General features: G+C 39.1%; 1 protein-coding gene across 1 annotated transcript; it reads left to right on the top strand.

The window, feature by feature from the left end:
• The first annotated feature begins 37,770 nt into the window (after positions 1–37,770).
• Positions 37,771–68,242, top strand: LOC134577761 (hepcidin-like). Its single transcript, XM_063436635.1, has 3 exons — positions 37,771–37,854; positions 39,609–39,668; positions 68,125–68,242. The coding sequence occupies exons 1-3, from the start codon at positions 37,786–37,788 to the stop codon at positions 68,218–68,220; spliced, it is 225 nt and encodes a 74-aa protein (XP_063292705.1). The 5' UTR covers positions 37,771–37,785; the 3' UTR covers positions 68,221–68,242.
• The last annotated feature ends 3,847 nt before the right edge of the window (positions 68,243–72,089 follow it).

Below are 72,089 nucleotides of genomic sequence, written 5' to 3'. Positions count from 1 at the left end.
ATACACCAGAGCCCTCTCTACTTTACGTCCGCCTCTGTGTTGGGGTGGGGGGCTTGATTGCATGCCAGTGAGTGGGGGGAGGTTGCGGGGGGACGACGTGGTTCAGGGGGCCCAAGCAAATGTTTGCCCAGGGTCCAATCAATATTAAAGACTGCCCTGGTCTCACTTAATGTAAAACAGGCATGTCGTATGTTTCCAATAAATTCTTGTACAGCAAAAGTCTATAATTCTCCCATAGAAACAAGGATTGGCTGAGACATCACAGCCAATCCTGGTTGAAGAGGAAGTCTTTGGACAAAATTAGAAACAGGTGGTTAGATAGAAAATGCGATCTGTGTCCCTTCAGGCCTCCAAATATTCAAAACGAGTCATAAAAAATATAGTATGAAGGCTACATTTATTAATGTTGACATTATATTAATTCCCTTGGACATACCTGTGATTTGCAAAATGCTGAGGTTTCCGACCAGGAAGGGTTACTTAGACCCATTTCATACATTGATACCGCAAAATAATTTTCACTCTATATGCATCAAAAAACCTCATGCAATATGTAATGCACTTGTTCATATATGTTATTTCACTAGATCAAACATGTGTATGGTTCAATAAATCATGGTATAAAAAAATTACAAAAAGGCTTGATCGATGTTTCAAAAGAAGCGCATATTGAAGTCATACTTGCGTCATGATTGCTATTACTATATGGCCATTGTCTCCTGCTACTAGGGCTTTTGATTCGGGTTACTACATTCATCTGAATTAGTACAAACAGAATCAGTGAAATAGTTTGTGAGAGCAGAGATAATATCATTTGTATTTTTTATAGACTGTGCATGTAGTTGGCACTCTTAAATTTTTTATGCCAATGCTTTTGAGAATTTGACAAGAAACATTCTCCAGGATTTTTTTTATTATTGCATTTGCAACCATACATTATAGCCTCCAGTAAAATTATACTGTGACCGGTTGTAATATAAAATAAACCTATAGAGCATGGCCACATCAAGTGTCAGTAAGGCTATTGTATGCTATTATATAATTTTATAGGAAAGAGATTATTCTCAATTGGAGATCTTCCACTAAACAGGGAGTTAACTGAAAAAATAGTTTGTGTAGCGTATTGTTTATTTAGCAGATAAGTGAAGGTTACAATAGAAAGTGAACTACATATATTTAAAAAAATAAGAAAATGCTAATGACAGCTGGCTAAAACGGAACATAGTCGTATAGATGTAAACAAGAATGTAGACTTTCAAATCAGACAGATAAAGCTACAGGGGGAAGATGGGCAGTGGGGAATACTAATTAAATAGGGCCCCGGAAATGCCTGGTCTCCTGGGCTCTATAAGAAAAATATGCTAGTGCCAAAAGGACCCAGAAAATGCATAATTATAAAAATGACTTCAATAAGTGTGCAGGAGATGCTCGGTATCTGAGTTCCGGGAGTAAAAACAGACATGGCTCCTAATAGCTCTAGAGATAGCCTGGACCTGAATGGGTTAGACTGGTGATGGATTAAACGTTAGAAAATTGAAAGTCGTTCTTAAAAAAAAAAAAAAAAAACGCATGCTAAGCGTTCAATTTGGAAAAGCATTTATGAGGGTTATGCAAGTGTAGAGCACTGGTTGGTTCAGTTGGAAGTCATATATTTATGCGTCACTTAGTAAATAGATCACATATTTTTATATCCATATGTATATACATAAATTCTGTACAATTAGACAGTGTTTAAAATTTGATTTTCTTTGAAAATATGAAATTATTAACGCTAACATAAGTTTGTTGGTAAATAAATAAGCATCTCATGAATTGAGAGAGGAAAGGAAACAGAAATATAGCAGTTTTTTCCCAAACCGATCATTCTTCTAGAGCGCGGGTCTGAAACATAACTTATAAGATGATATGAACCCAGACATTTGCTTTATTCAAATGTCTCCCGTAAGGCTTCCATAACTTGCATGGGACATTTTTCATCGTAAATAACCCATATTCTGCATTATTAAATATATATCTAGAACTCTGGGTATATATATATATATATATATATATATATATATATATATGTAGAGTTTTATTCTGTGTAGTTATTATTAATGTTATCACCTATTTATGATACACTATCCACTAACACAGAACACAGGACTACAATGCTGTCACAATGGTATATATACCCCAATTATTACATATATTATATATTTATATACATGCCATGTTTGGTAGATCCTATTCTAACAATCTTATGCCTGATCTTATGAGATGAATCCCTTACTAGGGAAGTCCTTACTCCTGGGGCACTCTGCAGTGCAATGTGAAATAGGGCCCTTGAATTAGGTACTTGTGGCATGGAGGGGTATAAAGCTATGTGAGTTGGCCTGGACTCACAAATATATTTATATATGAAGCCAAGAGGGCTGTACTCATCTGAACATGTATACAGTATAAGGGTGATGCAGGGGCCAATTCATACAACATACAAGATCCAGCATACTCACTCACTCAATAAACACCAGCTTCAATGCTCAAAAAATGTAATAGATTTTTAAAGGGAAACTTAAGTGCTTGGAAAACAAAGTTGTTTTTCTAGCACTATAGTGACCTATAGCACTAGCACCCCTCTCCCCCTCCAACCTAATGCTTGCTCTTATGGGATGAACCTACTTACTTGGGAAATCCTTGGACTCTCTCCGCAATGCGATTTCTATTAATTTCATAATTTATTGTTGACACACTACCCACTAACACAGAACACAGGACTATTGTCACATTATATAAATAAAAAGCTGTTTTAGCTATTTTATTATATTTCTGGAGATCATTTGGTTTTTCTCACCTTACCCATGGAAGATAGTTTGGCCAGAGCAAAGGGACCGAAGCACCTTAGTAACTTGCCCCTTTGTGTTACCAAAGTTAGTGGTCAAAGGTGCTCTGGCAGGCCTCGTTGTCTCTCCTAGTCCCCTAGAGTTCTTCCTTAGTAACTCGTTCTGCTTTTTCCTTTTCTGGACTGCCTGATTGCCAGTAATTTGTTTATGAACCCAGTGAGTTCCTCCCTCAATATCTACGCGCTATATGGGATACGGTTGTATTTAGTTTATTTTTGATGTTGTGGGTATAGATTACACTAAACACTTCTAACTTCACATTTAGTTGTCTACATGTTGGACTTCCATAGCAACGTGTCCTCATATTGTTGGCAATGATGGGTAACTCCTACATATCCTTAATAAGGAACCTAATTAACAGAAATGTGTAAGTACCTCCCATAGCCCCTCCACTCAGTCTTTCAGTTCCTATCCTATCGTTGATAGAGCAGAATTTTTCAGTCTTTTAAAATGTTTATATTTTTGGCTTATTTGGGGGTTGATATCCACTGGCCCAAGGAGTTCCGCCTCTCTTCCTTGGGAAGCTTCAGGATAAAGCCCTGTGCTAAGAGAAGGTCCAGTGAACCTTTAGTGTCAAAGGGATGCCTTGCTCTGACCCTAGCACTTTCTTATATCCCCTCTGTTATACCTGCTTTTGATATCAGATGCACTGGATAATGTTCCTTTGGTTTACCTGGTTGATCCTGCCCCTTTAATTTTGCATTAGTTGCTTTCTACATAGTTGATCCTAGTTGGATTTCATGGCCATTTTAAATGTGGTGGTCCAGCATCTCTTCAGGTTTTTATGCATGTTTTGAAGATGCATTTTTTTGTTTCACTGCTTCCTCCCTGCTTATTTAGGGTTCCCTTATTCACCGTCCATGAGTATTGCACATGTGGAGCTTAACTGTACCGTCATGCCATGATCGTCCATGTGCGTAATGGCCATATTGTGGAAGGGCAATGCGTCTACCCTGGAATAGTGATGACATCACCAGTGACATTGTGGCATCTGTTTAAAGCACCAAATTCATAGTTTCCCATGCAGATATGGGTTTTAAGCTCAGTGTCACTTCTTGGCGAATGTTTTGCAGTATTTTTTTAATAGTAAATAAGGTAAACACAACTAGACTTTTTATGTCTTTGTTTATTTGTTTAATGGTTGTTTATTAGTTTGGTGTCAGTTTAACAAGGTGGGTGGCCCATATTAAACAACAAAAATATTTACAAATAACCTGCACGTGAAAAAAATAAACCCTTCAAAATAACAATTGATCCATCTAGCCATTTAAAATATCTTATTTGCACTTGAACCACCAAAATATCAATATCATAAAATTTATTGTGTTGCTATGAAAAATAGCGTAGAAAAAAATGTGCACAGTAAAATCTCCCTAGCTCAAAACCATGTGTCAAAAGAATATATTACTGTGCAATTTTAATGTGATATCAGCTGCATGAGATCTGTTTCATGAATATATTTGTGCAACAAGCGTGTGCCTACCTACGAGACCTTGCTACAAATTGTCGTGCTTCGCATGCGCTCTCCCACTCCCACCATCAGCATTCCTTCAGGCGCGTCCACTTAGACCCATTCAATGGGCTGGGAACCAATGCCATTTTCATGTTGTGAAATATCACAGGAGCTGTGTGTTGGCATGTAATTTATTTTAAATTTTATGCTAGCAGTAAAAAAACAAAACAGTAACTTTCGCTAAAATGTGTTTATTGTACACATATGAGAGAGAGAAAAAAAAGGTTACTATTTTAAAGGTTTGCTGTAATTAAGGTGAGATTTTTTGGTTGCTTGATCGTTCCCTCTGTGACTATTTTGTATGCATCAAGTCAGGAGAAAGAAGGCTTGAGAGCTGCTGAAACTGTTGCATTGTTTACTTTGTACCATGAGCCTTGCCCACTATAATTAGCTTAGCACCTGACCACTACCCAGTGGTTGTTTAAATCATTGTTTTGTAGCAATTAGACAGAAAGAACAATCTATTCTCAATTATCACATCACATTGGCAAAGTGTGGTGTCAGGTGCTGTGTTAGAGTGCATGCGTGTGTGCGTCTGTATGACGGTTGTACCAAATTATAGGGGTGTTTATTCATTAAAAGGGACACTGCAAGTAACTGCACAACTTGAATGTATAGTGAAGTTCTAGAAAACAGCTTACCCTGATTGCAATCAGGTATTTCTTTAAAAAGACAAAAAGAAAAGCTAATAAAATTTCAAAATGTATTCCACCCCTCGGGTGCTGTTTCCAACATGGAATGGAATGGCCTGCTGAAGGCAATTGGAATTATCGGGTAATTTGTGCATAAAATCCACATCCGAGGCTTCAACATACTCTACAACATGGCATGCAATTGTGACATCAAAGATGTCTCAGATTTGAATGGAAATGCACTGATTGGCTGACTTGCCTTGTCACTTCTTTATTTCTACCAAAGAGATACGAGGAAATTAAGGGTTGTTTGGTAAGATAGAGATATTTAGCTAGATAGATGGGCAGACAGACAGGCAGATACATTTGAAAAGATAACTATAGATGGAGATAGATAAATAGATAGATAGATAGATAGATAGATAGATAGATGATAGATGGATAGATAGATAGATAGATAGATGGATGATAGATGGATAGATGGATAGATGGATAGATTGATAGATGGATAGAAAGATAGATAGATAGACAGATACATTTAAAAAGATAACTATAGATGGATAAATGGAAGTAGAAAGAAAGACAGACAGAGAGAGATAGACAGACAGACCGACAGACAGATGGATGGATGGACGGACAGATAGGCAGATACATTTAAAAAGATAACTATAGATGGATAGATGGAGATAGATAAACAGATAGATAGACAGACAGACATGCTGACTGACTGAATACCGACAGGCAGATAGATAAAGGACCAGTCAATAGGTGTACAGACAGACAAGTTTTCTTGTGTATTTTAATGCATTTTCTACTTCTATGCTGGAGTGAAATAGTGAAATGCGGGTAACCACAAACTGAATTTGTAACATTCGGAAATATTTAGACAAGACTGGAATAGACCCAATTTAGGGAATTTGCTTACATCGACCTTTTATGTTGAACTTCAGAAAATGTGGTTTTCAAGTCACTAGGCATAAATGAAAAGCCGCTGAAGTGATATCTTCTTTTACGTGACTTCTTGTGGATACCAGGAAGAAAGCTTTTGTTTCGGATTTGCTTCCTAATTACTTGAAATCCTGAAAACAAGTGACACATTAGAAAAGTAAGAGGTTAACAAGACAGTATTTGGCATGTGAGACATTGCTCTCCAATAACCAGTTCATTAAAGGTTACAGTCATGAAACACTTTGACACATTTTATATAATTGGACTCCAGGCTTCATCATTTAACATTTTGTCCCAGAGTACACTCCCAATACAACTGGCATTTCGCGCAACCCGAAGACACAAGAGAAAATTGCCCTTTCTTTGTCTAATGTCAGAAGGTTCCCCCAACAATCTCAAATCATCCCTTTTGACCATCCTGATGTGAAGTTGAACAAATGAGCAGGGCACGACTGTCAAATACCCCTACATGCACAGCAATCAGGGCTTGGCTGACAAGGCATAAGCATTAATTGGCATCATTTTTATGTTATCATTACGGGGGCATTTGCAGACTATGTGCCAGTAGCTGTGTTATAAAATCTCTAGAAACTTTATTGTCTTTGCTCAGTATTCTACTGATGCTGGAGAGTTCTATCAACCTCCGACTAAGCATGTCTGTTTAACAGTCTATAGACTGCTCTGTTCTTTTAGACAAAATTTGACTGATCCCGAGAGAATCGGTGCTTGCAGAGGTGTCACTGCCATTGTGTTTTTTTTATGGAGGAAGGATATTTGATATTCTGAAGGCACTTATGTCGTGATTCCCAAAAAGTAGACCTAGCTCATCCATTTTACCAATATTTGTCAGTGAGTCCTAGAGAAACCCATTTGGAAAGTTTAAAAATATATATAATTTACTATAAAAATATTGGCATGGAAATGGGCACATTAAAAATTTACAATTTGATCATAGCACTCTTTAGAAAAGCGTATTTTCAGATCAAAATGTCTCACATAGATTCATTTACCTAAATGCATTTCTATCGATTCTCAACTCATTGCGAGATTGTAGTAGATCTAGTGTTCCAGGAGTGAATATCGATTTTGTTGCTCTCTGATACCCAGATCTTGACTAGTTTATTGGATTTGGCTGCGACTGTTTGCAGATTCCTTTTTTTTATTCACCTCCATTCCATAGTTGTCAACTCTCCTGATTTTGCCGGTCTATGTTTTGGGGTCCTGACCCAGCAAAAATGAGTCCTTTGACCTCGTCCACATTCCAGTGGTGGAACTGCCAGTGGAACCACCCAAGGACCCACAAGAAAATGGACAGAAATATGTGTTTCTTTTATTTCTGTGTGTGTCACTGTCACTATATTTATCTATGTGTGTGTATCGCACTGTAGTACGTGTGTCTGTGAGACATTGTGTGTTGATCCCATGGAGTGTATCTGTGTGTGTACATTGGTGTAACTACTCACCACAAAGTGTCCCTGACATTTTTTCAAATAATGGTAGCTATGCCGTTCTGGGTTTACCATACTCACAATGCTTCCCGGTGGCATATCACGTGTACATATTGATGGCTGGGCAGCTCATGAAAGTGTTGCCATGTGGTATGTAGCATTCAGTAGCTGCTGTATGGAATTATATATATATATATATATATAGTCAATAAGGAATTCTGCTGCGTATCTATTTTACATGACTCAGAGAAGCACATGATGCCATTAATATAAAGAAATTATATATTTGTCTCAAAAAACTTAGTGGATAAGGCAACCCTTGTCTATTCTAAGTAACGATAAAATATGTTCCGAGCCCTGTCTTCATTTCCTGTTAGAATCTGGTGTATGCTCGGCATGATGTGTCAGCCTGTCGATCACATTAGATGCGCATTTTGATCTGTTTGTATTTTTATCTAATGTACATAAAGAGAAGACATGCGAGCGTTTGAAAGCTCTATTCTCAAACAGAGGAAACCCCTGTGAGGCTTTCAAAGCTTGCTATATACTGAAATAAGGGCTTTGAGGCTCTCAATGTGTTTTACATTATAATTTCATCAATGTAGAACCCCCTTGGAGGTTTATTAAAAGACATAACCATAATAAATAGAAATGGGTAGCTTTCCTTCAACATTCATCTGCATTCAAACCGGGGAAGTGTCCGCTAAAAACCTCTGTCTACATCAAAGAAAGAAAGAAAACGATATATATATTGAAGCGTCTCTAATTATTACATACAAATTTACAGGAGGCAAAAAGAGATGAATGTATCAAAAAAATACTCCTAAAATGCACTCGTTTTTTAACTGAAATCTTGATTTTAGGTATTTTTAGGATTTTAAGTAGCGAGCTGTAATGCTTTGGGTCTGATTTGCAGAATTTTAACCCACTGGGGATTATTTGCTAAAAATTGGGGTTTATTGTCTAAACAGTGAACTGGAGTCTGAGTAACAAAACGTAGCGTAAAGTAGTTGTTTTGCAAAAAATTTTAAAACTCAATAAAGTCGGTTTGGTTTATTTAAGCCTGCGTCTTGCAATTACATTTTTATGTTCACCAGAATTCACGGTTTAGTGAATAAACCCTCTACTGTATATTGACGAAATCGCTCAGTCTACCCATCAGATAATTCTTTTTTAACTTGGAAGTAATGCGTAGCTTAGTTGTCTGCCTACATAACGTGTAATGATCTAAAAACCTGTAGTGATTATGCGCTAAAGTGTTTATTTTTTGGGGAATTTAAAGAGAACCAAAGTGAATCTCAAATATTACTCCAGAACAGCAGAAGTGAAAATATATCTGTCTTAGTGATTTGTTTCCAGCTTGGTTTTTCTGGACCAAAATATAAAAATTCACTTCAAATTCACTTTGTTTTCATGGCAAATTTGAGCGTTTAGCAGTTTTAGAGTTCTTTGTGGCAAAAACTTTGGGTGAAGTGTGATGTATAATTCAATTACCATAACATAATCTGCAGTGAGTATTTTACTTTCAATTACACCACATAAGAGGCCGTTTTTGTTACAAACTTCCTGCCACCAATTTTGCTTTTCTGCATTTGATGAAAACAAATTACTTAGTGACGTCAGTGCCAACCGGCTGTAGAAAACCCCTGGAATATTTTAACCCTGTTGTTTGAGATTGTTTTGCCACATTCAGGCATTTTTACCCAAATATTCTGCGTGTTTTACTGCCGAGATCCCTACCGCAGCAGTGATCGTTTTTCAATAAACATGAGACACATTTAAACCCCTTGATCTTTCTACTTAAAGGGAGACTGTCCTTTTCCATGATATTTAATACTTAGTTTACTTTTGTCTTTATTTAACAAACTTGCATTTATGAAAAATAATATTAAATGTAGAAATTCGCCCCTCTTTATTCTGCAACCGGATCCCTCCATCTTAGCTCCATGTCAATCATTGTTACAAGGTCCGTCCTTTGCCCCTAGCAGTCAGCATAGAGAAAACATACCGAGAAGACGAGAATGAAACAACCTTTCTATTTCCCGTGTTCATTTGCAATATTTCTATGGTTTTGTCTTGTCTGAACAGAATTGTGGTGTCATTTACTAATTCTTTAAATAGTTACCCCAACCAAAAACCAGTGATCCACCATTCCTCAACACCAAAAAATAAATAAAAATCTTATATTTACCTCTTTTGCAATGTTGATGCCATACATGATGTGGAGAGATGTCAGGGAGGACAAACCCAGGAGTGGACATAGTTGGCCCAGAGTGGGGGTCTGTTTAGCGTTTAGCTGTTAGTGCCAGCATGTCGTGTCTCTTGTCACAAGACTCCAATTTTGCACAGAATTGACATTAGCCAACCTGGAACCTCTTCCTGCTTTTTCTCAGCATGACGAAGACCTTGCGAAAGGTCAAAATGTTGCTCTGTCACTATTACTCTTCAATAAAGCTGCTTGCTGTTTGCACACTGTGAGTGCCTGAAGATTATTCTTTATACTGTGATTCCTCTGAGGATTTGCTGGTTGTCCTTCAGTTAATTACCCAGTGTTCATTTCGAAATTAAGTGTGGTTCATGTGGTTACTTGTGGTTAATCTCTGTATTTGCAGCATTTCAAAGCAAAAACCTGCACATACAGACTCCAGGAACCATGACCAATTCAAATCACAGAAGTGGTCATGTTGCCTGGACTAACCTTTTAATATACAATATAAAAAAAAAAAAGCATCTTATAAAAAAAAGGTTAACGCGGGTTAAATGTATTGTTTTATTGAGTGATGTCAATCCTATAGACGTGACATTTCCCCTTTAATTTCTGCCCATCTGGACAAGAGCCCCGCACTTTTCTTTTTCCTCTTCATCCTTTGGAAGAGTGGGTCTGGAAATCTCAAGAATTGATCTGAGAGATTTGTATACAATGCAAATTTCAAAAAAAAAAAAAAATATTGAATTACCTTTTTTTCCCAAAACAGTCATTTGACTGTCTGTAGACAGATTCAATTCAAAGAGATAAAGTAAATTTGAGATAGCGGAAAAAGTGCTGACACTATCAATAAACTAAAAACAGAGAATACTGAAAAAACAGACATAAATGCAATAAATAAGATCCCACACAAGGCTGAGATCCCACAGGGCTTTGGTTTACAGATGGAAAAGCTTGCAAACACCCTTTCTGCTGAAAGAACTGAAGAGATCGATCCCAAGGGAAGAGAAAGTCTCCCAGTGGCACAATCTCATAACATTCTATAATCTTTATCATGACCAAGAAAAAAAAATACTTGGTCGTATCGCACTTTCTATTCTATTCTTTCTAACATTACAGGGAATGAGACGGCTCCACGTAATGGGTCACTGTAACAGAATGATGTAATTTTTTTTTTTTTTAAAGGGGCTCTAATCTATCATGAAAACATAATTCAAACAATTTAAAATAAAGGAACTGAACATGGTTATCTGCGATATCATTTAGTAATATCCTTTATAGATGAAGCACAAAGAAAGTAAATATCACTGGACACATTGCGTAAATCACGTGAGGAAACAAAATGTGATGTACAGAGACAAACTGAGTATCTCAGACTTTGAGTACAGTGTCTGACGAATGCCCCAAAACTGCTAGAATATACAAAAAGAAAATATAACACCGTGATCTGACTAAATCCTCTTTAACGTCTTTAACTTCCACCAAATATAAGCCTGAAGAGCCCCCGTAGAGTGAAGTCAGAGCCCAGCTTGTCCCACTGAATGGGCAGGCCCAGATATAATTGGACCAAGAATCTGGCCATTTACAAACCACTGTGTAGAAGGTTTTCAAGATCCTCCAATATCTTTAAATCGACACTCGAGATCCCTATAGCATTTCAACTTGTTGAAGAGCTTACATTGAGTGTGCCCTCTTTTTTTCATTTTACAAAAAGTGCAGATTTAAAAAAAAATATTGGCAATTTTATTAATTAGCCTTGTTACACCCCGCTGGCTGTCAATAAGACAACTGACCCTGTTACTTCCTGGTTTGGTTAGCTCAGTGGAGCTAAACTCAAGAGGCAGGTAATTGCTCCGAGCACCTGCCTTGAAAAGACTTCTCATTGAGCTGCATTGGGAAGTCTGTGATTGGACAGTAACAGAAAGTCTGGGTGGGATTTTGGAATGGAAGTGCTTGCAAAGTCTGCAGTTAGGAAATCTACAGCTTTTACAATATGTTTTTAGATATCCACCCAATGAAAAAAAATCATACTTAATCCCATGCATCTATTAATCGGGGGTATATCTTCTGAACAATGATTTTATTTATTTATTATATTTGGGCAGTGGAGTGTCTCTTTAATGGTGAAGATTTTTGAATTGTGGAACTGATGAATCATTCTCGTGGGGGTTGTATCTGAAAGTTCTTCTCTGGAATATAAGGAAGGGAGATTATGACTGCTGCCCAGGGAAAGGAGTTTGGCCTTAGAGGGCTACCAGGTTGCAATATGGGGACTGGATAAAAAGTGGTAAGGAAGGAGGGGACTTACCAGACAGCTAAGACAAGTTGAGGGATCCTGACTCTCCCGCCCTCCCTCCCGTAGGTAAATAGATGTGGCATTTTTCTGGTGGTGGTGTGTCTCCTGTGTTCTTGTGTTGTCACAGCTTGTGGTTCTTCCTGGCCAGCGCAGATACAAGCGGCTTGGGGAGTCGCAGTCTGCCAGGAGTTGATGGCGGTAGGCAGGCTTCCTGTGGACTCTTGAATACCAGATTAGAGCTGTCTGTTGGAGAAACACCCCAACAGCCGACAAAGGAATTTTGCTGGCATGGTTATGTTATTAATAAATAAAGCTGTGGGCATTGCCCTTACCCAACTTAATTCATGTCTCGTGTGTTTATTGGGCAACGGGTGATGGAGGTTATGGTGGATCAGCATGCACCTGAAGGGCCAACTTTGAGAACCCATCTATGTATGTAATTTACTTGCCCCTACATGTGATTGCTTGGTTCTGCTCACAATTAAGTGTCCAGACTGCCTTAAAAACAATATAGAGGAAAATGTAAATAAAAAAAACAGAACTTACATTTTAAATGGTATAAATTATGTAATTGGTAATATTTGTACATTTATCCAGAATAATGCGTAATCTGCTGGTGATGGGAGTTTAGGTTGCCCACACAGTAGTTGACGTTCCACTTTAAAAGAAAGAAACAAGTTACATAAATGAAAAATAAGGCACCTGGGAGAGTTTTTATGCAAGCGAATGTTCTCTTGTCCGTAAAAGAACATTAACACTGATTTTTTCAACCCAGTACAAGCAGTCACTGATTAGACTCTCTGATACAATGTACCTGAAGGGTATAATTTCTCTTACAATCTTTGGCAAGGTTGTGATTCTTTTGTTGATTGCGAAATGCCAAAAGTGGCCAGGAAAGTAATGTCCCAAGGCTACTCGGAGAAAAAGCTGGAACAAAACTCACAGACTGTGAAAAATCTTGAAGATAGACTCATCCTTCAAACGATAGGGAGGAGCAAGACCATTTTATTTTTAAGCACAGTTAAACTTTTTGTTGCTGTTGCTTTTTTCTTTTTTAGATGTCCTAAGCATCATAAAATTTTCCTGTGCCTGAGGGGTTAACCCGATGAATAATGTATGGGAGCATTAGGACAATCTGAGCACTTTTATCCCTCAAGTGATGAAGGCGTTTAATAATTAACGGGCTGATGCTCCACTCAGACACCCCCTCCCATCTCTACTATACGCAACCCTTATTGTTTAAAACGTATCAACATATTGTGTTGTAGCCCTATTAGATTACACGGTACGCTCTACAATTAACATAGATGAAGGGAAAGCAGTCTACCAAGATTGAACTATAATTTATATCTTTCTTTGCTGTGGATGATGGGAAGGTAGTTGTGAGCGTCAGGAGAGGTATAGGTTATTCACCCTATCAAGTATAATATTGAAATTGTTATTATTACCTTTAAACCACAAAGCACGTATTGTTAAGGCTTCTTTATGAGCGAAACGCCTTGAAACAGAAGCCTTCTTAAACCTCCTTAAGGCTTTTAACCCAATTCCCTTTTATTACCAATGAATAACTAATCTGTATGTAAATTAGAGCCAATGTGTGTGCAAATGTATTTGTTAATTTCTAAACATAATGTTTCTAGTGGTCTTAAAGATTAGTGTATGTGTTATGTACCAGGCCATAAAAAGACTGGGAATAGTGCGTTATTTGAATGTAAACGAACCAGTGCTGGGTCTTTTATTATAATTTCTCTGTATTTGTAATGTGTCTTGTAACCAACACAGCCCTGATTACAATTAGCTCCATGCCAGCTCATTCCATACCCCTCGAGGGGGGAAGTACTCAGAACATCCAATCCCCCAATTTGTCCTGTTATTATTCAAATAAATACATTTAAAAAAAAAACAACAACACATGATGGGGGATGGGGAGATAAAAAAAAAAACCAGCAAATAATATTGTGATTTAAGATTTTTGTACCCAGTGCGATAATGCCAACGTTGAACATTGTGGCAGGAGTCTCAGATCTATTTATTACGTAGAAGATTAAGCTCTCAGAATGCCAGGAGTCCTTGTAACCTTGTTAAAATTCCCTTTTCTTGTGTTCTTGTGTTGTATGTGCCAGTGATATAGACTACCTTTATAAAAGCAATATGGTTAACCGAATTGTGAAGCTATATATGAATTTAATTTTGTTCACCTGATTATTTGTGAACTATATTAAGTTAACCCTTTCCGAAGATATACCACTGTTATTGTGGCAAATACAGTATTCCTACTTTATTAAAAGGCATTTGGAGGCTCATAAAGACAGTCATTCATGCACATTCACAGTGGTGGTAGGGGCTAAATTATGAAATATGACCGGGGACAGAGTAAATTTGTCTGGGTGAAATATTAAGTGAAGAAAGGAATAATTGAGCAAAGATATTTAACAAGTAAATGTTGCTGGGTGGGAAATTGCTGGAATAAATTGTGGTGGGTCAGGAGAAATTAAGAGGTGAATATGGTTGGGTCGAAGAATGGATGGCTAAGTAAGTGTGGGGATATGAAGGAGTTAATGTTGTTGGGAGATGAAGAGTGAAATGTGATAAGGAGAACGTAGAAGTGAATGTGGCTGAAGGATTTTGGGGGAAGACTTCTCGTATGGATCTAAGAAATATTGACAGAAAGCTGTAGGGCAGTAGCTACAGCTGTAGGTACTCCTTTGCATAACCACACCTTCAATGGTTCTTCTTCCACTTGGTGGGAATGAATACAGACCACATTAGCCTGAGATTTTCTGGGTTTGCAGTATTGGTAATATAACTTACAAAATGTTTCAAGACATATTCTTCTGAGTTAAATGGTTTATATCTCTTAAAACATCAATACCAGGACCACATCCAAGATAGGACATCTATTGAGCAGATCATCTTAAACCATGTTTTTTTGGAATCATTATAAAGGTTAGATAGGATTTACAGTTGTATTTACAGAATGTGGCTGATAGACTCGTGGAAAGTACAAAAGTACTTGGTTGTCATAGTCCTGACTGGGTGGGTTAACTAGTCATCGGAGTCACTTCTTGGTGACAATTAGGATTCTCTCTGCAAACACATCATTCCCCAATCAGAAAATGATTTGCCTCATCAAACCGTGCAGCGAAGTTGCAACGGGTACATTGTAGATGCATTCAAAGTAATTTTCCCTGAATTGATCTATACATTAAAAAAGCTGAACTAGTTGTATGTAACTCCTTTTATGTTGAATATATTCAAATCCAAATGCCATATAGATGACGGACTTGTGTTAATTCTCAGACAGTGCTGCATTTAAATGAATCTCGAATTAAACAATTCTCATATGATTCACAGGCACAGCTTTTCAATTCCACGCTGCATGGGCATATTATTTCCCAATATATTTATTCATGTCTCACACATGGCTTAGCAATGCTTGTCAGATCCATTGTACGGATCCCGATAACCTCATCAGTGTGCTAAGATAGGGTGACTGACCGCGTGCCCCATTTCAAGTGGATCCGTCATACACAAATAGGTCTACTTCAGGTGAGTATAGAAATATCCTAACCACATCATGTTACAGAAATTGATAGCAAATGTATAGATTAAATATTTTACTGACCTATATTTTACTTTTTGCTTGAGGTAGACGTGTGTACTCGGTTCATCCAAATCGATTTGTTAGGGGAAAAAAATGTTTTTGTTTGGGTGGCTCGAAATTCGTTCACATGGCATTTCATGAAAATAAACTACAAATGGCCCAATCAGTGTGCTGCAAAATATGAATATTACATATATATATTTTGCATTAAACTAATATGAGCATTTCTTGGGTCCACAGATCAAGTTTGAAGAAGTATCCAATAGATGGATAAAGAGGAGAAATATTTTTTTACCTCTATTGGTCACTTCTCATTTGATATGTGAATAGCATCAATATTTAGCTGCTGGTTCATAACTATCAACTATCTTTTTTTTTTCAAACAAATATCTTTTTGTATTTATTATTTATGCTACAAACGTAACTCCGGATCACAAAAAATAAACAATGAAAATGGCTCATTCGTTGGCAGTTTGCTTCATAAGTTCAGAATTTCAAACAAGTTGGTGGACGCCCGAAAATCTGACGATCTGCAATTTAGGAGAAACCAATGCGTAAGTCTAGCTTGAGATGTGGATACAGTCACACAGAATCACTCTATCAAAGTAAGTGTACTCCAATCAGTGGTGGATTTGTGCTGCCCTAGGCATGACTAAATTCGGGCACTCCCAAAATCTAAATTTGCCCCCCAATTTTTTGCCCTCGTTGATACATGCACTGATATACACTCACTGACAGATACACAGTCATTGGCACACACATACAGTCATTGGCACACACTGTTTAACCAACACACACTTTTACTGACAGACACACACTGACACACCCACTCACTGACAGGCACACACTCTCAGATACACATAAAATGACATACACACACTGACCCACCCATTCTCACTTAAAGACACAAACACACACACACACACACACACACACTTTCATTCACTCACAGACACACACTGACAGCTACACTCACTCACTCACAGTAAGGTGGAGAGCCCCAGAACACGAGGCATACAAGGCATTTGTCTGGGAGCTTGGGGTGGCATTTTTTGCCCCCCCCTGAAAGTGCCACCGTAGGCAAATGCCTTGTTTGCCTTGTGGTAAATACATCCCTGAGGTCTCCAATAGGGAAACACAGGACAAACAGTAAAAGAACAGGTTACCAGTTCTTAGAATGGCCGGGCTTAATGTTATAAAGAAAAGAATCAGTCTGAGAACAGACTAGGAGAAAAATCAGAGCCAGGCAAAAATCAAGGGCCACAAGAAAGCACAAAGTCAGTAAGTAAGCCAAAGTCAGGAAATGCAGAATAAAAACGAAATAGAGCCAAGTCAGAATCAGAGAAACCAATTATAAAACCAGCACACTCTTTGGTATCTAAAGTCACAACATGGCAAGGAGAAAACAGTGAGCGATGGTCTTTAATAGTCCTAAAAATAATTACATTTGCTAGTGTCAAAGGTGACGTTAATGGAATGAATAGGACCACCATGGTGCCAGAAAATGAAGTAGGTACAATACCATCATCACCTACAGCCCCATAACTAGCTCACCCAAACCCTACAACCACCTCACCCCAATTGCCACAATCTCCCTTAACATACATAGCCTCAATCACATCGAGCCATTCTCCTAAACTCCTCTGGACCCCCAATAATAATCACATTAGGTGGATTGCCTAGCTTACCAAACACTGGGTTGCCGCTTGGTGGGTGTGATAAAACCAGCCCTGTTTGATATTGCACATTTATAAATAATGTTTTTTCTAATGGACAAAGACAATGTACATCGAGCTTTTATTACTAACGTGTTAGCTTTAACTTTGATCAATACACATTTTATAACTATAGCATGCTAGCAATTTGTTACAATGTACGAATAAAATGATATGTTCTAAGTGTCGGCATGAGCGGTCATGTATTAGTCAACTGTAACTGACAAAATCATCATAAAAATGAACAGAACATGAAAAAAAATTTAACAATAACGAACGTTCTAGCTAATCTTTCTTGTTTGCACTTTAACCAATAAAAATCAATATAGGACATATAATTGAATATATATTGAATACATTTTAAATAATGAAGAAAAAGCACACTCTACCATATGTGTTAATGTGAGGTCACTCTGTGCGTGGTTTCTAATTTTTGTATACATGTGCACTGTTATGACATTTGCTAACGATTCAATATCTCTTTAATAAGTTGGTACTAGTGCTAAATGCAAAAAGAGTAGCAATGTTTTAAACTTTTTTTTTCACTAATGTGTTTCTCAGTATGTTCTATAAGCATTACAGGTGAAAAGTATATACTATAGCATTATATAAAGATCAATAGATCACTGTAGCAATTTATTTTTTTAACCTAAGCATCCTCATTTAAATCTGAGTCGAACAACTGGATAGCTAGCTAAATTTTGTTTTTTAAATGCTGCACAGTTTTCATTTTTTTTTAATTGACATTGTAAGACTTGCTGCCTTGGCACACTCGGGGCACACCATGCAAATTCCATTAACTCCCATAGAGCCATAAGAATCACAGGCATACACCTGCACATACAGTGTTTCTCAGAAGACGTCCGAGTGCATGGAGTATCGTGGGCTGCTGACATCACCCTAGATATGGAAGAACTGCAGAGGTAAGCTTGTTTTTTAACTTACTTCCACAGTACTCCTCACTCCAGTTAACATTTCAATATGTTTTACTGGGGTAAGGAAATGATGAACTGGCACTTCTAGAGATTATTGACAAGTCTGCTTTCAAGAAACTGTATCCAATGCAGTCTTTAACTTCGACTCCAATAATCTCTTAATAACTTGATAGCTAATCAGGAATGCAGAAGTCTTTTCTGTAGCATTAAGTGTTATTAAATCACTATTCCCTGCAACATAGGCTGCTCCCCCTCTTAAAACAAATGCTGCAGACAATGCAGGTTCCCCATACAACAAGATCTGGCATCCTATGCAGTTTCCCCTGCCCCATTCTCTCTGCATCTCCGAGTCTTTGAAACCTGCCAGCCTTTCATGCAAAGAGATTTCTCTCCAGTTGATCTCAGACAAAGTCACCTTCTCATTATGGCTTTGTTATTTTAATTGGTTTATATTAGGATCCCCCTTCCACCCCTCCACATTTACCCACCCCTCCCTGCTCTTCGCCATAACAAAGTGAACGAATGACATTGGAGAAAGGCGTTTTCTTTTAAGACCTGCAACGTACATCTTATTGACCTCTTTGCTGGGTTCATTCTCGGAGATTCAGGAAAACATAACCTGTAGCACTGCAACTATTGTCAGAACGCAACTCCCAGGTTACTGTGTCAATCAAAATCTGTTTAGGGATGATGGGAATTGTCATTTTCAACTAGATAATGGATGCATGTGTCTAGGGCCCTTTACTGATAGACAAATCTGGCTTAGCAGTGGAAAATTCTAAAAGTTAAAAGAATTTTCATAAAACTCAATCTTACTCATAGCAGAGAGTATTGTTTATATATACATATATATGTAATACAAAAAATACAGATTTCTCTCTCTCTTGCTATGGATGTGTTGCAGAATTATATTAGATTAAAAAAATTATAAATTAGCAATTGGCCTTGATTTATTAGTTATCATACAAGGTAGAGCATGTTTATGAGTAAGTTATGATCAGAAACAGATCATACAGGTTACTGGCTAGGGGTACCCTCATCATTCTTCACATGGTGATGGGGAATGAGACCTATCAAATTTATGGTTCTGGGGTCCATATATAGCTCTTGTGCCCAAGTTCACATTATGGTTAATTCTTCTCTGGTCAGAAGTCAACTCCAAGATCCAAGTCAAGTCATTAGGTTGTGTCATAGTGATCGCCAGCAGTTTCCACCCGCTTCTAGCGTATATGTGTTGTTCTGGAGAAAATGCTGGCTTAGCATGATGCGAGGCAGAATATTGCAGGACTAGAACATTGCAGCCGTCAATAGTAAAGTGCTTTGACTGTCTGCCGTTTTAACTCCTCCCCCAATAATAAATAAATGTGAAACTTGTATGGGGTCAACAAGACTCTATCATCTACTCTCGTTCAATGTAGCAGATGGGGGCTTTAAACTTAATTTAGGGATCTACAGATCCCAGGAATACACAGGTGTGGCACAAGGGACATCCTTCTCATCCTTAAAAGGACATTCCAGTCCTCCAGTTAAAGGAACACTGTAGACACTGTAACGGCTTTATCTCATTGAAGTGGTTCATTCAGTGTTAAACCAGTTTTAAATGTTTTAATGCTAAACATTAAAAATGTTAATGCTAAGCATTAGCTTGAGCAACAGTGAGCAACAGTGATTGGCTGAGAGTGTCATCTTACCGCTTTCAGCCTATCACGGTGCCCATTGCTGGTATGAATTGGAATGCCTAGAAGGAAGTGTGTAATCTCTGCCTAAGCCACACCTCCACTGGAGGCTGGACTGTAGGTGTCCATGGACCTTTATTTAAACCTTGAAAATGGTTTACCACTGAAGGAACAGTGTCACAGGACTCCATTGCCTATAGTGTCTCTATAACTGCATGTCACCTGTGGGTTATTTTATAGAAGCGCCGATTACAAGAAAATTAGCATTTTTATAAATTCTCTTAAAAACACCACCTGACTGTCGATTTTAATGTTTCTCTGTGAGAATCACTGTTGAAAGATTATAGCATTTGCCACACATATTTCATGTGTCCTAAGTAGTGATGTCCCGAACAGTTTGCCGGAAACTGTTCGCTGGCGAACATAGCGTGTTCGCGGTCGCGAACACGCGCAATGTTCGGTCCGCCCCTTTTCGTCATGGAGGTGGGAGGGTCTGGGAGGGAGGGTCTGCTGCTGATTGTCTGGAATGTGTCTGCTGACTGTGAGGTACAGGGTCAAAGTTTACTCAATGATGACGAATAGGGGTCGGACCAAACATCGCGCGTGTTGTTCGAACGGTTCCCGGCGAGCTGTTCGGGACATCACTAGTCCTAAGGCTTATCAACAAAAAGCATCTGATTGGATCTAATCAGAAAATAAGATTTCACAGGAGGCAGACAGGAGCTGTGGTATGGAGACTCTCCCAGTGGTGGAATGAAGATAAATTTAAGAGATTTGTAAAAATAATATAAAAACAAATCAATACCTTCCAATTTAAAAAAAATACACATTTTATATTACTGGCCCCCACACACACACATATATATATATATATATATTTATATATATATATATATACCATCCAGGAAAAATATCAGCACTCCCTTTGACTCCAGTATAGTCAACGTTTCAGTTCCGAGTAGGAACTGTTTGTCAGGACAATATTGTATTGTCCTGATGAAAAGCATTTGACGTGTTGCTGAGCACCGGGTAACTTTTGTATATTTTGGAGTTGCAGTGCAATAGCTTGGATTTATATATATATATATTGTGGTTGGGGTCAAAGGCCGATGCATACAATAAGGTTTGAGTTATACCAGTAGTAGCAAGTCGGTTATGATGTGCCAAAACAGAAGAAAAAAAGGGCCCATTTACTGAAAGAGTATAATAAGGGAGAGGTGGGTAGGATTCAAAATCTTAGGCAGAAGGTCAGGAGAAAGCTGGGAGGAGGCAGGTAGACATAGGCTGACAACAAATTATTTCCATAACTCCAGGCATAATGCCATATATATATATATATATATATATATATATATATATATATATATATGTATGTATATATAATTTATTTTTATTTTTTAACTGTATTATTGTGCTTGAACCCCATGGGTTGCTGGTGAACTCTAGACTTGTACACAGTTTAAAAAGTTGGTTTGTTCAAGACGATTAATTTAAAAAAAATTTCAGTTTCAATTTGGTCAAATTTTGTTCATGCAATCATTTCATGGAAAATTATTTGGACAAACCAAAATGGAGTGACAATTGTCCAGTTGGTGAACTGTAAAATATAAATACTACATATATCTTGCAGAACACTGATAGGTGTCTTCCCCACCACTTGGTTTACAGATCAAGTGACAAGAATGAACTAATAGAGGCAAAAAAGAGGAGGGACAGTAAACATACATAGTAATATATTAAATATTTAATAATTATATACTATAAATATATAGATTTTTATTTATTACTGATCCTTCTTTTTTTCTCAATTGGTTTCTTCTCATTTGATCTGTGAATTAAGTCAACATTTAGTGTCTGTCTCGTAACCATCAATCATCTTTTTGTCCACCATTCATTGATCTGGTGCAACGTACAGATTCTAAACCACAAATCAAACAAAACAGTTTCGTCTATACAGAGTTTCAGAATTATGAATTTAGTTTGAAGCCGAATGCACAAGTCTGGTAATTTCCACTTTATCCAGTATTTTATATCGCTTGGGCAGTAATATTTTACCCGAAGAACCGAAACGTATCCGATCTCTTGATTCTAATAACACAAGGACCAGAAGAAGATCCTCTGTCCCTAATACATCTAAATACATAACCTTAACCCTAATTCCAAAACATAAAAAAAAAAACAAAAAAAAAACTTAAACATAAATATAATTATCGTAAACTAATACAAAATAATAGAAATATCCAAGAGAACATTCTAGACTAGAAATGACCCTGATAATCCAACTGGCTAGACGGTATCAAACGGAGAGCTCCCCAGCCTGTATTTATATAACCCTGACATATTGAGGCAGCTGTCCACTGCATTGTGATTGGTTGACTGTCATGTCTCACCTCTATAAAGCTTACATGATAATATCTTTAACATCGTCAAGAGATGTGCCGCTATAGTTTACCTTCACCTACCACTACATGGGGAAGAGGTCAAGGGGCTAACCACTTAGCCTTCTCTAGCTATTTTTTTCAGCTTTGGATCCCAACTAAAGGGTTACTGAATGTCCTTTCCATTCTTCTACATTTTATTAAAACCTACAGATTAGCTTATTATTTTAGAACCCTGACTGCACTTAATCAAGCACCAGTGACTGTGCTACACTCTGCGTTATTATGCAAACCTTATAACTGGTAAGTCACATTTAACTCACTTGATCCCAGAGGACGTCAGTGTTGAAGTGCTCAGCACAATGTCGCTGCGGGCAACCTGCTGGCTTTCCCTTTTCCCCACACAGGGTTATAAATACCCTCTGCTTAGTACCTGCAGAGCCTTGTTTAATGCCATCCCTCTTAGCTCTGCATTCCTGCCGGGCATTATTTTCTTATGGCCCATTCAAAGGACGATACAGCCCAACAGAGCATTGCTTAATTAATTTTTCATTGCTAGAGACTGCAGCATGTCGCTTCATTTACCGCTTAACTGCTATAGATCTATAGAGCATCACTTCATTAACTGTTTCTTGCAATAGACCTGCAGGGTGACTCAAGCACTCGCTGAGCAGATTATTCTGTTGCATGTGTATTTCACCACCTAAAGTAGGGAGTCATCCAGTTAAAGGGGAAGTCACTATATTAGGGCAGGACAATGGAAGACCACTGTTACTTACTGGGGTTTTGTGGAGTTGATTTATAATTACCATGTAACAATGTTGCACATTGGCATAACAATATGTTGAAATAAACGGGTGTCTTGAAACCCAAGGCGCGGGAGAGCTGCACTCCCTATGACTCTATCTGCAGCTGTTGTTCCTGTTCTTGTGTTTTGTTCTTAAGGTAGAACAGATATCTCCACACTGCTTGCGCACCTTTGTGCTGTATTACAGCCTACTATGTATCACTGTATAATATTATGTCCCTTGGCCCTCTATCACATACAGAGCAGGAATTTCCCATGAAGAACAAGGAATATTTACCTGCTCCCCCCCACTGGACCACCAATGATTACCCATGGAGATCCCTAATACCTGTCTACCCATTAATGTATGAAACAGGGGGTAGTAAGGGTATATTATTAGACTGATTAAGCTGCAGTAGTGGGGAATTGCTGATAGACTTGTGCCAAACAAATTTCAGCCAATTTACACAAATCAAGCCATTGCAATCTATACCTGGATGAATCGATTCATTTGGGATTTACCTGTGGAGTCATATTCAATTAATAAGATTAATATACACAGATAAGTCATGCACTCAGACTCCCACTACTCTTGGGCAACAGCAATAACCATAGTACAATTCATCCCCAATACATACATTAAAAACTGGAGTTATTTAAATATGCTTAGGGGTTTAGGGATAGTGCACAAGTAACTATTTTCTTTGGTTTTTATTGTGTGTATTGATGTGTGCTATGGTCATTGCTGCCACCCAGGAGTAGTGGGAGTTGGAGTACAGGACTTATCTTTGTATATTTGTATTTACTTTTGTATCACACAGCCATGTTACAATGCTGCCACCCACATGTGCCCGTATTAAGCATTTTAACATGCTTAATAAGTTACTAATAATAAATTAAGGGTTAATATGTATGTAGAGGTTTAGAAAAATACCCCTCTCTGTCTCATTAGAGATTTTTTAATCTGAAGCTGAAGGAAGCAAGGTGTTAGTTTATGACCTACCTAAGAAGATTAGACTATTAGACTAAGTGATTAGTTTGGGTGTGGTGTAAAAGGATTATGATTTGGACAAACTGGCACAAACCAATTTGTGTGCACTTTTACATCCTCCAGCAGATTGTTTAATACAATATTAGTCCCACTCCATCTCAGTAACAATACGTTGATTTTAAATCAGAGCCATTGGAGAGGTGAAAGCAGAGCTGGATTAAGATGTCCCAGGTACAATAGGCAGTTTTCGAGATTGGAACCCACTTCTAGAGCCTGGGCATTGCTCTGTGAGTGTTGTGTGTGGTGGTTGAATGCCATATACTTGTGAGGGAGATTGAGGGCTGTGTGTGAGTGTGTAGGGTCGGAGTATTTTGTTTGTGGAGGAGAGCTATGTGTAGGGTGAGGCTGAGAGTGCCTATGTGTGTTGATTGAATGTTGTGTAGGAGTTGTGTGGAGTATTCTGAGGTTTATGTGTGTGGGAGGTTGTGCTATGTGGTGGTTGGGGGAGGTTATTTGCCACCTTTCCCATCCTATGCACCTTTTGGTAAGAGGGAATCAGGTGGATAGCATTCCCTGGTGGTCCAGTAAGAGAGCACTGTGGTCTACACCAATAATGGACCACAATGGATATCGTTTGTGCTCTGGAGCTCAGTCAATAAGAACCACAGGGGACCACAAGGGAGCTTTTAAGGTGATATGGAACCAACAAAAGTGCAGACCATTGCACTGCACTGTCAAAGTGAGGAGGCACACGGCTGACCAAGGAGATCTTTTGATCTCCCTGCCAGTTTAGGGAACACAGAGCAATAGCTCTTTGTCTGAGCCCAGTACCTTGGCGGCATCCTGAACCACCCTATGTGTAACTTGGCTTTGGATACAAGTCCGAAACAATGTGACAGAACATAAAATACCTCTGCATTTCTCATCAGGAAAATATTATGAATGACAGACGGATTACTTCTTGTTAAGGGAGTTAATTGATGAATATTCTAAAGGAATTTCTGGGTGAGAAACTAGGTGCTTTCTTGATGATGGTTTTAACAAGTGGCCATACAAGGGTCCAGCCAGTCAAATATGTTGCCTAAAACTCCAAATGATTTGCCATATAAAAACAATTATTTTAAATGTATCTGTTAGATGTAGTATAACATTTTTAAACATTTTAATGTAAAGCATATAAAGGCTCATTGATAATCATCTCAATGGATGCTGCGAATAGAAAGCTATTTCTTGCAAGACAAGACTAACTTTCTATCACTTAAAACATACTGGAACTTGGGCACCCAAAAAAAATAATGCTCTGAGCCTACCCTGGGTTGTTTTAACAGAACCTTCCATCGTCAAGAACAAAACTTCTTGTTTTTAAAAACAGATGTGTTCCTTAGTAGCTTTATATTACTTAGCTTTCTTTAAAAATAAATAAATAAATTATAAAGCATTTAAACTTACCTATAATACAGCACTGTCAAATTATAAGCTTCTCGTAGAGAAGCAGTGAGGACACATTGTGCGTGCACGCCAATCGCAGAGATCCACCAATCAAATGCTTCTAGGAGGAGCATCATAATGATGTGATGATATCGAACAAATCAAAATAGATTATGGGAAAAAAAAATGGCTCCAGCTATCTGCTTCTCTGAAATGTTTAACATTGCCAGAAAAAAGTGGCATCATCTATGCACTTAACCATAAAATTAAGATGTAGGGGTTTTGGTGCTTAGAGTGTCCCTTTAATTCTAACGCAGTTTTAAGGAGTTTTCAACTTTGCAACCAGTACAGTGATGACAATATTACCCACTAACGTATACATTGTCAGAAATTCAAAGTAAGTTCAAGGTGCTTTTTTTTTTTTTTAATATACAGTTCATTTTTATTTTTCCATTGGAATCCGCTTAGTATATTCCCTGACTAATATATCAATAAGATCCAATACTTTCAAGCATTGTTAAATTAACTACATTTATTACACAAGCAAAAAAAGAAGAACATTTAGCCTATGTGACTTCCCCTCTAAATGAGTTTTCTGATTTACTGTAAGCCACTAATGGCTACTGTTTTGTAATCTGAGGAATGCGCACTTTCTAGAACAGGGAAAAAAAGGTTGTGTAAGAAATCCTTTGTCACTCTGTCACCTTATAACAGATGGCACTCACTCAATGATCAAGAACTGCCTTTATTTTATTTGTCACTATGATCTATGGAGGGCTGCGCCGGTGAGAGAGAAAAGTCATAGGCGGTTGGGGCTTATTTATGATTTGAAAGCTATTTTAAAAAATATTCCCATAATCTAGATGCTTGCAAAGTTTTCTTGAGTTTTATTTGAAGTTTGGTGTTCGTAAGGAATCCAGACATTACAGGCTGGAGTTAAAATAATAGTTTGAAATACGAACTGTACAATAAATATATAAATAATTGACTTTGTGTTATTTTTTTTGGTGACAGACAAAATACTTAAAATAAATTAACAAAATTTTAATCCACTTGTCAAATATTACGTATAAAAGCATGCCTTCATCGTGTGATCATGTTTAGATATAATTGAAATCATAATTTTACATAAAAAGTGAATATGTAATGTCAATAATTTGAATTATAAAAGATATAATGCAAGAAGAGGAAGTATCAGTACATTGTTACATTCTATTGTTAACTGTTGTTAGCTGCCTAAGAGCCTGGCCTACCGGGCAAGTTTCTGAGGAATGTGCATTCGTGCACCTTAAGGCATCGCTGAATAAAATGCCCAGATCAGCTTTCCTTAAAATAAAAAAAAAAAACAGAGAGAAATTTATGAAGATTTAACGGAACAATATAAGTACCAAAACAACTTAATTAAGTGGTTTTGGTGTCAAGGTCATGCCCCTGCAGTCTCATTGTTTAATTATCTGCCATTTAGTTTATGCAGCCCTACTTGCCTCCTCTGCATATAATCTAAACAGTCGACCTAAACACTTCCTGTAAAGAGAGATCTAATGTTTAAACTTCCTTTATTGCAAATTCTGTTTATTTTCAAATATCTTTTCTCCTGCTCTGTTAATTACGTGTAGAACCCTCCTGAGTGTGAATGAAGTTCAGTTAATAGAACAGGAAAAATAATACAAAAGTAAATAGGTTGTGCTGTTAAATCTGAAAATGAAACCATTTATTTTTCAAGGCAGGCTGTATCAGTCACAGCCAGGAAAGATGTGGCTAGGGCTGCATAAACAAAACAAAAGTGATTTAACTCCTAAATGGCAGATAATTAAGAAGTGAGATGGCAGGGGCATGCCAAAAGGTAGATCGTTTACTGTCCTACAAACCCCAAGAAGCTTTGCCAGCTGATGACCATATTTGCCCATTCGTGTGTAGCATTGGTGTTTGAATGCAGGGGTGTGTTGGCGTGTACTGTTTGTATTTGAATACAGGAGTGTATTTGTTTGTAGTGGTGGCATTTGAATGCGGGGATGTATACACTTTTACACAAAGATAAATGCACACACACACACATATATAACACACTTTTGACCTTGGTAGACTAGGGTGTTCTGCCTTCTGTCAAAATGACATTTCACAAAGTGACCCGGGGCATGAAGTGGGTTGTGTCGCAATGAGATACAAGCAATCTGCAGGGGAAGCTTTAGGGTATAAATACCCTCAGTATATGGCTACATGCACCTTCATCCTTTCCATGTCACTTTCTTAGGTTCCAAAGCCAAACACATTAGATACAACACAGAGACAAACAGAGACAAACCTAAATTGAGCATTTAAAATTAAAAAAATATGCATGATTAGGCACTACTGTTATGGAGATGCTCGAACTTAAAAATTGTATCCCATGAAGTTGTTCAAGTGAATGTTATGCTTTAAAGGCAAACTGTGGCTTCCTGAGTTTTTTTTTTTTTTTTAAAGAAATGTTTAATTATCCTTTAATTTAACAACAATGTATCTGTGAAGTGTGAAAAATCTAATTAAATCCAGAAATCTGCACCTCTTTATCCTGCAACTGGGCACCTGAATCATAGCTCTCTGTCAATCAAGGTTATACATTCTGTCCTCGATATGCAGAGACAGAAATAGATATAACAATAAAACAATGTTTCTATGACCCCTCTTGATTTTTAAATACTTTTTTGCCTTGTCTGAACTGGATTAGTATTTAAGTTCCAAAATCTTTAATATCAATTTAAAAGAAAATGTTTCATGAAAAAGGGTTAACACTATTAAGGTACACATTATAGGTGATTTTCCATCTTTTATTCAATGATGTAAATTTTAGAAAAGTGACGGTTTACCTTTAAGTCGCATTCATCACAATAATCTTTGATTTGTTTATTTTTTTTTACCAATTCACTGCCTGTAACATATTATGTAAATAGGTCCTTAGCAGGTTTCTATTGAATGCAAAGCTTTGACGGTCCCATCAGATTTGTTTTCAGAAGTCCATATGCTTTATTTTTTGTTTGTTTGCTTGTTTTGAGGTATTACGTGAAGATAAAGGGAAATTTATATGTGAAAACTCTTTGCTGCATCTACAAAAAATGTTAACCTTGGTTTGTAGAAAGTATCATCGCCAGTTACAACCAATTGTGTCTTAATTTAATCCCTGTATGAGATACATAGACTAGGATTGGCTGACTAAGTTACCAAGGCAACTCGTGGCAGGCGCCAAGCCTCACTAGGCCCCAATAGATTGTTTTTAGCAAGGAAAGAGCTGAGAGAATTAATTTCCCCTTTCTTGCTTTCACCTTTACATTTCTGCATTTAATTCTTGCCCTAAAATACATTTCAAATGCTGATGAGTCTTCCTCTTACATTTTATTTCTATGTTTCATTTTCTTACCATGTTTTGTTTGTTTTTTATTGCGTTTATTTTTTTGCTAAACAGTGTAAACGTTCAATATATGTTTCCTGTGGGGCCTTCACAGTTCAGTTGATTCTAGAGTCACATGCTTAAAATCAATAAACTAGATTAATCTGTTTTATCAATGGTTACGGAATGTCTGTCCCTCTGTCACTGTGTTGCTATGAGACAAACTTGTTGAGTGATGGGCATTTGAAGTCTCTAAATAACTGTGTCATTGTGCACTAAGGGAAATGGGATAAGCAAAGCAAAGGCCTCTTCCTTGACTCCTTGCTACCGCCGCTAAATCAATCTGTGGTGGAGGGAACGAACAGAACTGGTTACAGGTCACTTTTTTTATTTCTATGACAATAATTCTGTCTGGCGAGAAGGACACATTCCTAAGTCCTTTGTCATTATTAGGGGAGAAGAGACGTCACAGTCTAAGACTAACCGGTCTTCAGAAAGGAAAGACTCAGAGAACGAGATGCAATTATCTTTTTATGAGTCCCTTTTATAGAAAGATGATAAAAATGGTGTCAACATAATTTTCTTTCTAAATATATTTTTTGTTACATGAGGTTTCAATCAAGATAGGAGAGGGAAAATTAGACTTGACTAAAGAATAATATGATGTTAGCAAAACAAAAAAAAAATACAAAAAAATACAAAGCTGGTTTTGCCATAACTGCCAACATTTTTCTATTCATGATAAGAATTCTTGACTTGATTTTAGTGATTTCGCACTGAGACCAGGAAGCTGTCTTGGCTGACCTCATCCACAGTTAAATGGACACAGCATTTTGTATCTACCATTGTGGAGATTTTCATTAACAGCAGAAAGGTAACACTGAGATATTGGGCAGCCAAGCCAATAAGAGCAACAGTGTTCACTATTATGTTTGCACTGATCAATCTGAAAGCACTGTAAATTACCGTATATTAGCAACTTAACGTATATGTGTGACGTTGTCTAAGGCATCTTAACTGATGGAATTGCAACGGTCTTGTGATAGAATTGCAGTGGTGTACACCAATGCTGGTAAATTGATCATTTGTTCATCTTTGCATGCCCATATCTTGTGTTAGACAAGGTTATTCACTAAAGTGTGAATGGTTGTCCATTCAAAGTGAATCTTGAATCTTAGGCCAAGGTAGCTGATGTTGAACTATAAACACATCTGCCTTGGGGAACTTTCTCCATTTAGCCAGTTTTTTGCACAAAATCCAAAATTCAGTTTTAAAATAATTCACACATTAATGAATAACCCTAATTGCATAGCGACCAGCATCAGGAGGTATGTAATCAGGCATGCCAGGCTGACAGAAAGACTCCTGGTTGACTGTCAACCTACAGGACCATGCAGAGAGCACTGCTGATGCGCCCATGGCCCTACTGCCCAAGCACAGTGTGAGAACATCTAATGATGTGCTCAAATTGTGCTGCACAAATCTGAAGACACCAGGGAACTAAATAAGGGTAGCAGAACAGGACCTCGAAATTGAGACTGTCCCCCGATATCAGGATAGTTTGGATCCCTGCAACAGAATCAGCCATTTCACTCTATAGCTAGACATAAGGTAAACCCTTGAAAGCTGGAGAATGAAGATTGTTCATAAAAATAATTTATAGTAACAGTCATAGGGAAGAGAAATATGCATTGGGCAGGCATACTTGCATGCTTCATCCACTAGATGGAAGGGTAGATGCACTAGTAACCATATCCTAACTGGGAATCCAAGGCAGAAGAAGAGAAGAGTGAAGACAAATGGACAGTGTGTGCCGTTGACACAAAGAGAGATCGCCTCTTTTAAGTTGGCTTGCATTACGCTGTGGACGGATAGTTTAGCATAAGCTGTAATAAGGTAATAAGTTTAGGAAGTGTCAGGGAGCCATACTTATTAAGAGTCCCATGCACATATTGCACAGTGTTTAATGGGAAATCACTAGACAGGCTTCAGAGAACAGCTGTCCTATATGTCAAGCACTATGAAACGAGATGGCTGCAAGCCCTTTTCGGAAGAAGGATAGAGCAAATGACTTATACAGGTTGAATCACACAGAGCATTCTGAATTAGGAATTCAAAGCCAGACCTCTCTAGCAGTGCCTAATTACAGTAGCAAGGTAGTTACCCTTGGGGGAGGCTCATGCTTGCCAGCGCTGGAAAAAGCATTCCCAAGGAATGCTTTATTGAACAACTGTCACGTTGCCCAGCATTCCACATTGTCTGAGATACTATGTAATGTGCAGCCAATGAAAAAAGGACAGAAAACTAGATGCACTTGTTTATCAGAAGACATCATCACATCAATATATAACACAGAGTCAAATATCAATATCATCAGCACATATATAAGAAAAACAAGAAAAAAATGGCAAACACAATTCTGCATCGACACTCTTAGGAGCTTCAGAGCTCGATTGATACTAATTTCCAGACAGTTTTTGGCTCTCTTTGTTACATGTTGGTATGGCATGCAGACAAAGGTCTTTTGACCCTCCTGGCACACATTTTGTTTTCCTTTTCCATCTCTAACATGTGATTTTACGGACCTGGAGCTGTTTGTTATGATGTCATCCTCTGCAACTCTACCAGAGAAGAGAAACAAGGAAAGAAAGACGAGGCATTTGTCTCGAAGCTACTAGATGTACCCCAAACCTCATTCTCCACCCTCTCCCCGGCTGGAATACAATTGCATTTTATTACTAAGAAAGCTATATTAAGATTTTCTTACCGGGGAGAAAAACACTAAATCATGATGTTAATTAAATATCTACTATATATTGGCTAATTCTGCTTTGCATATTGCTCATAAAGCATTTTTGCACATTCCACTCTACGACCCTCATGACCCAGAAACAGTTCAATTGTAAGTCATCAATAGTTTGTTTTTATCAATCCTAAATAACACAAAAATACAATCTGAAAATGTATATATACTGAACAAAATTATAAACAATACTTTGTTTTTGCCCCCATTTTTTTTTTAACTGAACTCAAAGATCTAAGACTTTTCCTATGTACAGAAAAAGCCTATTTCTATCAAATATTATTCACAAATCTGTCTAAACCTGTGTTAGTGAGCACTTCTCCTTTGCCGAGGTAATCCATCCACCTCACAGGTGTGGCATATCAAGATTCGGATTAGACAGCATGATTTTTGCACAGGTGTGCCCTAGGCTGGCCACAAGAAAAGACAAGGGATTGATTCAGTGCTTTCCTAATGTGCATGGCGTTTGCTGTGCATGCACATTATGGATTCCCCTCAAAATGAAATCGGAGAAGGTGGAGATGGAGCCAGCACCAAAGAATCTTTTTTTTAACCCTTGCATTGTCATGGGGGAGGGGGTGGGGAAGAGGAACACCATAGTGTTGGGAATACAGCTCTGCATTCCTAAAGCTATAGTGAAGCTTTTAAGCCATGGAATGTATCAACCCTTACTTGATAAACAACAATATAGTTTGACAAGTTATCTGATCCCTTTGTAGTGGCTGTAATGAAGGCAAATACATTTAACTAAATCTAGTGTGTGCCTGTGCTGCTGAGAGGAATCTGAGATGGAGACACTATCCCACGCATCTCTGCACTTTTTTTTAAAGTTTTTTCTCTAAGTGAGACTTTACTACTCTATGATCAATGCCTTGTGATTTCCTCCATGAAACTGTGCTGTGACTGTGACTGTCTCTGAGCAAGTTGTGTCAGCTATCACTTTTTTAAAGTAGCACTTATACAAACTCAGCACAGTGATATCCTCAATCTGATAGGTGGTGTAGCAGCACCGCTTTATATAAATTTGCATAGGTCACATCTTATCTAGACAAATTACTCAGTAGACAACATAGGCGGTTTGCCTTGGGTCCGTGCTCAGACCCAGTGGCCCCCTCTCTTGGCCTGGGGCTCCGGCTAAATATCTAAAGGGACCATCTGTGAGGCGGCAGGGGGATCAAGAGATCTCCCTGCTTCCACACATTTAATCGCTGGACAGACCACAGCACACACTATGAATCATTAAATGAGTGCCAGAATTGTGAGGGAGTATCTCCTCTGGACTACAAGGGATAACACCCACTCCTGCCACAGAGAGGAGCAAATGTAAAACATGCCCCCTAGTCTCTCCCTCGTGACACAACACAGACTGCACTGCACACATAACACACAGTCTCCCCCCCATACAACTATTAGCCTCTTACATGCACACACACACAACACTCAGTCCCCCTCCCCCACATATACATATATGTACAACACCAGTGGCGTACACACAATCCATTGGGCCCAGGTGCAAAACTGAACCCTACCCCACCCCTCCCTCTCCCCCTTCTCTCTTCCCCCCCAACAGACAGACACACACACACACACACATACATACAGGCACACATATTTACATACACACACACATACACACAGTCACATACATACATAGAGACGCAGACAGAAAGATACATACAGACACATACACACATACATACACACACACACACACACACAAAGACACACACACAAGACACACATAAATACAAAGACACATACATACAGACACACATACACACAGACACATAGACACATACACATACATACAGACACACACAAGACATAAATACATACAAAGACACATACATACATACAGACACACACACATACACACAGACACACACACATACACACAGACACATACATACATACATAGAGACACACACACATAGACACATACAGACAGACAGATACATACACACATACATACACATACATACAAAGACATATACATACAGACACATACATACACACAGACAGACAAATACACAAGACACAAACATACAAACACACACACACAGACACATACAGACAGGCATGTACACAGACAGACACACATACAAAGACAGACAGACAGACAGACGCACATACATACAAAGACACATACATGCAAACAGACAGACATACACAAAAGACACATACACACATACATACAGACAGACACACACACAGACACATACAGACAGACAGACAGACACAAACACACACACACACCACGACACACATACATACAAAGACACATAAAAACAGACAGGCCTACGTACATACAGACAGACAGACGTGCAGGCCTGAGCCGCAAAACATGGCGTCTGGTACCCAGGGGTCACAGCCCTGCGGACCCCAGTGACCCCTATATGTACGCCACTGTACAAAACTTAACCACCACATACAACACCAACAGAAAAGAGCTCAGGGCTCAAGGTTAAGGCCCTTATCTGGCATCCTACCTAGGGCCCTACACAAAGTTATTTCTTATTTTATTATGTTTTAATGTTTAAACACATTATAGAACAAATTAAAGCCACTATTTGTTTCAGATTCCCTGGAAATCTAGCAGATCAAGTAGAACATATGAAAGTTTTTGCTCACTTGTGCCATTACAGAAAGAAGATATTCAAAGGTATATCAGACTGATCCCACCCGTAAGGGCAGTCCAGAACCAAAAGCCTGGAAAGTTATCTCTGCAGAGATACAGCAGCCAAAGACTAACAATTTGGCCTTATTTTGCCTCATCAGCAAAGTGTAGCTGATAATCCTCTAGGAACATTGAGCACAGGGTCCACATCTGGATTACCATTTTAACTTGGGGAGAGCCACGTTAATGCATTGCAACAAAAACAAAGAATATAAGAACTCTGAGACAAAAGTTTAGAGAAACTCAGTAGCTGACCTTAGGTACATTCCCAGTCAGGTCACAAGATCGTTTTTGCTCACTTGTGCCATTACAAAGAGAACATATTCCAAGACCTATCAAACTGATCCCACCCATAAGGGCACGAGAGATACAGCAAGCCCGGACAATTGTTTCAGCCTTGTTTGAGCCTCGTCAGCGAGGTCTAGTTGCTACCCCTCTAGATTAATAACCGACTTACTACCATAACAAAACACAGAGCCTTTCCTTTGCAACAATGTTTCGCTCCACACTCAATTTTATCCATTGTTTTTCTATTTTGTTTGCAGATGTCTTTTTCCTTCTTTGCAGCGCCGTGAAAGTATACACAATGTTTTCAAAGCAGTACCAATCAATACACCTTATCATCATTTTCTGTATCTCCTGTCTCTATCTCTATATAACATTATTTTGAAGAACTGATCAGGAAATAGCAACCCGCATCTGTTTCCTTGCCTGACCCCAAAAATGTTAATAAGGACAAACTGTAAAATGCACATTATGTATAAATCTCAGTAGTTTACCTGAATATAAATGAATGATCTTGCATTGAAGAATTCCACAAAGAGCCAAAATGTGCTTATTCAGTAAACCTTTCATTAAGGGCAACACGGAACTCAAACCTTACATCTCAAACCACCTGAGGGCCATCTTCAGACAAGTGATTCTACATTGATAAAGGGCCCTGCTTGAACCAAACATCTCACTTGCCCCAATAAAAGACGTAGAATGGAAGAGGAAGATTTTAACTCCTAGTGGAATACTGCATGGAATATTTGTTGATTCTTATTCAGAAGTGTTATCCAGTCTTTCATTTGTGTTTAATATAGCCAATCAACTTGCATTAGATTTAAAGTGAAGAGCAACAGCAATCTTCAACAACATGATGTTCGCTGGGATGACTGTGCATAGACTGGATGCTTAATGGGCACAAGGACCGGAGAAATGGATTTGTGATGTACCGTATGTATATAAACCAAATGTGGCCAAAATGTAGTCAGCAAGTAGGATAAAAAAGCTGGAAAGGGCATAAAACACGGAAATCTGCAACATATATACATAAAAAAAAAAACTAAGTAAAAATACAATACAAACGGAGCATAAAGTCAGTAGTAAAAAATATAGTTTTTTCCTTCCAAAGTAGTTTCATATAGGAATTAAAAAGTCCCCATCTAAAAGAAAAACTCTGTGATAGGAAAACAAAATGGGGGCACAGAGAGAGGGGAATTGATAATGAAGTAGTTTCAAATATAATTTTATTAGTGAAAGTAATAATACAAACACAAAACATTGGATATCCAACGGCATATCTGTATTTTTTGTGTTTTCGTGCAAAAACCTAAAGGAACACTATGGTATACCTGTATTCCTAACACTACATATAGTGTCCCTTTCCCTAACTTATTAGGTCCCCCTACTGTTCTGCATGTAAAGGGTTAAAAACCCTTTTTTGCTCAGCATTATTCTAGGTTTCTCCCCGCAATGTCACGGAGCTGGCTTGACGTAATTCACATAGAAACATAGAATGTGACGGCAGATAAGAACCATTCGGCCCATCTAGTCTGCCCAATATAATAATGCCCTTCGCAGTAAGGCTCCCTCATAGGAAAATACTGAATCAATGCTTCCCTATGTGGAATTTGAAGATGTTAGACGTACCCATGCAACGTATGAGGATGTCCAACATCATTTTACAGAGTAAAACTTTGTTAGGGAGCAGAAAGCGCCTCTAGTGGCTGTCAGGAAGAGGTGGACTTAACCCTGCAATGTAAACATTGAAGTTTCTATGAAACACTGAATCAATGCTTTCCTATAGGGGATTTGAAGATGTTAGACGTACCCATGCAATGCATGAGGATGTCCAACGTCATATTACAGAGTACAAATCTGTTAGGGAGCAGAAAGCGCCTCTAGTGGCTGTCAGGAAGAGGTGGGCTTAACGCTGCAATGTAAACATTGAAGTTTCTATGAAACATTGAATCAATGCTTTCCTATGGGGGATTTGAAGATGCTGGATATTCTAATGCACAACATCCAGCGTTGCTTTATGGAGTCTAACTCCGTGAAAAAGCATGAAGCGACTCTAGTGGCAGTGTGTTAGACAGCCATTAGGGGCAGTGTTGGCACTGTAATATAAACATGCAGGGACACTGCGCTCTGGCCATTTCAATGAGAATAGGTGGTCTGGGTCCCTTTAAGGAAAAACTACAGCACTAATCATAGCTGAGTTTAAGCTTTATTTTCATATTGGTGTATTTTGGTTTCTTAAATAACACTGCCGGTTTGTTTGTTTTCAAGTTTGGAAGAACTATAGGGATGAATCAAAATGTCATGCAATGATTTTACAGATGATGAAAAGTTCCATTAATATTAAGCCGGACCCCTAGATTGACCCCTAGGCATTGTTAAACTAATAAGCCTATTTATTATCTAATGCAAAGTCAGTTTTTCATTATGTGATTTAGGTAAGCCTGTAGTTAGCCAAGGATCATAGGCATCATAGTCCATTCATTGTTAAGCACATGCATACTGACATACTGCTGACCCTGGGAGTTTCCAAGGTCACGTTATTAAACCGAGCAAATCAAAGCATAAGAGACACTCAACTGACAATGGACGAAGCTTAATAGCTTGTTTTATGGAAGGGTACAAAGTGGAGAACTGAAAAATTATAGTTTCCATGCCATCATAGATGAAAATATACATTTAATGCATCACAGGGCACTCATATCTCTGGGCAGAGCTGGGACAACCATTTCCTACCCAGCCTGCCCAAGGTATAAATGACCTTAAAGGTCAAAATCACACAAATGAGACGCAGAAAGGGATTGGAAACATAATCAAATGTAAAATGACAGAGAACATCATTTTTTTTTGGTTAGTTAAGAATATCTGTTTATTTTTATTGCTTCATTTTTTTTTAGATATATTTGCATTTCCAGTCAATGATTGCTCAACACAGACAGTAACACTGGTGAAGATTTCAGATACATTTTAAGAAATAACTTGCAAGCACTCCAGGAAGTCCCACTGATCCTATCATTGCGGTAAAGTTTACACTGGAGAAGGGCCATGTGTCTACTGTGTGGGTCGGTATTGGAATTTCCCTCAATGGGAATTTCCCTGAAGCTGTGTCCACCCCAGTGACCAGGTAATGGGAAGTCCAAATGGTTACCAGAGAGAGTGATATAAAAGGCAAGGCAGCGGGGTCCCACACTATACAGAAATAGCCGTACGCTGACTTTGAATAATGACTCAGAAGCTGTTTGTCGCTATTCTCTTGGTTGCCCTGATTAGCCTGGTGGCTATGGAACCAGAGGTGAGGACTTATTAGAGCAGGGATACATCCAGAGCTAGGAGATCATTATTATTAATTGAGATAATAGAGGACTAATGCAATTTTACACTCTGGCAGTTTAAATTGGATTGCATGCTGTGTACGCTGTAATATAAAATACCTGTGTAGTGCTAAATAAGGTAGAGTTTAACACGTTGTGTGTCAGATTGGAATAGTTGGTTGGAATCGATGGTTTGGAGCAGGGGTGCCCAATCAGTAGATCCCCAGATGTTGTAGAACTACAACTCCCATGATGCTTTGCATGCCTTTAGAATGACAACGCATCATGCAAGCTGTAGTTTTAACCCCTTAAGGACACATGACATGTGTGACATGTCATGATTCCCTTTTATTCCAGAAGTTTGGTCCTTAAGGGGTTAAAACATCTGGGGATCTGCCTTTTGGGGACCCCTGGTTTAGAGGGTAAACATTTTAAATGATATCTTCTTATTCTTGTTGTAAAAACTGTTATAGAAATAGGCGCAAAAAAAAAAAAAAAAAAAAAAAACAATCGGGTCCAGTATTTGAGAACATGCCATGTAACTGCGGTGCATAGTTTGAGAAGGCGAATACGCAGCTGTTTAGGAACTCTAATTAAAAGTGAATGGGGCAAGGATGTTAATGTATCAGAGAGCGTAAATGTATCAACCAATTCTATGAGGGTTTATCTCCAGGCACAACATTTTACTAAATTGAAAACAGAATTGCAAAATGTTAACAAAACCTCTGATTTGGAAAAAAAAAAATCCCCAACTCTAATAATAGTTAAGTTTTTTCAATTCACTTTTAATTTCACCACAATTCAATGTTTAGTGAATAAACCCTATATGTTGTTTTATGCCATACCTGACATTTAACAACTCACATGTAGAGAGTTATTCAATCATTTGTGAATTGTTAGGAATTCAAAGTGAACGTCAACATCTAAATAATATTAGCTAAATTTAGAAAATCTCGCTGAGTCAGTCATGTTTACATTTACCATTATTTTGGCATAGAATTTTAAATTCACTTTGAATTCCCCATAATTCATATTAGTAAATAACCTTGTAAGAGTCGAGAGACAGGAGTCAAATGTCATCACTATAGAAGGACCACTATGGAAGGACTTATTCCCTGAGTAGTGAATTGTGTCAAAATGAGAGGAGTATTTCGAAATTCAGCTCTGGTTCCTTTTTATCCACAAACCACGAGTCACAGTTAGTTCACAGCTGGTTTAGGTAAAGTTCAATACTTGCGACTTTGGCCTAAATTTCGTAAGTCACGTTCCAACTCACAACTCACTGTTTTATGAAAAAATATATTTTTTAACTGTAATTAGAGAAAGGGGGACAAATCACACTTTAGTAAATAATCTAACATGAGTAAGTAGATTTTTTGGGGGAGCAAGAAGAAGAGAATTTTTTGCAAGAGAAAGAGAATTTTTTTTAAAATGCACAACAAGCTATGAAAACACATATTTAGGCTGCGCAACACGGCAATTTTGTATTCATTCTGGCTTCTACGAACTACTTTACCCCATACGTAAGCGCTCTGGTCTGACCCAAGACCTACACTTACCCAAAACTAGCGAACGGCTAATGATTACTGAGGTCACATGGGTAAAAAAAAAAAAAAAAACTTGCCATGTGCAGTTTGGCAGCCAGAATAGCTTTTCATATATAATGCAGGAGTTGGGTAAGCCACAAGGGGCACTTCCACCTTAATGTTTCCTTATTTATTTTAATTCTGTATAGGATGCCGAAAATAAAATAGAATTTGATAACGCTGTGTATCCTCAAAGTGGCGTCTCGGAGGTAAGCATGGGGCATGCGGGAAACGATAATGTTTTATTAGCATGTTAAACACTACAATAACACACACACTGTTAGCAAGCTGCTGTATTATCGTGCTGTATATGTAAGTATTTCTAAGGCTAGGTTTGTATTAGGAAAAAGCAAGATGGAGAAACGAATGCATCATTTATTATTTAAAGATGACTTATAACAATGCAAAAATGTAGTTATGATAGTATCCAAAAATATTCCAGGAGCCTGTTATGGGACGTGATCTTTTTAAAAGAGTCAGTCCACGTGCTCTGTTTCTTATAAGTGCGGCAAGCCAACAAGACAGACCGGCTGTCCACAAAATGCTCCAGATAGGCAAGTATAGGAAATTGTGCGATGAAATCATTAAACTGGAGTGATCACCATGGAAACCAATAGAATGTTTCTATTTATTGATAAACATTTAGAACTCTGCCCAATCATTACCCTTTACACAGAAACCGTCTGGTATCAAAACCAGCCACTGCAGCCACTTTTGAACTGCAGATCACAAGATTCTCGGTAAGTCATCCGGTTTAGAATTATAGGAAATATAGTCCATCAATAGTAAGACAGCTAAAACTAAACAACTTTAATTTAAAAGCTTTTTGTACATGTGCTTTGTAGTTGTTTTCATCGATTTTCCAACTTCTATGTGACATTAAGGATATACATCAGTGGGGCTTGAGTTTGAAATCTCTGGTTGTAGCTGTCTGCTACGGCACTGCGTATAATAGTCCTGGAAAAATACCTTGCAAATTGTTCTGCAAAACAGAACAGTGTATCCAAACAGCTCGCCATATGTAAAAAAATATGCATCTAAAAGAGCTTTTCATTTATTACATAACAGCTTTGGTTGAAAAAAGACCCAAGATCATCAAGTTCAACCTTTAACCCCTTAAGGACACATGACATGTGTGACATGTCATGATTCCCTTTTATTCCAGAAGTTTGGTCCTTAAGGGGTTAAAGGGACCCAATATTCACCAGAACAACAGCTTATTGAATTTGTTCTAGTGAGTAGAATCATTACCTTCAGGCTTTTTGCTGTAAACACTGTCTTTTCAGAGAAAATGCAGTGTTTACATTACAGCCTAGTGATAGCTTCACTGGCCACTCCTTAGATGGCTGTTAGAGATCCTTCATGGGTCATGGCTGCCTAAAATGCATCCAAACATTCAGTATCTGCTCCCTCTGCATGCAGACACTGAACTTTCCTCAAAGAGATTTATTGATTCAATTCATCTCTATGAGGAGATGCTGATTGGCCAGGGCTTTGTTTGAATCATGCTGGCTCTGCCCCTGATCTGCCTCCTTGTCAGTCTCAGCCAATCCTATAGGGAAGCATTGTGATTGGATCAGGTTACCACTTCTGATGATGTCAGCACACTGCTTGTTTTTCTGAGTCAAACAGCATGCAGATCTACAGCTTCAGGCTTAAATACAGTTAAATTTTTACTATATTTATGGAGGCATGAGAGGCCCAGGGGGGCTAGATGGTGGTTTTAACACTATAGGGTCAGGAATACATGTTTGTGTTCCTTACCCTATAGTGATCCTTTAAAATCGGTGCATCCCACAATATTGTCTACAGAGCTTGCAATCTATTGTATACCTGACATATTCTAGAGAACTTGCCGTTTGATCTATACCTTATAGCAGGAGTAGACAACCTTCGGCACTCCACATGTGATGGACTACATCTCCCCTGATGCTATGCCAGCAATAAAGCTTTAAAAGCATTGTGGGAGATGCAGTCCACAATACTTGGAGTGACGAAAGTTGTCTACCCCTGCCTTAGAGTATTACATTTCAATTTGTGTTCTAGAGAGCTTGTGTTGCACAGAAATGTCATTCAACTGTATTACATTCTTCAATGTATTCTAAAAAAAACTAGACATCTCTTTTTATATTAGATATCTATTTTAAAAAAAATTGCCTTTTGAGCTATACCCCACAGTGCTTTGTAAAGAGCTTGTGTTTATCATACATACATGATATTAAACTGAATTACACCCCACAATGTATTCTAGAGAGCTTGCAATCTCTTTTTCTCTGCACATTGTATTCGAAGATCTTGCAATTGCTGTATCCTAAAATGCTTGTAATTTGTTATTTGATAGAAAGGGGGTAGGAGAATAGATTTGCCGAGGGCCCATTGTCATTAAAGATCGACTTGCTTGTATTATCTGTTTACTGAGAGATAGATACAGAAGGGATGCTTTTGGCTTCCATGTGATATGCAAATGAAGCTTTGAGTTCCTGGCATTGTGCATCTGATTCTTATTTATACATTTACATGGCCACACAGATATATTTGCAATGGGGAAAGCAAAATGCATTTAAATTTGGTATTAACTAAATGTCGATGAAACCTACAATTCTGCATTAGCATCTGTTGAGCAGTGACTTGTAGCCAAGTCCTGCTGGCAGAATGGATGCTGGGAGCAGGTACGCACAGTGTGAATGTACTTAGCAAGTCAGATCCGAAGGTAAAACTATACAGACTGGAACAAGGTAGCGAAACCAAGGGAGCCTGCAGTGCTTCCAGTCCTCCTTAGTGAAGATAACAGTCCGCATATTTTATTTGGAAAAAAGCCTCATACCTCCTCACCGCCTCATTTTTGGAGTTGTAGAAATAAGACTCATTTCACAATTTTTGATAAAAGAGTCTTTTTAAGTGCATTAACACATTTGTATCATTTGCGAAGGGTTGCGGTGCAGAGAGTACCTTGCGCTGAGTGTCTCTGCTCAGAGCGGCTTGTAAATGCAACAATATGTGCTATATGCTGTAGTTATCAGACAGTCCCCATGCAGCCAGAATCGACCAGTTCAAAAGTTGTTTAACAATTCAGATTTTCGTGAACGAACACTTGTATGAGAGCTAGTGGTCAACATTCATGGGATTTGACATAATTGCTCAGAAAGCTCCTCCCATTACGCTCACATACACTTGGGTATCCCTCTTGTGTTGCTGTATATGTGCAAACTTCATGGTCGTAGCATAATGCGAATTCCATGAATTGGATGAATTACAAGGCAGAACCCTAAAATAAAATAATAATAATAATAATAATAATGGAAAAAATAAAATAAAAACGTATGATGCATGCTTAACAAACGTTTTACTCTTTTATTGTATAACAATCACAAACTCAAAGTGTTTCTTTTAGTCATGTCAAGAATTCACATGCAGACAGCAAAGCGTAGCTGGCATAATGTTTCCTGATCACGTGAAGCTTTTTTTTTTCAATAATATTTATTGTATTAAAAATTCAGCATTTATCGTATTTTTAATAACTCGGAGTTTTGTGTATTGTTAGATGCATAAATCATTAAAGCAGTGAGTATTTAAAAAGGAGAATGACTCAGTTGCCCTTATATTCACAAATAAATAACTGCTTAGTTAGATCAACACATACAAAGTGCTAGGGAAAAAAAGAAAAACGTAGATAGGTGAATAGACTTGTCAAAGAGAGATGTGGGTACCACTAGACCTAGTAAAAATATTACAACATTAAAGAAACACTGTAGAGTTAGGAAAACATATCTGTATTCCTAACACTACAGCGTTGGTGGCCCTGTACAATTAGCCCCCCCCCCCCCCCTTGTAATCTTAAAATAAAAACAAAATAATTAATTTTCAAACAAATTACTCACCCTTCTCCAGTCCTGAGTACCCCTCGGCGAGATTCCATGACCTCCACCTTCAGTGACGTCATCCCGGAGGAAGGCTCATCTAATGCTCCTCTTACAATGATTCTCTATGGCAGACCATGACGGTATGTTACGGAATGACAACCAGGAAATACGATTCCCGTTTCTCATACCCAGAGGGTTGGAGGTGTGCCTTGATGCCGGGCTTCTAAGCCCTCTAATTACTTAATAATTATTTAACTAAGGGCTTTGGTGGGCAGGTGAGGGAAACAGGACTGGAGGCACTCTGACAATTGCATTAATATAAACTTGTCAAACTGCCTACAGTGTCCCTTTAAATGGAAACTTTAACTGCCTGGAATTTTTAGCAGTATGTGAACTTTTTCCCTATATTTAACAAATAAGCGTTTGTAAGGTTTGAGAATTACAATTGAATTGGTACCGAAATATATACTTCTATCTTGAAACTTAGTCTCGCCAGCTCGCTATCAATCATTATTTTAAGTTCTGTTATTTGTGCTCGGCAGTCAGCATGGGAGATATCAACATCTGAGGTTTATTGCTGTGGAGCTCTGTGATATGCTCTGTGACACACTTATACACACGGTACATGACAGTGAGTTTTATTGCCCGGGAGTTCTGAAGTACTCTTACACACTAAACATTATAGCGAGTTTTGTTGCTGTGGATCTCTGGGATTCACTCATATACACCTTCCATTCCTGTAAGTTCTTACTGTGCAACTCTACAACACCACATATTATAGGTATTTCTGGGGTATTGCTGCGTGATGTGATCAGAAACAGTTTATTACTGTGAGTTTTATTGCATGTGGAGCTCTGTGATACAATCAGAAACAGTGTATTACTGTGAGTTTTATTGCATGTGGAGCTCTGTGATACACTCTGACTATTAGTATCTAATTCATAATCAAATATTTCTTACTTAACTGATGACATGCTAATTAGATATATGTGTATGTATAGTACAAGTTTGCTGGCAATTAGCTAAGGGTCTGTGGGGCTTGTTACTTACATTTAATATGAGTGGCTGAATATGTGTTTAATTGGCTAATTAACGGATAATGTTATATGTGCGTATATACATGTATCTGATTAGTTATGTGGGCATAACGTCAGATGGTGCGGTTTAGTGGGCTCGGGGCGGGGGCTCCATTTATTTCTGAGACGCAGGCTGCAAAATGTCTTAGGTCAACCCTTGTGAGAGACCATACATTAAGTGTTTTTTTTTTTTTCTAAACAGCTCATTGTCTACAAAAAATATGACAATAACTATGTGTCCATTCTCTAAAATGGCTTATTTTTGTTTATTAAGTGACTCAGATACCACAAGTCTTCTCCAGAAAAGCAAATGAGTTCTATTTTTCATCAAGTAATAACACTGTGGAGGTAAATATATGTATTCTGTCTGTCATGGAAGACCTTTAAACACTTGACACGCAAGCGGCACTTTAAGCACCATAACCACTTCTGTTCAATGTGGTGGTCATGTTGCTGAAATCTCTAGGCTCATCCTGTGGGGACTCAAATCATTTACTCTTCTTCCGTATTATAAATCTAGGTTTCAGCCAACCTTGATGACAGTGATGGGCTGATTGGTCAGGATTGGGTTACAGCAGATATTTCAGCAAATCACTGCCATCCAGTTTGGGTTAATTGACATTGAACGTGTGGAAGCATAAAGTATAAATTCTGCTTTATCAGTGTGGATGAGGGGTTGTAGTCTGAAGGTCTCAGGGAGAGACCCAGTTTTTGTCAAACAGCTCCGTAATGGTTATACACACAAATGGGTTACAGAGACCTGAGAGTCTGGAGCCCTGATGTTTTCACAGAGCTTCAGGAACCCCACTGTTCTACCAGAGCTCGTATCTGTGCCCCATTTCCTGCCCTGGTGGTAAGAAGGAGGGGGAAATGTTGTATTTTTTTAAAAAGGCATTAGTGTAGAGAGCCTCGTCCCCTCACCCTGCCATACTCGCCTCCACTCATCCTGCCACACACCCTGTTAAACCTACCCCTTTATGCTGTCACATTCACCCAGCTACCCTTGCTACACTCACACCCCTCACCCTGTCACTCCCTGAAAATAGTCATTGTCATACACACTCACCTCACACACATGACCACAAACACAATGGCACATTCACATACAATAATGATCTGGCTCATACACAGGTACACAATGTTAAAAACATAGATGCACTCAGTCAAATATGTACACACGCTCTCAGGCACATATACAGGTGATACATGCTTTGCATGTAATGCGTCTATCTCATTTATTAGTTTTCCCCTTTTACGTTGCATTACTGAAATAAATGAACTTTTGCACAATATTCAAATTTTTCGAGTATCACCTGTATAGATATATAATGCTAAATACACAAACACACTCCTACACACACACAGACACCACTCAGCCACTACACACAATACTCATTGTAACAGAGCCCAGGGACTGAGGAAACCTTAATCTGCACTGGATCCTGGGCACATTACTAGTCTGGGGCCCCCTTCATTCTTTATATAGGGATAGTTAATTGGTTCATGCAAATTCATGTTTCCAGGGCCCCTGACTAACCACTGGGCCATAAGTGGCATTATGGTTCATACTGCTCTGTAAATTATATAAAAAAGTAATTCACTAAAAACAATTTATTAACAAAAACAAAAACCTCACTTAATATTCCTCGGAACACTTATACGCACACTTTACTGACTGGTCTTTACTGACCCACACATGTTTAAATACTCCTTTAAGCATCTGTTCAGCAACAAAGTGAGCTGATTCGTATCCACTCTATTTATACCGGCAGCAGTGAGTTCTGGGAAATGACTGAGCAAGCCTCTCTCTGACAGTCGCTGTCCTGCCAAGCTCTGCACACCAAACACAACAGATGAAGTGTGGGCAGTGACACTTTGAGCCACCCTCCCATACGCACACTGCCCTGCCAGGCCTTTCAATTTTGTTTTCAGCCTTAATTCATGAGGCACCGGTATGCCAGCAAGGGATTAACTGCTTCAGCCCTGTGGGAACACTGTAATCTAATCAAGAACGGCAAAGTTATAATTACATATAGAGAAACACAGCATTCGCCCACTCCTGTCTACCCAATATAACACTAACAGGTGTACCTAGCACTTTACATGTTATAATGGAAAGTGGCTCAGCGGTTTCTGTAGTTATACAGTGTATGTATATTCTATTTTTATAGCACTAACAGGTGTACTCAGTGTTTAACAGGTTACATTACAGTGGAGGGAGGTACAGTAGGTACACAGTGTATGTATGTTTTCTTTATATAGCACTAACAGGTGTACTCAGCACATTAAAGGTTACATTAACCCCTTAAGGACCAAACTTCTGGAATAAAAGGGAATCATGACGTGTCACACATGTCATGTGTCCTTAGGGGGTTAAAGGGACACTATAGTCACCAGAACCACTACAGCTTATTGTGTTTATTCTGGTGAGTAGAATCATTCACGTTAAGCTTTTTGCAGTAAACACTGTTTTTTTCTGAGAAAATGCAGTTTTTACATTACAGCCTAGGAATACCTCCACTGTTCACTCCTCAGATGGCTACTCGAGGTGCTTCCTGGGCCAGGGCTGCACATTGTGCAGTACTGCCATTCAGTATTTCCTCCCTCTGCATGCAGACACTGAACTTTCCTCATAGAGATGCATTGATTCAATTCATCTCTATGAGGAGATGATGATTGGCCAGGGCTGTGTTTGACTTGTGCTGGTTTTGCCACTGATCTGCCTCCTTGACAAGCTTTTCTATGTGAAAGCATTGTGATTGGCTTTTGATCAACACATCTGAGAATGTCAGCCAAGCAGTCAGATCAGGGGCAGAGCCAGCAGCAACAGACTGGAATAAAAGTATGATTTTACTATATTTAGGGGGGGGCAAGGAGGGCTAGGGGGCTAAATGGTTCTTTTAACACTATAGTGTCAGGAATAAAAATTTGTGTTCCAGACCCTATAGTGTTCCTTTAATGTAAGGGAGGTACAGTAGTTAAACAGTAAAATATATATTTGAATTATATAGTGAAAACAGGTGTACTTATCACTTTACAGGTTACATCACACTCTACGGGCTATATTACAGCAGAGGGGAATATAGTAGCGCAGCATATGTATATTTAAATAACACTAACAGGAAGATAGATTTTTAAAGAGGAATTGTTACTCCTTGAGAAATTGCAGCATTATATAAAAATCACATAGAACTTGTGTTATTTATTTATTTATGTGATGCTCTTTTTTTAATTAAATTTGAAAGATTCAAGTAATGGCATCGTATACATATTTTTTTTCAATATAAAGGATTAGTAAACATAATATTAAAAATAATTCAAAGTAATGGTAAACATCTGTTCTAGTCAGATAACAGGGTTTCGATTGGTAAATGCCGACTATCCAGGTTTAAACACAGGCTAGCCCTTTTACAGGTAGACATTTTTCGAGATTTTAGAACTGTAGAAGTAAGTGTTGTTTTATGGGAAAGAAAATATAATTGGTGGAGTTCAGAAGGGCCTTAGGCAGACATACTGTGAGCTTGTTTGTGCAGGACCCTTTTCTCCAGATGCTCCTACACGTTTTGTAACAATTAAATGCTTGTCTTGTTTCCTATTGTACAGCGCTCCAGAATATGTTGGCGCCATAGAAGTAATTGTTATTGCAGTTGATAATCATGGTATTAATGTGAACCAACGAGTAGGAAGTTGTTATAGTGCAAACAGGAGGGCATCCAGAAAAGCTAGCAAATTTCGGATTTAGAAAGGAGAATGGGACAATGTAACAATGAGCTATAGACAGACAGATAAAAATGTGTGTGTGCGTGTATAAATATACATAGAAATGTGTGTTTATAACTATACATATTGCATCAATAGGCCGTCATTAACAATATAAACTGTCATAGTTCATACCTGCTTTCCTGTTTCAATAACTGCAACCTTAGGATTCTGTTCGATCTCAGACACCATTTTATTTCACTTACTGTAGTAATATGTCTTCACACGAGCGCCTCTGAAATCCGTTAAATCCCACAAGCTAGATGCTGATATTGCGAGGTCGTAAACATGCTAATTTCTCACCACAAGAGCTGTTTCATGGTGGCATTTTCCAGCGGCATGTGAATAACGACCCCAATCCGGCGCACTGCCCCGCATATCCCACTGTATAAAACCATACATCAATTTTATTCAATCTCTTTAAAACACATGAATATTTCACACACAGAAATGCAAATATTTTCCATTCGGTAACAGACCGGTATTAAAGTTTGGGTGCAGGAAGATGAGGTATGAATATAGACTCCTGCAACTTCACGCAAACAGAATATTACTGCTACTAAATGCGAGGTATTTGCATTTCTATATCTAAAATATTTATGTATTTGAAGCAGATTGAAAAAAAAAAATCTGACATATGGTTTTATATGAGATGCAAGAAAAGTCTATTGCATCTGGTAACTTATTTACATGCACACAAACATATATTTACAGTATTTTCCAGAGTATATGTACTTCTCCCCGGCAAATATAAATAGACTATCTTGTAGATAGGAGAAATTTGTAGAACCAAATTATAATCGGCATTGAAACGATGTATCAAGCTAAGTATCACTTATACAATCCTGAGTCATAAGGTATCTAAATTAGCTTTGTTTTAAAAGTATATCATGTACAGAAATGTATTAACTAGGTTTTTGATATGTTAGATGTGCCATTATGATTAGTTCTGGTCATGAAGATTTTTTAAAGGGACGGTATAACTGTCATGGTACACAATTGTAAGTGAAAGGAAAGTGCATAAAAATTAAGAATAGTTATAAAATGTATGAATTAGAAGCAAAACCTATTTGAAAATGTAATCCCTTTTCTCTGCTATCAATCAATTCTCAGCCTTGAGAAGTAAGACACTGGCATAGACCTGTAAGGTGAAAATGAGTAACAGAGATTTCTAGGAGAACCCTCAAAGAGGTGGTTCTCCTGCCCTCTTTCAAAGTGACTACGGGACATGCACTGTAGTTGATGTCATATTCCTGTAGTGCACACATTTCTCAGAGGAATATAAAAATAGAATAGCAGCTATCACTCATCCCTGCATGTGACTTGCACAGCCTTCCTAAACACTTCCTGTAAATAGTCATCTAATGTTTACATTTCCTTTATTGCAAATTCTGTTTAATTTAGAATGTCTTATCTCCTGCTCTGTTAAAACTTTGCTAGACCCTGCAGCAGCCTCCTGTACGTAATTAAAGTTTAATTCACACAGCAGGATATAAAAACTCATAAAGTTACATCTGATTGAAAATGGAACCATTTTGTTTTCATGTAGGCTGTGTCAGTCACAGCCAGGAAAGGTGTTAGGGCTGTATAAACAGAAACAAAAGTGATTTAACTCCTAAATGTCAGAGAATTGAGCAGTAAGACTTCAGGGGCAGTTTTAGAGTGTGCACAACACAGCTTCTCTTTTACGTATTACTTTAATAAGAATACTCTGAGGAAGTCCTATATTGGATAAAACATATAGGAGCTATTTTTTTTTTTTATTTGTATGTTTTTAATTCATGTTGGATTGGAAAATAAAGTCATATTTGGGATACCTACCCTGAGGCCAGGATCATTATCCCTGATGTAGAATCCATAAGAGGAAATCCTTTGATAACCCCCAGATATCTAAGGACCACCAGCGGTGATGTCACTGTGGGGGAACTTTGCAAATTCGACAAAGTCCCCAGATGATGACAGTGCGCTTTAAATCTTTATTCTGATTAGCTCTATCAACCTACCTGCCTATCTATCTACCTATCTGTTGTGCAATCATACCACATAAAATACAATGTTAGGATTTAAACTGGGTGCCATAAAGAGGCTCAAACTGCATATCAATTAAATGGTTACTGCAAACAGTATGGAAAGAGTTAAATATATGGTTTAACAATTTCACTACCAGAACAGCCAGGAGCCATTCATTAAATGAAAGAGATATTATAACTGCATCTCTATCCAGAGGGAAGGCAGTGAAGCAAATAGCAGCTTTATATGTTATGTGAAAAATACTGTCATAGTAGAATTACAGGCCCTCCGGCAGCGAAGAGGTGAAACAGCATTAAATGGTTATAATTTCAGCAGAGAATAGCCACAAGGGAGCAGAGATTGAATGGGCCACGGATTCATACCCTGGAAGAACAAATGTGTGACACTGTGTGCTAATAAAGTTTGTTGGCATTTCCAAACATCCCATAAGGTGTGCATCAATCCAGTCGCCACTGTACAACACTTCAGTATGTGTGGGTGCATTATAAATAGAATGAATGTTAAAATAAATTAACAAGGCACAAAATGCAGACACACACACACACACACACACACATATATATATATAAACAATTGCAGCTCAACATTAGAAAAGATTAATTGTCCCTGTGGATCCCTTTGCCTCTAATCCATTTAATCAAGCAAATCTTTTCCTGTGGGAAATATCCCATCTGTACGGTGTATTGTCACCTTTTCTGTGCTAAAAAGCCAAGCATAATTTTAGTAAATAGTCTCAAGGCATGAAGAGCCTTAAAGTGTTTAAAGTTTGAGGTACACAGTGGTTAATTTATACCTAACACTGAATTACAGTGAATTTATTTAACTATAATGGCCTGAAATGTTAAAATCTGTTATCTGTGTTACACGATTCCCAGTTTATTGAATAACTATCAATATACGGTAGTTTTGTAAGCCCCTCCAGTACATGTTTGTTAGGGGGGGGGGGGGTCACAAAATGACAATCGGGCACAATATTCTTGGTTTATGGAAAGTAATATATATATTTGTTTTTCATGTCAGTATACACAAATATTTATCGAATGAAAAATGGAAAATATCTTGCTGAGCATGTTTATCAGACTCAATTAGTTAAAGAGCAGAATGTTTATTTCTCAAAATTGTGGAACGTGTGCTCAAGGGGTTAAGCTATGAATATGCTGTCTGTGTATCCATGTGATGTGGATACAACAGGTTACTAAACTGGACTGTCTAAACCAGGGCTGAGCAAACTCTAGACTCCCAGGTGTTGTAGAACTTTAACTGTCAAGATGCTTTGCCAGTCTATAGAACGGCAAAGCATCGTGGATGTTGCAGTCCTACAACATCAGGGGATCCACTCTTTACCTAGCCCGAGTTCAAACTTACTTTCATTGCTCTGATTTCATAAAATGGCACTCTGAGATCCAATACAAATTTAATGTACGTAGCCTCATAAATATGCAATATTTTTGGTATGCTCAATATTTATAAATTTTGCATAAAAAAAATAAATAAAAATGTTAGCAGAAAGTTGCACCATAAGCCTGCCTCTTTAGCCACGCCCCTCACTTCAGGAAAAATTGCTTCCTTATCAGTATGTACACAGCTCAGCCACCGACAGTACTGAGTGATGTGAACTACAAAACAACTTGTATTATAAGGAGAGGGCACCCACAGAGACATATAGTAAGGATATCACTACCTGTTTGTAGTTTCTCTGACTGTCTGCAGCCAGGTTGTAAATTAAAAGCCACTCACTCAGTGCTGCTATGGCTGAGCCATGTGCATACATTTGATAAGGAAGTCTTTCTGGCATGAGGGGGTGTGGATTTTAGCATGCAAAAAAATGTAAATCAGCATATTAATGAGGAGAGCATCTTTCAAATGCAATAATGTTGTACTGGTGCCCAGAGTGTCCCATTAAACAATACTTACATTTTGCATTTCAGAGCTGGTCTTGACTTGCTAAGAAGAAGAGGCAGTCTCTTGCAAGAATTCCAGTTAGACAGTCAAAAAAAATAATATATATATATATATATATAATGAAAATTGCACACCAGGCCTACGAATAATTAAACATTCACTTCATTACTCTTTGTATAATATCCACACAAGGCGATTAATAATTTGCATAGTTATTTTATAATACACACAAGGTTTATATGTCCTTGATTTATTCATTAGCTGATGTTTATTTATTTTAAATTCTTGTTTTTAATTTTTATATTTTTTTCATTTACATCTTTGTTTTTCTTTCCCCACCGTACACCATTTCTTTTTTGTTAATTATGTGTTTGCGAGTGTTCCTCTAGATTGTAAATTCACTTTAAAAGGTTCTTCATTATACCTTGTCCCTATTCGCCTAATTGTGTTTGCCTCGAGTTACATACATGCTTTATTCTGTGTTAACATTGCACAGCATTATGAAATATGTTACCATTCTTGGAATATTAATCATGACATGGGTGCGTTATACAAAAGTTTGAATTGGGGCTCCATATGGGTTGATCTACTTGAATACTGACCTCGGTAACGTATCTACATAAGAAGAACAACGGAAGCCATTGATATTTATATATGAAACACATACCAACTGCTAACACGAGTTCAGTATAATAACCTCCTCTTATGGCTTTAGCAATCTTTGCAAAGATCTTTTACAGACTGCTCGTCCACTGTTACTGTCATTTAGATGGCATTTAAAGGTTAATAGCGGCAAGTTTTGAAGGCGTAATGAAATGAATAACACAGTACTGCCAAGTGTCTGAACAGACTGGGGTTTGTCCTAAATTGATTATAGGACTACACAAAACATTCTATCTACATAATCAATGTTCACACACTCATAACTAACATGTCTCGCTCACTGAGCTGTAGGCAGATATTAAGTGTAATAATAATAATAATTAACACAAACGTCTACCATTAGGGTGAGATCCCGCGAGGCTGTTTGTAAGATTCGCACCCTTGACCGAAATTTGAAAATACTTAAGGAGTTATTAATTAAAAAGTAAACTGATTGCAAGATTCGATTGGAAACATAACTGAGCCGCATAGTTCTGTAGTTTGACTGCTTTGGTTTAAATGTTGCAATTTGGTTTTAAGTTTCGCATAATCGTTTTGCTTTGCTCTCTTGGTTCGGTTCCTGGATAAACATTCGGTAGAGTCGAACCAACATTTGACCGAATTTTGTGTTTCTCAAATTTTTTTCTACATTTGAAAAAAATGGATTCAGCAGAACTAATATTTCTCAGCGTGCAGAAATCTATTGACAGATTCTGGGAACCTAATGAATTCTGATGACAATGACTACAGAGGTTTTTTTTTTTTTTTTTTCTTAAGCCCATATCAGCCCCTAAACATGTCCTGTTCATAGAACTCCGGTTGAGATTGATGGGAGTAAGTTCGAGAACAGCAGACAATCAATGTTTTGCTTTAGGGCATCTGTTCTGCAAAGTAATTCCACATGTTCGTCTGTTAGTGGATAGTAACTGTATTCTGTGACTTACAATTGTTCAACTTTTTCCTTGTTATAAAAAAATGCCATATTCCCCAAAGTATTTTAGTCATCGATAAAGCTTTTTTCCTGAGGAAAGAATAGTAAAGAATGAGAAGGTTTGTTCTCAGTGAACAGGGACCCTGGAGATTGACCAGACATCGTCTCAAGAAGCAATCTGAAAAATTGTATATTTTCACTTTTGATGTCTTATATACCTAAAATAAGGGCAGGAATTAGAACAGGGAGATACTCCGACCAATAGACTACCCATTGTTTCAAGATTCACATATTATGCTTTCTCTGTCGTGGGAAATGTAATCAAGAAACTCATCCCAGCACCATCTGGTCCATTGAAAAGCAGCCAGTGTATATCATACCGGTACATAGCAAGACAGAGGGACCCAGAGGAACTCTGATACATATTACTGCATGAGAGTAATGCATAGAGACAGAACCACTGCTCTGCTGTACCGTAACACTGTAACACAAACTGCGTAATACACAACACTATCACACACTGCACCATTACACTGCTGTAACACACTGCACTGTAACACAAACTGTGTAATACACCACACTATCACACACTGCACCATTACACACTGCTGTAACACACTGCACTGTAACACAAACTGCGTAATACACCACACTATCACACACTGCACCATTACACACTGCTGTGACACACTGCACTGTAACACAAACTGCGTAATACACCACACTATCACACACTGCACCATTACACACTGCTGTAACACACTGCACTGTAACACAAACTGCGTAATACACCACACTATCACACACTGCACCATTACACACTGCTGTGACACACTGCACTGTAACACAAACTGCGTAATACACCACACTATCACACACTGCACCATTACACACTGCTGTAACACACTGCACTGTAACACAAACTGCGTAATACACCACACTATCACACACTGCACCATTACACACTGCTGTAACACACTGCACTGTAACACAAACTGCGTAATACACAACACTATCACACACTGCACCATTACACTGCTGTAACACACTGCACTGTAACACAAACTGCGTAATACACCACACTATCACACACTGCACCATTACACACTGCTGTGACACACTGCACTGTAACACAAACTGCGTAATACACCACACTATCACACACTGCACCATTACACACTGCTGTGACACACTGCACTGTAACACAAACTGCGTAATACACCACACTATCACACACTGCACCATTACACACTGCTGTGACACACTGCACTGTAACACAAACTGCGTAATACACAACACTATCACACACTGCACCATTACACTGCTGTAACACACTGCACTGTAACACAAACTGCGTAATACACCACACTATCACACACTGCACCATTACACACTGCTGTGACACACTGCACTGTAACACAAACTGCGTAATACACCACGCTATCACACACTGCACCATTACACACTGCTGTGACACACTGCACTGTAACACAAACTGCGTAATACACCACACTATCACACACTGCACCATTACACACTGCTGTAACACACTGCACTGTAACACAAACTGCGTAATACACCACACTATCACACACTGCACCATTACACACTGCTGTAACACACTGCACTGTAACACAAACTGCGTAATACACCACACTATCACACACTGCACCATTACACACTGCTGTAACACACTGCACTGTAACACAAACTGCGTAATACACCACACTATCACACACTGCACCATTACACACTGCTGTAACACACTGCACTGTAACACAAACTGTGTAATACACCACACTATCACACACTGCACCATTACACACTGCTGTGACACACTGCACTGTAACACAAACTGCGTAATACACCACACTATCACACACTGCACCATTACACACTGCTGTAACACACTGCACTGTAACACAAACTGCGTAATACACCACACTATCACACACTGCACCATTACACACTGCTGTGACACACTGCACTGTAACACAAACTGCGTAATACACCACGCTATCACACACTGCACCATTACACACTGCTGTGACACACTGCACTGTAACACAAACTGCGTAATACACCACACTATCACACACTGCACCATTACACACTGCTGTAACACACTGCACTGTAACACAAACTGCGTAATACACCACACTATCACACACTGCACCATTACACACTGCTGTGACACACTGCACTGTAACACAAACTGCGTAATACACCACGCTATCACACACTGCACCATTACACACTGCTGTGACACACTGCACTGTAACACAAACTGCGTAATACACCACACTATCACACACTGCACCATTACACACTGCTGTAACACACTGCACTGTAACACAAACTGCGTAATACACCACACTATCACACACTGCACCATTACACACTGCTGTGACACACTGCACTGTAACACAAACTGCGTAATACACCACGCTATCACACACTGCACCATTACACACTGCTGTGACACACTGCACTGTAACACAAACTGCGTAATACACCACACTATCACACACTGCACCATTACACACTGCTGTAACACACTGCACTGTAACACAAACTGCGTAATACACCACACTATCACACACTGCACCATTACACACTGCTGTAACACACTGCACTGTAACACAAACTGCGTAATACACCACACTATCACACACTGCACCATTACACACTGCTGTAACACACTGCACTGTAACACAAACTGCGTAATACACCACACTATCACACACTGCACCATTACACACTGCTGTAACACACTGCACTGTAACACAAACTGTGTAATACACCACACTATCACACACTGCACCATTACACACTGCTGTGACACACTGCACTGTAACACAAACTGCGTAATACACCACACTATCACACACTGCACCATTACACACTGCTGTAACACACTGCACTGTAACACAAACTGCGTAATACACCACACTATCACACACTGCACCATTACACACTGCTGTAACACACTGCACTGTAACACAAACTGCGTAATACACCACACTATCACACACTGCACCATTACACACTGCTGTGACACACTGCACTGTAACACAAACTGCGTAATACACCACGCTATCACACACTGCACCATTACACACTGCTGTGACACACTGCACTGTAACACAAACTGCGTAATACACCACACTATCACACACTGCACCATTACACACTGCTGTAACACACTGCACTGTAACACAAACTGCGTAATACACCACACTATCACACACTGCACCATTACACACTGCTGTGACACACTGCACTGTAACACAAACTGCGTAATACACCACGCTATCACACACTGCACCATTACACACTGCTGTGACACACTGCACTGTAACACAAACTGCGTAATACACCACACTATCACACACTGCACCATTACACACTGCTGTAACACACTGCACTGTAACACAAACTGCGTAATACACCACACTATCACACACTGCACCATTACACACTGCTGTAACACACTGCACTGTAACACAAACTGCGTAATACACAACACTATCACACACTGCACCATTACACTGCTGTAACACACTGCACTGTAACACAAACTGCGTAATACACCACACTATCACACACTGCACCATTACACACTGCTGTGACACACTGCACTGTAACACAAACTGCGTAATACACCACACTATCACACACTGCACCATTACACACTGCTGTGACACACTGCACTGTAACACAAACTGCGTAATACACAACACTATCACACACTGCACCATTACACTGCTGTAACACACTGCACTGTAACACAAACTGCGTAATACACCACACTATCACACACTGCACCATTACACACTGCTGTGACACACTGCACTGTAACACAAACTGCGTAATACACCACGCTATCACACACTGCACCATTACACACTGCTGTGACACACTGCACTGTAACACAAACTGCGTAATACACCACACTATCACACACTGCACCATTACACACTGCTGTAACACTCTGCACTGTAACACAAACTGCGTAATACACCACACTATCACACACTGCACCATTACACACTGCTGTAACACACTGCACTGTAACACAAACTGCGTAATACACCACACTATCACACACTGCACCATTACACACTGCTGTAACACACTGCACTGTAACACAAACTGCGTAATACACCACACTATCACACACTGCACCATTACACACTGCTGTAACACACTGCACTGTAACACAAACTGTGTAATACACCACACTATCACACACTGCACCATTACACACTGCTGTGACACACTGCACTGTAACACAAACTGCGTAATACACCACACTATCACACACTGCACCATTACACACTGCTGTAACACACTGCACTGTAACACAAACTGCGTAATACACCACACTATCACACACTGCACCATTACACACTGCTGTAACACACTGCACTGTAACACAAACTGCGTAATACACCACACTATCACACACTGCACCATTACACACTGCTGTGACACACTGCACTGTAACACAAACTGTGTAATACACCACACTATCACACACTGCACCATTACACACTGCTGTAACACACTGCACTGTAACACAAACTGCACAATACACCACACTATCACACACTGCACCATTACACACTGCTGTAACACACTGCACTGTAACACAAACTGCGCAATACACCACGCTATCACACACTGCACCATTACACACTGCTGTGACACACTGCACTGTAACACAAACTGCGTAATACACAACACTATCACACACTGCACCATTACACACTGCTGTAACACACTGCACTGTAACACAAACTGTGTAATACACCACGCTATCACACACTGCACCATTACACACTGCTGTAACACACTGCACTGTAACACAAACTGCGTAATACACCACACTATCACACACTGCACCATTACACACTGCTGTAACACACTGCACTGTAACACAAACTGCGTAATACACCACACTATCACACACTGCACCATTACACACTGCTGTAACACACTGCACTGTAACACAAACTGCGTAATACACCACACTATCACACACTGCACCATTACACACTGCTGTAACACACTGCACTGTAACACAAACTGCGTAATACACCACACTATCACACACTGCACCATTACACACTGCTGTAACACACTGCACTGTAACACAAACTGTGTAATACACCACACTATCACACACTGCACCATTACACACTGCTGTGACACACTGCACTGTAACACAAACTGCGTAATACACCACACTATCACACACTGCACCATTACACACTGCTGTAACACACTGCACTGTAACACAAACTGCGTAATACACCACACTATCACACACTGCACCATTACACACTGCTGTAACACACTGCACTGTAACACAAACTGCGTAATACACCACACTATCACACACTGCACCATTACACACTGCTGTGACACACTGCACTGTAACACAAACTGTGTAATACACCACACTATCACACACTGCACCATTACACACTGCTGTAACACACTGCACTGTAACACAAACTGCACAATACACCACACTATCACACACTGCACCATTACACACTGCTGTAACACACTGCACTGTAACACAAACTGCGCAATACACCACGCTATCACACACTGCACCATTACACACTGCTGTGACACACTGCACTGTAACACAAACTGCGTAATACACAACACTATCACACACTGCACCATTACACACTGCTGTAACACACTGCACTGTAACACAAACTGTGTAATACACCACGCTATCACACACTGCACCATTACACACTGCTGTAACACACTGCACTGTAACACAAACTGCGTAATACACCACACTATCACACACTGCACCATTACACACTGCTGTAACACACTGCACTGTAACACAAACTGCGTAATACACCACACTATCACACACTGCACCATTACACACTGCTGTAACACACTGCACTGTAACACAAACTGCGTAATACACCACACTATCACACACTGCACCATTACACACTGCTGTGACACACTGCACTGTAACACAAACTGCGCAATACACCACGCTATCACACACTGCACCATTACACACTGCTGTAACACACTGCACTGTAACACAAACTGCGTAATACACCACACTATCACACACTGCACCATTACACACTGCTGTAACACACTGCACTGTAACACAAACTGCACAATACACCACACTATCACACACTGCACCATTACCCACTGCTGTAACACACTGCACTGTAACACAAACTGCGCAATACACCACACTATCACACACTGCACCATTACACACTGCTGTAACACACTGCACTGTAACACAAACTGCGTAATACACAACACTATCACACACTGCACCATTACACACTGCTGTAACACACTGCACTGTAACACAAACTGCGCAATACACCACACTATCACACACTGCACCATTACCCACTGCTGTAACACACTGCACTGTAACACAAACTGCGCAATACACCACACTATCACACACTGCACCATTACACACTGCTGTAACACACTGCACTGTAACACAAACTGCGTAATACACCACACTATCACACACTGCACCATTACACACTGCTGTAACACACTGCACTGTAACACAAACTGTGTAATACACCACACTATCACACACTGCACCATTACACACTGCTGTGACACACTGCACTGTAACACAAACTGTGTAATACACCACACTATCACACACTGCACCATTACACACTGCTGTAACACACTGCACTGTAACACAAACTGCGTAATACACCACACTATCACACACTGCACCATTACACACTGCTGTAACACACTGCACTGTAACACAAACTGCGTAATACACCACACTATCACACACTGCACCATTACACACTGCTGTAACACACTGCACTGTAACACAAACTGCGTAATACACCACACTATCACACACTGCACCATTACACACTGCTGTAACACACTGCACTGTAACACAAACTGTGTAATACACCACACTATCACACACTGCACCATTACACACTGCTGTGACACACTGCACTGTAACACAAACTGCGTAATACACCACACTATCACACACTGCACCATTACACACTGCTGTAACACACTGCACTGTAACACAAACTGCGTAATACACCACACTATCACACACTGCACCATTACACACTGCTGTAACACACTGCACTGTAACACAAACTGCGTAATACACCACACTATCACACACTGCACCTTTACACACTGCTGTAACACACTGCACTGTAACACAAACTGCGTAATACACCACACTATCACACACTGCACCATTACACACTGCTGTAACACACTGCACTGTAACACAAACTGCGTAATACACCACACTATCACACACTGCACCATTACACACTGCTGTGACACACTGCACTGTAACACAAACTGTGTAATACACCACACTATCACACACTGCACCATTACACACTGCTGTAACACACTGCACTGTAACACAAACTGCACAATACACCACACTATCACACACTGCACCATTACACACTGCTGTAACACACTGCACTGTAACACAAACTGCGCAATACACCACGCTATCACACACTGCACCATTACACACTGCTGTGACACACTGCACTGTAACACAAACTGCGTAATACACAACACTATCACACACTGCACCATTACACACTGCTGTAACACACTGCACTGTAACACAAACTGTGTAATACACCACGCTATCACACACTGCACCATTACACACTGCTGTAACACACTGCACTGTAACACAAACTGCGTAATACACCACACTATCACACACTGCACCATTACACACTGCTGTAACACACTGCACTGTAACACAAACTGCGTAATACACCACACTATCACACACTGCACCATTACACACTGCTGTAACACACTGCACTGTAACACAAACTGCGTAATACACCACACTATCACACACTGCACCATTACACACTGCTGTGACACACTGCACTGTAACACAAACTGCGCAATACACCACGCTATCACACACTGCACCATTACACACTGCTGTAACACACTGCACTGTAACACAAACTGCGTAATACACCACACTATCACACACTGCACCATTACACACTGCTGTAACACACTGCACTGTAACACAAACTGCACAATACACCACACTATCACACACTGCACCATTACCCACTGCTGTAACACACTGCACTGTACCACAAACTGCGCAATACACCACACTATCACACACTGCACCATTACACACTGCTGTAACACACTGCACTGTAACACAAACTGCGTAATACACAACACTATCACACACTGCACCATTACACACTGCTGTAACACACTGCACTGTAACACAAACTGCGCAATACACCGCACTATCACACACTGCACCATTACCCACTGCTGTAACACACTGCACTGTAACACAAACTGCGCAATACACCACACTATCACACACTGCACCATTACACACTGCTGTAACACACTGCACTGTAACACAAACTGCGTAATACACCACACTATCACACACTGCACCATTACACACTGCTGTAACACACTGCACTGTAACACAAACTGTGTAATACACCACACTATCACACACTGCACCATTACACACTGCTGTGACACACTGCACTGTAACACAAACTGTGTAATACACCACACTATCACACACTGCACCATTACACACTGCTGTAACACACTGCACTGTAACACAAACTGCGTAATACACCACACTATCACACACTGCACCATTACACACTGCTGTAACACACTGCACTGTAACACAAACTGCGTAATACACCACACTATCACACACTGCACCATTACACACTGCTGTAACACACTGCACTGTAACACAAACTGCGTAATACACCACACTATCACACACTGCACCATTACACACTGCTGTAACACACTGCACTGTAACACAAACTGTGTAATACACCACACTATCACACACTGCACCATTACACACTGCTGTGACACACTGCACTGTAACACAAACTGCGTAATACACCACACTATCACACACTGCACCATTACACACTGCTGTAACACACTGCACTGTAACACAAACTGCGTAATACACCACACTATCACACACTGCACCATTACACACTGCTGTAACACACTGCACTGTAACACAAACTGCGTAATACACCACACTATCACACACTGCACCATTACACACTGCTGTAACACACTGCACTGTAACACAAACTGCGTAATACACCACACTATCACACACTGCACCATTACACACTGCTGTAACACACTGCACTGTAACACAAACTGCGTAATACACCACACTATCACACACTGCACCATTACACACTGCTGTGACACACTGCACTGTAACACAAACTGTGTAATACACCACACTATCACACACTGCACCATTACACACTGCTGTAACACACTGCACTGTAACACAAACTGCACAATACACCACACTATCACACACTGCACCATTACACACTGCTGTAACACACTGCACTGTAACACAAACTGCGCAATACACCACGCTATCACACACTGCACCATTACACACTGCTGTGACACACTGCACTGTAACACAAACTGCGTAATACACAACACTATCACACACTGCACCATTACACACTGCTGTAACACACTGCACTGTAACACAAACTGTGTAATACACCACGCTATCACACACTGCACCATTACACACTGCTGTAACACACTGCACTGTAACACAAACTGCGTAATACACCACACTATCACACACTGCACCATTACACACTGCTGTAACACACTGCACTGTAACACAAACTGCGTAATACACCACACTATCACACACTGCACCATTACACACTGCTGTAACACACTGCACTGTAACACAAACTGCGTAATACACCACACTATCACACACTGCACCATTACACACTGCTGTGACACACTGCACTGTAACACAAACTGCGCAATACACCACGCTATCACACACTGCACCATTACACACTGCTGTAACACACTGCACTGTAACACAAACTGCGTAATACACCACACTATCACACACTGCACCATTACACACTGCTGTAACACACTGCACTGTAACACAAGCTGCACAATACACCACACTATCACACACTGCACCATTACCCACTGCTGTAACACACTGCACTGTAACACAAACTGCGCAATACACCACACTATCACACACTGCACCATTACACACTGCTGTAACACACTGCACTGTAACACAAACTGCGTAATACACAACACTATCACACACTGCACCATTACACACTGCTGTAACACACTGCACTGTAACACAAACTGCGCAATACACCACACTATCACACACTGCACCATTACCCACTGCTGTAACACACTGCACTGTAACACAAACTGCGCAATACACCACACTATCACACACTGCACCATTACACACTGCTGTAACACACTGCACTGTAACACAAACTGCGTAATACACAACACTATCACAAACTGCACCATTACACACTGCTGTAACACCCTGCACTGTAACACAAACTGCGCAATACACCACGCTATCACACACTGCACCATTACACACTGCTGTAACACACTGCACTGTAACACAAACTGCGTAATACACCACACTATCACACACTGCACCATTACACACTGCTGTAACACACTGCACTGTAACACAAACTGCACAATACACCACACTATCACACACTGCACCATTACCCACTGCTGTAACACACTGCACTGTAACACAAACTGCGCAATACACCACACTATCACACACTGCACCATTGCACACTGCTGTAACACACTGCACTGTAACACAAACTGCGTATTACACCACACTATCACACACTGCACCATTACACACTGCTGTAACACACTGCACTGTAACACAAACTGCGTAATACACCACACTATCACACACTGCACCATTACACTGCTGTAACACACTGCACTGTAACACAAACTGTGTAATACACCACACTATCACACACTGCACCATTACACACTGCACTGTAACACAAACTGCGTAATGCACCACACTATCACACACTGCACCATTACACACTGCTGTAACACACTGCACTGTAACACAAACTGTGTAATACACCACACTATCACACACTGCATCATTACACACTGCACTGTAACACAAACTGCGTAATACACCACACTATCACACACTGCACCATTACACACTGCTGTAACACATTGCACTGTAACACAAACTGTGTAATACACAACACTATCACACACTGCACCATTACACACTGCACTGTAACACAAACTGCGTAATACACCACACTATCACACACTGCACCATTACACACTGCTGTAACATACTGCACTGTAACACAAACTGCATAATACACCACACTATCACAAACTGCTCCATTATACACTGCTGTAACACACTGCACTGTAACACAAACTGCGTAATACACCACACTATCACACACTGCACCATTACACACTGCACTGTAACACAAACTGCGTAATACACCACACTATCACACACTGCACCATTACACACTGCTGTAACACACTGCACTGTAACACAAACTGCATAATACACCACACTATCACAAACTGCTCCATTATACACTGCTGTAACACACTGCACTGTAACACAAACTGCGTAATACACCACACTATCACAAAGTGCTCCATTATACACTGCTGTAACACACTGCACTGTAACACAAACTGCGTAATACACCACACTATCACACACTGCTGTAACACACTGCACTGTAACACAAACTGAGTAATACACCACACTATCCCACACTGCACCATTACACACTGCTGTAACACACTGCACTGTAACACAAACTGCGTAATACACAACACTATCACACACTGCTCCATTATGCACTGCTATAACACACTGCACTGTAACACAAACTGCGTAACAAATTACACTATCACACACTGCACCATTATACACTGCTGTAACACACTGCACTGTAACACAAACTGCGTAACAAATTACACTATCACACACTGCACCATTACACACTGCTGTAACACACTGCACTGTAACACAAACTGCATAATACACAACACTATCACACACTGCACCATTACACACTGCTTTAACACACTGCACTGTAACACAAATTGCGTAATACACCACACTATCACACACTGCACCATTACACACTGCTGTAACACACTGCACTGTAACACAAACTGCGTAATACACCACACTATCACACACTGCACCATTACACACTGCTGTAACACACTGCACTGTAACACAAACTGCATAATACACAACACTATCACACACTGCACCATTTCACACTACTGTAACACACTGCACTGTAACACATACACCACATTATCACACACTGCATCATTACACACTGCTGTAACACACTGCACTGTAACACAAACTGCGTAATACACCACATTATCACACACTGCACCATTACACACTGCTGTAACACACTGCACTGTAACACAAACTGTGTAATACACCACATTATCACACACTGCACCATTACACACTGCTGTAACACACTGCACTGTAACACAAACTGCGTAATACACAACACTATCACACACTGCACCATTACACACTGCTGTAACACACTGCACTATCACAAACTGTGTAGCACACTAAACTATCACACACTGCACGACTGCACACTGCTTTAATACACTGCACTATCACACACTGTGAAGCACACTAAACTATCACACACTGCTGTAACACACTTCACTGTAACACAAACTGTGTAATGCACTACACTATCCCACCCTGCACCATTATACACTGCTGTAACAAACTGCACTATCACAAACTGTGTAGCACACTAAACTATCACACACTGCACGACTACACGCTGCTTTAACACACTGCACTATCACACACTGTGAAGCACACTAAACTATCGCACACTGCACGACTGCACACTGCTGTAACACACTGCACTGTAACACAAACTGTGTAATGCACTACACTATCCCACACTGCACCATTATACACTGCTGTAACACACTGCACTATCACAGACCGTGTAGCACACTAAACTATCACACACTGCACAATTACAAACTGCTGTAACACACTACACTATCACTCATTATGCTGTAACACACTTAACTATAACAAACTGTGTCATACTGCACCATTCCACACTGCACTATCACAAACAGTGTAACACACTACACTGTTACATACTGCTGTAACACATTACACTGTCACACCTTGTGTAACATACTACACTATCACACACTGCTGTACCACATTGTAACACACAGCTATATTGCGCAAAACTGTAACACACACAGAACAATCAAACACTGCTATAAGTACAGACTACTGTAACGCACACAACACAACCATGCAGCTGAACTACACGCTGCTGTAACAAACACAGCACAACTACACACTAGTGTTACACACACTGTGCCACTACACAATGGTATAACAATACTACACAGAGACAAAGAATCAGTATTTTACTTGAACGCCTATAGCACTACAATTATTTACATAGCGCCAACATATTCTGAAGCGCTGTACAATAGGTAAACAAGACAAACATTTAATTCTAATAAAACACAGATGACATGTGGAAACAGGTGAAGAGGGCCCTGCCCACGTTAGCTTACAATCTAAATGGATGAGGGACAAATACACAAAGGAAAGTGAAGGAATCAGTATGTACCTGAATAGGTGAGAGGAATTTTTAAGGAGGGAGTCCGGTAGATGGGAGGTGGCAGAGGAAGGTTGTAGGGGATGAGAAGCGAAAGGCACATGAGAGGCAAATTGATGTGGTCTTGGTGTAGTGTCCCTGTCACTTTAAACCTTCAATGGTGATTATTGTAGTTATTGAGATACTGCAATAATTTCCTTGTAGGGTTAACTCCACCTCTAGTGGCTATCTACCAGACAATGCTTAACTATGGGGTTGTCTTAATGCGATCTCCGCACATGCTCATCAGGTCCCACAATGTCGGGGAGGAGGAGCGAAGGCGGAGTAAGTGACAAAAGGGTTCAGGTAAGTGACAAAATGACTTTTAATCAAGAGCGGTGTGATATGAGAACCCTTGGGTCTAAGGTAATAGCTGTAGACTGTAGAGGGGCAATTCGGGAACTTTTCAGTCCAACAAGGGTCAATATAATTAAGGTAGGAGACAATGAGATCATGGACAATCATTTTGGCTGTGTCCTGAGTGAGAAAGGGACAAATGCAAAAAAAAAATGTTAAGGTAAAATTGACAAGATTTGGTGATAGATTTCATGTAAGGGGTGAAGGAAAGGTCAGTGTTAAAGAGCACACCAAAACAACGCATCTGCAGAGTAGACATCATGATCACACCGTTGACCTTAAGGGGACACAGATATGTCTTTAGAAGGAGGAACGACAAGGAGTTCATTTTAAGAGAGGAATTTAGGAATCGTGAACTCGAGTCAAAAACATAGATGTTGCTCTTTTTTTGCCATGTTTCATATCGATAAACCTCTCTTATCATTCTCTCTTCAACTTTTCAGTTGCCCCGTATTAGGAGGTCTGTGCTTGGCCTTTGTCGTTTCTGCTGTGGATGTTGCAGGAAGATGAAAGGATGTGGCATGTGTTGTCGGACCTGATGTGTTGCCAATGCCTGGACATTTTTATTATCACCTTCACTGAATAATCCATGGAATTTGAGGCTGGTAGACATTTATGCTTCCTATAAAACGCCTTCCATTCCATTACCCCCAATAAAGCACCTATAGACAAAATCATGAATGATTTAAATCAGCAATAGAAAAACATCTTCCTAAATCAAATGATCTTCTAGCTTATATCTCCCAGTCAGGTAACTCAACACATAAAAGTATCAAAATGATTTATCCCCACAACAAGAGATGATATCTCCTCTGATATTCAAGAAGATACCAACCTACGACGTAAATATCAAGGAGAAAGACCCCCACCAAAAAAAAAACACAGAGTGGATATCTCCTCCACTTAATAATGTTCAAGGAAATATTTGGACACCACCAGACAATCAATGGCTTGTTTTAAAGTTCCAGAGACATATCTCCTCATCATTGCAACAAAAAAATAATATTTTTACAGAATTATCCATTCTTCTATGAACTGTACCAATTAAATTTACCTATCAAATCATCCACATGAAGCCATTTATGAAGAAAAGTTTGAAAGCATCATTAGTCGTAGGGGAAATATAAATACAAATACAATTTGTGTTAATATGTTACCAAACCAGTTTATATCCAGATTGCCTATAAATCAAGTCATTGTGCCCCATTTGTTATCACTTTATATTTTATTATGCCCAAGTTTTCTGTTTTCCTCAGTGTGTATAATCTTATTGTATATGGTACTTAGGTCGGTTTATTTGTTTGAGAGAGCAGATTACCTCAGGAACACTATAACAGACATGTCACATAGCTTCTTTTTAAAGTATATTTGCTATCAATGCGTATTTGTCACCTTGGAGACTTTTTTCTTATTAAGTTTATTGTGTAAAACGTACATTACTCTCTGACTCTATTGTTCAAGAATTGTCTATCACTGCTCTGGAACGACCAGCAAAACAGACAAAATAAACAAGCTTTAGTTTTCAAATAGTATAACATTTTTGAGCTTTAATGTTTTGTGCTTTTACATGCAAATCCTGTCTAATTATTCAATTGTATATCCTGAACAAACATCCAATTTCCCAATTCCTTCATTTAAAGTTGTCTGGGACTATCAGCTTCTGTCAGTACCATGGTGTAAATAAAGTTATTCAAATTAGCTCAGAATAAATGCTCCCAGAGAAGTGAACATTTGACAAGGTATTTAACTGCATATATTGCCTAGAATTCTTTATTAGCTAAGCAGTAAATTAAAAATAAGTTAGCTATGTAGGAATATTTGAGAATATTTTAATGCTGATTTTTTTTTTCTCTACCTTTCCCTGTTTAGAGAATATACTCCTAGTGCTATGCATTTAAAATAATTATGTCAAACAGTGTGCATAAAATGCGTAGCCTTTATTTGATCAATGCTGCAACGGATCATCTGTTACCATAGCAGCTCTACTTCACCACTAGGGTTTCTGTTAAGGGGAAATTAGGGTCAGGAGGCTTAAGGATTGATGATCTCTGGTTCAATCGGATGCTTCCCTTAAGAGAAGTGTTGTGGACCTACTGCGAATGCCTATGAGAAGCATCAAACGCATTAGGCCAAACTTGAAGATCTCCTAAAATCGAAAAAGGCCCAGCAGGGTCCCAGGTAGGAGGGCAATGGTTTGCTCCATTACCAGGAAACTGGGCCAGGATACTACTGTCATCATAACCTCTACAGCAGACTTTGATACAGGGGAAATGCCTCTGACAGATGTCTGTCCAACAGAAAACGGCACTGTTTTACACTGTAAAAGAAAATAAGCTTGATCTGTGTAATGAAACCACTGCATTCATAGGTAGAGCTTTTTGTGCTTAGAGTAGATTATGCCTTTCAGGAGTGAGTACACTGCTGTGTTATAAACAGCACTGAAGGGCACTGCTTCGATCACCCACACATGGCTTTCCAATATTAACTCTGGAGTGCTCTGCTTTCTAAAAAACACTCGTACAGAGACTGAGAAGGCTCAAAATGCCAATGTCCTGCTTACAAATGCAGATTTATAGCAAACTCGTCAAATAAAATGCATAATTAAGATTTTTATAATAGCATTCAAATAAACTGAAAATGAATTTCTCCAGTGGAAGCACTTGAGTAACCTGTCTGCCCCAATAAAATACAGATTTCCATCTACGTGAAATGAAAACACTGACTATTCAAAACTAAATTAATTTTCATTATTTGTTTATGAATGATAATAGTCTTTGGTGCTCCCCTTGCAATATAGATTTAACTGCACCTTTGAAATATGTCCAGCAGTTTGAATAATATTTCCCAATATTTCTCATTGTATTTACCCACTCTCTTTGTGAGGACCGGGGAAATAATTACCTTTTTTTAATTCAACTGGTAGGAAACTGGTTTTGACCAGCAGCCTGCAGTACCCAGTTCTAGTGTCAACCCCCCAACCCATCCCCACCCCTTCCTCGTGCATACATTAATGGGATCATTAATCTCTGATGTATTTTTCTTTTGTTTTTATCATTCTGCAAAAATAAACTAAAAAACACTTTCCTCTGTAATGTATATATCCCTATAAATTGAGTGAATGAATTCTGAATTAGAACCCGCCTGAATCAATCTGAAATGGTCCTGAATACCTCCAAACAGTTCATAAGTAGCACCTCCTGCTCAGAAGTTGATCAGGAGTGGTGTCCCATATAAAATAAACTGGCCTGTTGACTACGGTGCTAGATTGTGGTCCACAAGGATTTATATGGTATTAATATATTCTCCGTTCCGTCTTCTCCAAACCTAAATCTACTTTTTGCCAGGTATGCTAAGATGTTGATACATGTAAATATGTAGACTGGTCCAAGGCAACATGCTCACTGATATAGCACTTTGGTTTTGCCATTCTCGCACCTAACATAGATCTTGCACAGATGCAAAACTCACTCACATAGTGAGGAGAAACATACAACTTTTCAGTAAACTCCGCAGAGCCCGTTTTTAACCCTTTCACTCCTGTTTAAGGCCGAGTAATCCATTACCCTCTTTTGAAGGGAAGCATTGAGACAGATGGTAATTTTAACAGCATAGAACAGAGCTTGGAATAATTTGTTTCCATACTCTATGATAAGTCATTAATAATGGTAGGCGTTAAAGTATTTCTTTTCAGATCTGGTATCAAACTACAATTCCCATGACCACTCACCAACTGCTGGATTCATATTTCATGAGCAGCAGGAGACAGATTATGGTTGCCTACCCCATATCTAAATGACAATATTGTATGACAAATTGAATCAAGATTGCTAAGGAAGAGCAGTTTGATCATATTATGGTCCTCACTAAGACGATTTCAAAAGCACAACAAATATCAGTTTTTAAAAGGTCAACACTATATATAAATGGGAATTTGTTGGCTTATCTATCCTCATCTTTTCTGTTCTCGGCGCCTCTTAATGTGAATTGCTTAGATATATCTCATTTTGCTCTTTTCTCTCCGACTGACACATGCAGGTATCTCTCACTCAAGGGACATCACTGAGGGGTAATAGCCATTAATACATATTAACAGTTATTCACATGAATGGTTGTTAATGAGCAATACTAACTGTCACCTAAATGTGAGTATATTTCAATGTGTCCTTATCTTGCATGACTGTCTTTGGTTCCATTGCTCTCAAGATACAAATATATCTCTTTACACTTGGACTCCTCATGATTACTTACCTATCTACTTGAAGGTACAGTGACGGGTTAATAGAATGTTATTTAAGTAAGCCTTTTTTTTAAGTAAGCTTTTTTTTCATGTCAAATTCCCTTCCAAAATCCTACATTTTGTATTTTTTATTTTCAGACTTGAAGTCAGAGGGTGACGGGTTCACATCCC

This window comes from Pelobates fuscus, chromosome 11 (assembly GCF_036172605.1).
Source record: "Pelobates fuscus isolate aPelFus1 chromosome 11, aPelFus1.pri, whole genome shotgun sequence".
NCBI classification, from domain to species: Eukaryota; Metazoa; Chordata; class Amphibia; order Anura; family Pelobatidae; genus Pelobates; species Pelobates fuscus.
Note: the sequence above shows the minus strand (reverse complement) of the source record. Positions and strands in the feature narration are given on the sequence as shown.

Bases quoted from the DNA above. Each gene is read 5' to 3' on its own strand.
- LOC134577761 (XM_063436635.1), top strand. From the start codon at position 37,786: ATGACTCAGAAGCTGTTTGTCGCTATTCTCTTGGTTGCCCTGATTAGC. The intron at 37,855-39,608 runs GTGAGGACTTAT...AATTCTGTATAG, and splicing joins TGGTGGCTATGGAACCAGAG to GATGCCGAAAATAAAATAGA. The intron at 39,669-68,124 runs GTAAGCATGGGG...TCAACTTTTCAG, and splicing joins CTCAAAGTGGCGTCTCGGAG to TTGCCCCGTATTAGGAGGTC.